The sequence below is a fragment of the Manihot esculenta genome, chromosome 13, assembly GCF_001659605.2.
Source record: "Manihot esculenta cultivar AM560-2 chromosome 13, M.esculenta_v8, whole genome shotgun sequence".
NCBI classification, from domain to species: domain Eukaryota; kingdom Viridiplantae; phylum Streptophyta; class Magnoliopsida; order Malpighiales; family Euphorbiaceae; genus Manihot; species Manihot esculenta.
In genome coordinates this window covers 14,100,973-14,173,061 of record NC_035173.2, presented here as the reverse complement: position 1 = coordinate 14,173,061, position 72,089 = coordinate 14,100,973, and the positions used below count along the sequence as shown (strand labels likewise).

Below are 72,089 nucleotides of genomic sequence, written 5' to 3'. Positions count from 1 at the left end.
AGAGGCGATCTAACTTGGAGTTGGGAGAGATTTAGCTCCTTGGGTCTCTAAGTCCAAAACTTGCTCAAAACTTGAAAATCTTCAAAAGAAAGCAAAAACTTGTGAAAATATTGAAAGATCTGAAGGAAAAGACTCAAGATTGGTGAGGGATGGCGGAGAACTCACCTTGGCCGACAATGGGGAGAAAAGTTCGCCCGTTTTCGGCTAAGGGACCCTTTTATAGTGGCTGGCCAGGCCAAATTTGGGGGCCGAACGTGCCTCCGCATGCATGCCATGTTCGGCGGCCGAACTTGAGGTTCGGCGGCCGAACCTGGACTTCCCTCACTTATGCCTTCGGGGGCCTAAGGCACACCCGAAATGCAAGCATGTTCGGCGGCCGAACTTGAGGTTCGGCGGCCGAACCTGGGTTTTCCTCCAAGGTTGTTTTCATGCAAAAACTCATTTCCTTTTTACTTAAAACCATGGAATACATTAAAACATTTTATGAAAACATGTTTCTACCCTACTAGAGGCTTCCGACATCCGAGATTCCACCGGACGGTAGGAATTCCGATACCGGAGTCTAGCCGGGTATTACATTCTCCCCCCCTTAAGAACATTCGTCCCCGAATGTTCCTCAACTAGCACATAGCATGGCATACAACATAACATACACATAAAACACATGAAACATATAAGAAACTAACTTTAGAAAAGATAAGGGTATTGCTGGAGCATAGACTCCCGTGTCTCCCAAGTGCATTCTTCCAAATTGTGGTGGTTCCACAGGACTTTCACCATCGGGATTTCCTTGTTTCTTAGCTTCCTGATCTGGGTGTCTATGATCCGTACTGGCTGTTCAACATAGGTGAGATCTTCTTGGATCTCCACATCAGGCTCACTAAGAACCTTGCTCGGATCTGACACAAACTTTCTCAACATGGAAACATGGAAAACCGGATGGATTCTTTCCATTGAAGCAGGTAAATCCAACTTGTACAACACATTCCCAATCTTTTGCAAGATTTCAAAGGGTCCGATGTATCGTGGGGCTAGTTTACCTTTCTTCCCAAAGCGAACCACTCCTTTCATTGGAGACACCTTGAGCAATACCAGATCCCCCTCCTGAAACTCTACTTGTCTTCTGCGGATGTCTGCATAACTCTTCTGTCTGCTTGTAGCAGTCTTGATTCTTTCTCTGATTATGGGTACTACCCCGCTGGTAATCTCTATTAGCTCAGGCCCTGCCAAGGCCTTTTCTCCAACTTCTTCCCAGCAAACAGGTGATCTGCACTTCCTCCCATACAAAGCTTCATATGGAACCATCCCGATGCTAGCATGATGGCTGTTATTGTAGGCAAACTCCACCAAGGGTAGATGCTGCCTCCAAGAACCGCCAAAGTCCAGCACACACATTCTAAGCATATCCTCTATGGTCTGGATGGTCCTTTCTGATTGTCCGTCCGTCTGTGGATGGAAAGCAGTGCTAAAATCCAACCTGGTACCCATGGCGTTCTGCAGACTCTGCCAAAATCTTTAGGTGAACTGGGGCCCTCTATCGGACACTATCGAAACAGGAACCCCATACAGTCTGACGATCTCATCAACATACACCTGCGCCAACTTGTCCACAGAATAGCCACTCCTGACAGGGATAAAGTGAGCAGATTTGGTGAGTCTGTCCACAATCACCCATATGGAGTCCAATCTGTTGGACGCCGCCGGTAACCCCACTACGAAGTCCATAGCTATATTCTCCCATTTCCACTTTGGAATAGGTAGCGGGTTAAGCATTCCAGCCGGCTTCTGATGTTCCAGCTTCACCCTCTGACACACTTCGCAGGCTGACACAAACTGTGCCACTTCTTTCTTCATAGCTGGCCACCAATAAACCTTCTTCGGATCTTGATACATCTTGGTGGCTCCGAGGTGAACGTTGTATCTTGCATTATGAGCCTCTCTCATAATGTCTCCTTTTAGCCCTATATCATCTGGTACACACAATCGACTCCCATAGCGGAGGATCCCCTTACTGTCAAATCTGAACTCACTGTCCTTGCCTGACTGAACAGTCCTGGCAATCTTTACTAACTCTGGGTCCTCATGCTGTTTCTGAGCCACCTGCTCCAGAAACACGGGTGCCACTCTCATCTGGGCTACCAAAGCACCTGTACCAGACAACTCCAACTGTAGACCTTCCTCAACGAGCTTGTAAAACTCCTTCACCACTGGCCTCCTCTCTGCTGATATGTGGGATAAACTGCCTAGTGACTTCCGGCTTAGGGCGTCTGCCACGACGTTCGCCTTACCCGGATGATACTGAATCTTGCAATCATAATCACTCAGCAGCTCTACCCATCTCCTCTGTCTCAAATTCAAATCTCTTTGACTCAGGATGTACTGCAGGCTCTTATGATCCGTGAAGATCTCACATTTTACCCCATATAGGTAGTGCCTCCACATCTTGAGTGCAAAGATTACTACTGCCATCTCAAGGTCATGTGTGGGGTAATTCAACTCATGCTTCTTTAGCTGCCTAGAAGCATAAGCGATCACCCTCTCATTCTGCATTAGTACACAACCCAGTCCCACACGGGATGCATCACAAAAGACTGTAAAGTCCTCATCACTAGATGGCAGAGCTAACACTGGTGCTGAAGTCAACCTCTTCTTAAGCTCTTCAAAACTCTCTTCGCACTGGTCGATCCACACAAACTTCTGATTCTTCCTGGTCAACCTAGTCAGAAGAGCTGCTATTTTCGAGAAGTTCTGAACGAATCTCCTGTAGTAACCTGCCAAACCCAAGAAACTTCTAATCTCTGTCACTGAAGTGGGTCTAGGCCAGTTAGCCACAGTTTATGTCTTCTTGGGGTCCACCTCTATTCCATTTTCTGACACTACATGCCCCAAGAATGAAATGCTCCTCAGCCAGAACTCACACTTAGAGAACTTGGCATACAAGCCATGTTCCCTCAAGGTCTGCAGAACCAACCTCAGATGATGGGCATGCTCCTCTGCATTCCTGGAATACACTAAGATATTATCTATGAAGACAACAACGAAGTGATCCAGGTACTGGCTAAACACTCTGTTCATGGGATCCATGAATGCTGCAGGGGCATTGGTTAACCCGAACGGCATTACAAGGAACTCAAAATGCCCATATCTGGTCCTGAAAGCCGTCTTTGGCACATCCTTTTCTCTGATCCTCAGCTGATGGTACCCAGATCTCAGATCTATTTTGGAGAAACAACCCGCTCCTGCTAGCTGGTCGAATAGATCGTCGATCCTTGGCAAAGGGTACTTGTTCTTGGTAGTGACTTTGTTCAACTGCATGTAGTCGATACAAAGTCTAAGGGATCCATCCTTCTTTCTGACAAACAAGACTGGAGCACCCCAGGGTGAGGTACTCGGTCGGATGAAGCCCTTGTCTACCAGCTCTTGCAACTGTTCTTTCAATTCCTTCAACTCTGCTGGTGCCATCCTGTAAGAAGGGATAGAGATCGGTCGGGTTCTAGGCATCAGTTCTATCTCGAACTCTATCTCCCTAGCAGGTGGTAAACCTGGCAGTTCGTCTGGGAACACATCCAAAAACCCTCTGACCACCGGCACCGAGGCGGGCTCTCTAACCTGACTGCTAAGCTCTCTCACATGAGCCAAATACCCCTGACATCCCTTCCTAAGCAACCTACGAGCCTGAAGAGCTGATATCAGACCTCTAGGTGTACCCCTCCTGTCTCCCCTGAAGACAACCTCTGACCCATCCTGACCTCTGAACCTGACTACCTTGTCCCTGCAGTCCAAGGTAGCACCATGGGTAGATAACCAGTCCATCCCTAGAATGACGTCAAAATCTGTCAAGTCTAGAACCACAAGGTCGGCGGACAAGCATCTTCCCTCAACAAACACAGGACTACACTGGCAGACTGACTCTGCCACTGATGGATCACACTTGGGTCCACTGACCCAGAGAGGACACTCTAACTCAGAGATCATCAACCCCAACCTCTGGACGGCTCTCGGAGCAATAAAAGAATGAGATGCACCAGGGTCCATAAAGGCATACACATCTGAACAACCAATGACTAAGTTACCTGCCACCACGGTGTTAGATGCATCTGCCTCCTGCTGTGTCATCGTGAAGATCCGTGCTGGAGCTGACGGACCTTCGCCTCTGAAACCCACTGAAGAAGAGGCTACTCCTCTCCCTCCACCTCTGCCACTGGCCTGAGTCACGGCTGGAGTTGCTGGCTGAGCCACACTGCCAGAAGCTGTCTGCTGAGACTGTGCTCCAAAAGCTGCCCTAGGACACTCCCGAGCCATGTGTCCCTCTTGCCCGCATCTGAAGCAGGCTACTGTCCCAGCCCGGCAAACTCCCCTGTGTGGTCTACTACACTTTGCACAAACTGCATTATCTGCACCAGAGCTCGAGCCACTGCCTAGTCCCAGACTGGACTTGACCTTGTTCCAGAACTTGTTCTTCTTAGACTTCCTGGGACCTCTGTCCCACTTTTTACTACCTGAAACTGCTGCACTCATTGAAGAAGAGCCTGGGGTCTTAGAACCAGAAGGCTGTGCCACTGACTGCTTAACTGTCCCCTGAATGATGGCACTGGCCTCCATTTTCCGGGCCATGTCCACAATGGCATGGAAGCTCTCCATATCTGTTGACTGGATCAAGGAGGAATATCTGGAGTGGAGTTTCATGATATACCTCCTTGACTTTTTCTGGTCTGAGTCAAGATTTTGCCCTGCAAATGGCAACAGCTCCAAGAATCTGTCCGTGAACTCATCAATACTCATATCATCAGTCTGCCTCAACTGTTCAAACTCTATCATCTTCAATTCCCTTGAGCTGTCAGGGAAAGCCCATCCTGCAAACTCGTTTGCAAACTCTTCCCAAGACATGCTGTCCACCCTCGGGTTCACATAATTCTTGAACCACTCTCGTGCCTTCTTACACTTAAGTGTGAACCCAGCCATCTGAATGGCTCTACTATCATCAGTCCCAATCTCATCTGTGATCACCTTGACCCTCTCAAGATACACAAACGGGTCATCCCCTTTTTCATACTGAGGAGCACCCAACTTCATGTAGTCGGTCATCTTGACCTTGCTCCCACTGGCTTAGCTAGGTCTAGAAGGTTGAGTAACTGGGGCTGCTAGTTCTGCTGGAGGAGGAGGTGCAACATTTTCTGAGGTAGGGTTTGCTGGGTTTGGATAGTAAGGTGGGGGTGGATACATTGGGTATTGTGAATATGGTGGGTAGTAGGGTGGGTATGGCATCTGTGTGGGATAAGGGGTAAAGCTAGGGTAATCCGATGTGCCTCCCATCGAATACCCGGGATTTTGTGAGAAGTGTGGATATTGGGGTGGCTGAACAAATCCCGAGGCCTGAGTGCCTCCTTGGGACTCTCCCATTCCCTCTTCTGACATGCTAACTCCCAGACTGCCATCCCTCCTCTACTCTACATCCATATCATCCCCCATGTCTTCTGACATTCCTCCCTAAACTGTTCCCCTCACTGATCTGCTCCTACCCAGATCCAGAGACCTTCTAGGGTCTCTTACTGCTCTTTCTCTGTTAGACCTACTAGACATTGCCCTAGGCAATGTAGGAGGACGGGCGCTCATGCCCTCATCCATAGGTGGCACTCCAGTCAATCTTGCAGATCGACGAGTTCCTCTCATCCTGTTTTCTGAAAGGCAGCACATAACAAGCAAACATTAGCATCATATGGTTCATGTGGGCACACATGAACCCTCATCACATACATCACATATCATTAATGCACATGCATATAATCATGGCATTTCACATCATCATGCAAGACAGGACTCCACATCCTATCCTAGTGGACATGATCTTCCTATTGTGCTTGACCTTCTACAATATCTATGAGCCCAACACTCTAGGTCCGACCATATGAACCTAGGGCTTTGATACCATTCTGTAACGACCCGAAAATCGGACCGCTACCGGCGCTAGGATCCAGGTCGGCTTAAGGCCGCCGGGACCCGTAGCAAGCCTAACATACATCCTGAGAACCTGTTTAATCCCATACATGATCGACAACATACATAAAAATTAAAACTTTTCTTTCATTCAACACCAAACTCAACCTGAACATAGACATAATCATAAAGGTCAAGCACAACCTCTAATCCTCAATATCAGTACATTACATAACTATTCATAACTTTACAATTTTATCATGTCCACATTCTATCTATTACATACAACTGACTTCAATACTCTTGCCGACCTCCTGGTCTACCCTGTACCTGCAAACCTGGGGAATTTGGGAGAGGGGTGAGCTACTAGAGCCCAGTGAGCAGAATAAGAAAGCATTTAAAACACATGCCATCATGAAATGCATCACATCACAACTAATCATATCAAGGATGAACTTGTCACCATCTAGCCCTCTACATATTCCAATCATGCCAGGGGCGTAGTGCAGGCCACACCTGGTCTTTCTCTTATACATAACATAACATACATAACCAATGGTGCCGGGGCGTAGTGCAGGCCACACCCAGTCTTTCTCTTACATAGTGCCAGGGGCGTAGTGCAGGCCACACCTGGACTTCCATATCATATCATCATGTCATAACATATGAGGGCTAATGGATCATTCAACATTCATCCACATCAACAACATATTATGCAATGCAACATATTCGTGATTTCTAATGCAAACACCCTAAAATATCACATGGCATCCGTGATGCATGAACATGCTCAAAATTAATTTATTTATTTAAAAGCATAAGAGTTATTCCACTCACCTCTGGCTAGCTCTGACACTGACTGAAGCAGCTGACTCACTGCTGAGGTCCTCGGTTCCTCGGGTCCGAACCTACACAGGTGGACTCAAATGAGGGACCAACATACTATAACATGACTCTGAAAACATCCCCCAAAAACCCTCTAAAACACCTCAAAACATCCATGCAAGAACATGCAAAGGAAGGCTGGACAGGGCACTTTCGGCGGCAGGTTCGGCGGCCGAAAGTCCCTCCAGAGCCGAAAGTCAGGCAGGTTCGGTGGCACCTTCGGCGGCCGAAACTCCCAGACAGAGGCGAAACTCATGCATGTTCGGCGGCACTTTAGGCGGCCAAAACTCTCAGACAGAGACGAAAGTCTCCTTTCGGGGGCAAGCTTCGGCAGCCGAAGGCTGCTTCCACAAGAGGGTTCGGCGGCCGAAAGTCCTTTCGGCTGCCGAACCTGGTTTCTCCCAAAGGGCAGAAACTTGGTTCAAACATGCACAAATGCCTCCTAACTCATACCATCATGCATTTAGCTCAACCAAAACATGCATACAAGCTCCTAGGGGTCTCAAACTACCTTAAACCCCAACTACAACACATCAAACATACATTTATAAGCCACATTGCTCAAAAACTCATCAAAAACCCATAAACTCAACATAAGCTTACTCATGCATTTTCTACCCTATGAACTTGCATAAAACTTGTTTAAAACATAATGTAAGCTAGAGATCGACTCTTACCTCTTGAAGATCGAGAGTAGAGGCGATCTAACTTGGAGTTGGGAGAGATTTAGCTCCTTGGGTCTCCAAGTGCAAAACTTGCTCAAAACTTGAAAATCTTCAAAAGAAAGCAAAAACTTGTGAAAATCTTGAAAGATCTGAAGGAAAAGACTCAAGATTGGTGAGGGATGGCGGAGAACTCACCTTGGCCGACAATGGGGAGAAAAGCTCGCCCGTTTTCGGCTAAAGGACCCTTTTATAGTGGCTGGCCAGGCCACGTTCGGGGGCCGAACGTGCCTCCGCATGCATGCCATGTTCGGCGGCCGAACTTAAGGTTTGGCGGCCGAACCTGGACTTCCCTCACTTATGCCTTCGGGGGCCTAAGGCACACCCGAAATGCAAGCATGTTCGGCGGCCGAACTTGAGGTTCGGCGGCCGAACCTGGGTTTTCCTCCAAGGTTGTTTTCATGCAAAAACTCATTTCATTTTTACTTAAAACCATGGAATACATTAAAACATTTTATGAAAACATGTTTCTACCCTACTAGAGGCTTCCGACATCCGAGATTCCACCGGACGGTAGGAATTCTGATACCGGAGTCTAGCCGGGTATTACATCGGAGATTGCTGAAAAAGGGGATGTGTGTATCCAAACCTCAGGTGGGGGTAAATGGAAGTTGTAGGATGTCAAGTATATTCCTGACTTGAAGAAGAATCTGATCTCTGTTGGCCAGCTGGACAGTAAGAGTTACAGAACAGTGTTCGGGGAGAGTTCCTGAAAAATTGTGAAATGAGCTATGATGATGGCACGAGTCACAAAATCTAGAACTTTAAACACTATTGTAGGGTGTTGGGACATGGTTGTTGCGATTGACAGTACATGAAGCTCAAGTTTGTGGCACAACAGGCTTGGACACATGAGTGAGAAGGGGATGAAGATGCTAGCTTCGAAGGGGTATCTCCAAGGGTTGGAATCTGTTGATATAGGTCTATGTGGGAGTTGTATTCTAGGAAAGCAGAAACAAGTTAGTTTCACAAAGGCTACCAGAGAACCAAAAGCAGAACAGTTAGAACTAGTACATGCAGACATGTGGGGGTCATCCCTAGTTTCCTCTCTCGATATTTCAAGATACTATGTTATCTTCTTTGATAACTTCAGTATGAAGGTATGGGTTTACTTTCTGAAATACAAATCAGTTGTGTTTGCCACTTTTAAGAGGTGGAAGGCTAAAGTTGAAAATCATACTAGTTTGAAGATCAAATGCCTAAGGTCTGATAATGGAGAAAAGTATAATTTTATATAATTCAAGAAGTTCTATGCTAATGAGGGAATCAGGTGCATTAGGACAGTTTCTGATAAGGCAAGACAAAATGATATTGCTTGAAGGATGAATAAAATGTTGAATGAGTGAGTAAGAAGTATAAGGCTATATGTTGGGTTGCCAAAAATGTTTTGGGCAGATGCAGTGAGCATAATAGTAAATTTGATAAATAGAGGATCTTCGGTTCCTTTGGGTTTCAAGATTTCAGAAGAAGTTTGGTTGGGTAAGAAGGTCAAGTTTACTCACTGTAGACTTTTGGATGTGTTGCCTATGTTCACATTGATCCAGAGAAGAGAGACAAACTTGATGCAAAGGCTTTGAAGTGCTACTTCATTGGGTATGGTTCGGATCAGTTTGGGTACAGATTTTGGGATAACAAGAACAGGAAGATCTTGAGATATTGTGATGTGACATTTAATGAGAATGTCTTGTATAAGGACAAGCTTGGAGTGTAATTTGAAGATACAAAAGAAGTGAAAGCTGAGGTTGAGTTGTAGGAAATTTCATCTAGTGATGTTATAGTAAGACCATAGGAGAATCCAGAAAACACTGTTGCAAAACCAGAACAACAGCCAGTCACACCTAAGCCAGTGTTAAGGAGATCTATCAGGGCTACCAAGTTATCAGAAAGGTATTTACCTTCCTTGTATTATTTATTGTTGACTGATGGAGATGAACTAGAATCCTTTGATGAGGCTTTACAGGTAAAGGATTCAATCAAGTGGGAGCAAGTCATTGTTAGTGTATTTGCCTTAAACCATTATCTTGGACCTTTTGTATGTCATTTTATTTATTAATAAAAATGATTTTATTATCATTATTATTTATTTGTATGTTACATAATAATGATTAATATCACTGATTACTTATTATTATAATGATAATAATAAAATATGACTAGTATGATTATAGATTGATAATCATGAGATAATTATGTATATGTTGATATAAATCAATAATCATAGATACTTGTTAGAGAACAAAGTATTGAATGGACCCACATTGAGATCACTACATGGGTTATTATTATAAGCGAATATCAAGATAGTTATGTTTTAATCCTTTGACTTGAGATTGTCATAGTTTCCAACATAAGGATTGTTATGTTTTGACATAACCAAACATTGTCTTTAATCGGATAATCATAAAGGTTATGATTGAACATAATAGAAATTATGTAGATGATATTGAACAATCAAGATAGAATTTGTCCCTCTTTTTGAGACAGATATCTTCTGAGCCCCTCGATAAGTGAGACTGAGAAATGCATGGCCGTCTCAAATAAATTGATAATGTGATCAATATCATTTGGTTTTATCAATCTACTTAGAGATCGAGAAATCATAAGTTTGAATATTATAAATTTAACATTGACCATGACTCATGTTCAAGCTAGATATTGTATGATAAATGGATTAATACATATTATGTTTTTTACGCTTTATCGGACTATCGATTTTCATATTAATTGGGTAGTCATAACGTTTTGCTAGAGGCTTCTTATGATTTATGGGTCTTGTTGAACTGGGCATATTGCCAATTAATGTGAACCTATTGGATCATACATAAAAGAGCGTTATTGATGTGTTATGTCATATTAATAGGCTAAGAGCCCGTTAGTATAATTAATAATAATATTAATAAAGATATTATTATTATTATTATTAATTATTTATTATTATTATAAGATAATAATATTTAAAAGATTTACAGTCTATCTGTAACTATTACAGATAAAAAATCTTTTCATTTTTTTTTGAAAATAACTTATCGCTAGATATATTAGTACCTGCGATACTGTGATGGTTGTGTCGAATACAACTCTTTTACGAAAAGGAGTGTGTGAAAACGAAAGTTTTTTAAAAAAAATGAGTTAACAAAAACACATTCTTTGAGATCTTTACAGAAAGTGTGAGGAGGGTTTTGTAATCATTTTCTGAGTTGCAAATTTTAGAGCACATAGCTAATCTATCCGTTCAAAAGAGCTAGTACTCTAAACAGAAACGTTCGTGTGGATACCATTGAGGGTAATCATTTCAGAAGCAGCACCATCAGTCCGGAATAGTTTTTTTTCGTCAAGTCTAAAAAGTTAGTCTCTTTATCCTTCCTTTCAAATTAAACGAAGCACTCAGATCCTGAAAGGAGAAACAGAGATATTTTAATTTTGGGTTACAGTGATCTATAGGCTTCCTTACAGTCATGGAAGATAAGATATAGTCACTTGAGAAGAATAATACTTGAGAATTAACTGAATTGTCTGCAGAGAAGAAAGTTTTGCTGAGCAAGTAGGTTTACAGGATCAAGAATAAAACTGATGGTAAATTTAGGTTCAAGGCTCGATTGGTGGTTAAGGGGTATTCACAAAGAAAAGACATTGACTACACTGAAATATTTTTTTTCTATTGTGAAAATAATAATCAGAATTTTACTGAATATTATTGCAGCAGAGGACTTGCACCTTGAGCAGATGGATATAAAAACAACATTTTTCATGGGCTTCGTCTTCCCTTATGTAACAAAGCAACTAATAAACTGCTGCAACACTCTCTCTGTACTTTTCAGCCAGTGCTATGCTGCTGGAGCATTGTCTTCCCTTCTACCTTTGAATTCAATAGCTCCATATTTTCTAAGTTTATCTATTAGTGATCTAGCATGAGCATGCAGTGGTACTGCTACTAGTGGTGGCACCTGAGGTGCTGCTTTTGAAACTCGTCTAAATATGTCTGTCAATTGATGTAAGAATGCATCATGCCCTAGCTTACCTTCAATAGGAGGGGCTTGTGTAACTGCTTGCTCAACAAGTTCTGAGGGGGCATGACTTCCTACCTCTTCATCTATAGCATATTGTGATTCATCAGACATCCTATAAACAATTAAAGACACAAAACATGTTTACATCAAATTTACAGAGTTACATCATAACCTTAACACGTTTGGCATGTACATTCACCTATGCTATATTCTAGAACCGCCTAAACCTCTGCTCTAATACCAATAAATATAATATTTTTTACCCGTCTATAAAATAGCTGAGTAAAGGATGCCACATACTATGCTATATGCAATTTATATACGTGGGCTTAAATTAGCTTTTATATTATCAATTGTTATTTAATTTCTTTTAAATATACACTAATTCATAAAAATAATTTTAAATAGAAAACTGCAAGAGTCTCCCTTGTTTATTAACAATTATCTCGGTGGAAAATAGTCATAAATTTTCAATATTTACTCAATTCACACTATTAAATCCATAAATAGAACATATTAATTTAAAGTAGTAAATATATTTATTTACATTTTTACTATTTTTAAAACTCATTTACATACTTCTGGTAAACTACTTATGTACATACCAAATATATACAATCTTTATACAAAACTTGAGATTAACTAGTTATGATTATGTTCTCTGTGCTGATACAAAACCAAACTTCTAGTTGTCACTTTCTTTATCTATTACTTGCGCATGGAAAAATCCAATGCACTGAGCTTACTCCCAGTGGGTGAATAATAATATAGTCACATAAAGTATAAATATGGATTCACATGACAGTTACAATAAAATCATTTCATGAAAACTTGCGGAAATTATACAATACGGACACAAAAGAGAGACAATTAAATGATTTTCCAATACCTATTAGATTTTTTGAGAAATTATGACTATAATTTTAACATATTAATTATTAATTTTAGTTATATTTTAATATTAAATTTAAAAAAATTATGAAATACAAAATTTAAGTTATAAATTAATTATTAATTTTATTGATATCTTAATATTAAGCTTAAAAAAAACTTATGAGATGTACAGGATCTAAGTTGTTGGATGCCACTTTAAGAAGCGTCTAGTAGTTCATCATGATGCGCCCGTCTAAAAAGATACATGCAGCATCCTGGATGCTGTTTCCCATCAGTAATTTCATTATAGATTCAATTTAGCCAAAACTAGCTTTTTTTGAAGAAAAATTAATTATACGCGACTTTAATTTTTGTTTGATAAAAAATTGAACCGACTTTTAGTCAAAAACTCTAAGATTTAAATGTATAAATATAATGAAAGAAAAAATATTATCATTAATAGCGGCTAATAGTATGCTTAAGAGTTGCTGTAGATGTGTTATTTTCTTTCAAAATATGTATAAATCAATGAAAAATGCACTTTGGCGTAAAATATTTGTAATATTAGTGATTTAAGACTAACTCATTCCTAATTGACAGTAGCACCTGTTATAAAAACAGCTTGTTTTAAATAAGTTGTAAGAATAGAAAGAAAGAATCTATGTAAAAAGATTGCAAGACTTTTCAAGTGTTTATATTGTGAGAAATCTTAATTTAAATATGAAGTATTTTGGAGGGAATTCAAAATTGATAAATTGTGTTATAAATCAAAGACTTGGCACTTGGTTATTGACAAATATTTTTTTTATCCACACATGTTTGTATCTGTCTGAAAAGGCATTTTTAACAGTTATTAATAGATATACAGACATGTAATACCCGGCTAGACTCCGGTGTCAGAATTTCAACCTTCCGACGGAATCTCCATTGGAATCCGGAATCTTGGATGTCGGAACCTCCTAGAAGGGTAAAAATATATTTTTACAAAATAATTTTCATGATTTTATTGATTGGTTTTGTGTTAAAGTTTTAAATTGAAAGAAAAACGTTTTTGAGGGACAAGCCCAGGTTCGGCCGCCGAACATGGTGCTGCTGCGGGAGCTCTCCTTTCGGCCCCCGAAGGTGGTCTGGCCAGCCACTTATATGAGGCCTCCAATCCAAAAAATGAGAGAGTTTTCTCTCTCCATTTTCGGACAAAGGTGAGTTCTTGCCCTCCCTTTGATGATTTTATGTTTTTCCTCCAAATCCTTTAAATTTTCATGAGTTTTCGCTTGTTTTTGAAGTTTTAAGCTTGAATCCAAGATTTTAAAGTTTGGAGACCGTTTCTCCTCAACACCAAGTGTGGGGTCACATCTACCTTCGATCTTCAAGAGGTAAGTGTAGATTCTTACTTTTATTATGTTTTTAAGTAAGTTTTAAAAAGGGTTAAGAGTAAAATAATGCATGAAATGGCTAGATCTAAGGTTATAGGCTTTGAGTTGGGTTTTGATGAATGTATGCTTATGCGATGTTTTTGTTTTTGTTGTTGTTGTTGGGGCTTAAGTTCATTTTTATGCCCCTTTTGCATGTTGGAGTAAGTATGCTTGTTGTGGAAAGTTGGGTGTGAGGATTTGAGAGTTTTGGAGTTGAAACGCATGAGGTAGAATCGGGTTCTGCCATTCTGGAGAATCCAGGTTTGGCTGCTGAAGTAGGGTTCGGCCGCCGAACCTGCATGAGAGGCAGCCTTTTGGCCGCCTAACATGCCCCCAAAAGCATGCACTTTCGGATCTGGAAGGGAGTTTCGGACGTCGAACCCGCCCCCGAAAGTCCCTGACTTTCGGATCTGTGGAGGACCTTCGGCCGCTGAACCTGCCCCCGAAGGACCCCGACTTTCGGATCTGTAGAGAACCTTCTGCCACCGAACCTGCCGCCGAAAGTCCTCTGCCCAGCCTTCCTTTGCTTGTTTTATATGCATGTTTGGTGATGTTTTAGGGGTTTTTTTTGGGAGTTGTTTAGAGTCTTTCTTGTTAGAGTTGTGTTTGGTCCCTCACTTGAGTCCACCTATGTAGGATCGGACCCGAGAGACCGTAGAGGCCAGCAGTGAGTCAGTTGCTACAGTTGTAGTCGAGCGTCAGCTAGAGGTGAGTAGAACTAAACTAATCTATTATTTTTAAGTAATCAAACTTTTGAGCATGTTCATACATCACGAATGCCATGTTTATAGGATGTCTGCATTAGAATTCACGAATATGTTGCATTGCATAATTTATTGTTGATGTGGATGGATATTGGTTGGATAACCCACTAGCGCTCGAGATGTTATGATATGATATGATACGGAAAGACCAGGGCTTGCCCATTCTATGCTCCTGGCACATTTGGATATGTTATGTTATGTTTAAAAGGAAGTCATGAGGAGCTCCGTCGAGGGCCGGGCATTATTTGGAATATGTAGAGGGTTACTGGTGACAAGTCCATCCTTGATATATATTGTTTGTGTTGTGATGCATTCCATGAGAGCATATGTTTATTAAACTATTTTTACGTTCTGCTCACTAGCCTCTTGTAGCTTATCCCTTTCTCCTAACCCCAGGTTTGCAGGGTCAAGAATAGCTCAGGAAGTCGGCTAGAGGCTGGTATAAGCTCATGTAATAGAATAGTGGTAGACATGTACTATGTAATGGATTAGATTTGTGCTTTGCCCTAGTTTATGTTTTGTATATCCCTGTTTATCATGATCTTTATGTAAAAGTTTTAATGACAAGTTATGATGAACCAAGCTTGAGGCATGTGATGTTTATCATACTAGAGCATTTAATGAGGGCTCTAGTGTGGGTTTTATGTATACAGTTTATGGTGCATGCACAGGTTGAGCTTGGTATATGAAAAGTTTAATTTTTTTTTTATGAAAATGTATAATCATGTATAGGATTTTATCATGTACACATGATGCATAGTAGGCTTGCTACGGATTCTGGCGACCTTAAGTCGATCTGAATCCTAGTGCTGGTAGCGGTCCGGCTTCCGAATCGTTACAAGACATGTCTGTCTAGAAAGGTGTCACAAACAGTTACTCCAAACTCTATATATACTTTCTTATTCTCCCCTAAATTTTCAATTTGAATTTTTTTTGGAAAATCATAGAATTGTTATTTATGATTTTCTTAGTTTTGTTATATCCTGAAAGAGTATTGTCACAACTCTACAACAAATATAGTGGGAATATCATAATTATGCATGAAAGGTGTGCAAGAGATATCAAATTCGAGCTACATGTATGCGGAATAATTAATTATTTTAAGTAAACAGATACATACGTTAATACGATTTAGATAACAATATATTAATAAGAGTAAATTCTATACATATATTATTCAAAGGTCACTCGTTCAACCTTATTTTACAAGTATACATAATATTTATGTTGACATCATCACGTGAAATAGTTAGAAACTTATTGTCAATATTATTAATATCACATACTAATCAATGAATATAAAAAAAAATTTGACGATTTGATTTATAAATTACTCTCAATAATGTACTCTTAGCTGTGAGCAATACTTGTGATATTTCCATTATATAGTTCCTTACTCATATTCTTAATTTATGGAGAATGAGACACTAGTTACTTGTTTATTTTAAACTAAAACAATAATTAAATGAAATGTGACATGGAATAATTAGTCTTTAACTTTACGTCAAATTTGAACCGAACTTAATTTTTACTGTCGATATCCGATAGAGACCCACGATAACTTTTCGGAAATGAAATTTTGAGACGCACGACTTTTAAAAGTGTGACGAGAAATTCGATATAAAAATTCCATTGTTTCGGGGTCAATTTTGCATTTTTATTATTTTTTTTAGATATTTTTATAATTTTGCATATTAAGATTTTTTTTTTCTATTATAAATAGCCTCCCTTAACTATAAGAAACTTACTTTTCAATTTTTGAAGATTTTTAATAAGACTTTTCGTCTTTTAATTTATCTTTTCTCTTATATCGTTTTAACCAAACGATATTGGTTAAAACTCCTGATGGAGTCTAATTAGTCCTTTTATCAAAATATAAAATCGATTAATGGGGGAATGTTATTTATCATGCACAATATACAATATACAACAGTATTGGTGGATGCGAAGATAAATGCTACAAATTGGAATGGAATGTTGACTTTAAAGAAATAAATATTAGAATTAATTAAATATATATTTACAATTTTGAACTTTACTTAAAAAAATATTTTGTATTATTATAAATTTGAAAACATCAACATTTGAAATATTTAAAAATATAATTAAAATAATCTTGTAATTTTAATATATGGATCGTGAATTATAAATATCCCTATATGATTCACAAACCTGAAATTGCTGCCAAATTTGTCATTATTGATTAATAACATAATAAGATAATTATATAAAATATATATTTTTTGAAATTTAAAATCAACTTATATATTCTTTTATACTTGAAAAATCTCTTTTGTAAATATAAATTGACATAAAAATGCTTTAGAAGTTTTATTATATTTATTGATTAAAATGGTAAGGTATCTCAATTATATTTTTAAATTAGTCTTAGACTCGCGCAATGCTGCCGGCGATATTTTAGCAAACATGAACATAAATTAATTTAAATATGAAGCAAAAGAAGATAAAATGACACTTTTAAATAATATTGTATATAGTTAAATTTTAAATTGATTTAAAAAAATATATATAAAAAGTTATGTAGTGTTTGATAGTAAATAACAACACAAAGTTTCATAGAAAATTAAACAAATAATTTAAAGACACAAAATATGATCTTAATATAATAACTTAGTCTGCCAATAAAGAAAAGCTCAGTTTTTTTTTTTCGAGAGCTAGTATCAACGATTATTTCTTCATAAAAATTCCAAGTCTCCAAAACATTTTGGACAACACACAACAATATCTTTTCATATTTTTGTATTTCATTTGTAAAGATGTATGGGTTTGCTTTAGGGCATGAAATTCTACTGGATCAATGGTGAATCTGGCGTTTAACTCAGTTAATACTTGGGAATAACTTGCTTTGTACATGGTCATTTCTTTGTAGTTATAGTCTTCCAATTCAAACCCATAAACAACCTTTAAAACAGTCAATAGCTTAAGAATTTACACGCTGCTTTGCATCATCCACGTTTTGCATGCTAATTCTAGTTCATTCTGAAATAAATCTACTGCCATCAGTATTGATATGTGAAAAATAACTTTTACAGAGAAAACACCATTTTTAGAATATTGCACATGATAGCAAGCGTCCGGCATGCCAAAATGCTCGAGTAGTTGTGATAGCATGCTCTAAAGACAAATTCTAATATGCATTTCTAACAAACACATATAAGAGAGATCCAAATAAGTATAAGCAAAATGAATGCAGAGAAAGTATTGACTTATAGAAAATTCATAAAATGACCATAAAAGAAATTAAATACCCATTGTGATGGATGCTGAAACAACAATTGAAAGGCTGAATACATGATTCATAATAAAAGAGCACATCCAACACAGAACATGCAAAGAAAGTTATCAACAGCTATAGAAGGTACAACTATTTATAGAAACCTAGAAGGAGCTTGTAGTTATGGAAGTGAGATACATTAAAGAGAGCATGCTGAGTAAATAACCAGCTCCTTTAAGATTGAGTTGATGGCAAAGAGTAGGGTATCTTGGCAGGTCTGAGCTCTAAAGAAGAAACCCACTACTACTCATTAATGATTAGTCAGAAACTGGAGCAGAATATTTGGAGAAGATTGTTACAGATTTTAACATTAAATAAAGGAAAGAGTAGGGTATGTAAGAGATCTAGGCATTAAAGAGGAAATGTAATATTAGTAATTAATTTCCTTACATCTTGGGCATTGGACTCCACCACAGCTTTTCAAAATCCGGGCTCCTTCTTCACGCGCCCAGTTCAGTTTTGTGTCTATCCAGTGCTTGGCTAAGTCTATTCTGGGCGATTTCTGTCTTGGCTGGCTTCCAGGCTCCTCTAACCCTAGCATGCTTCTAGGCTTTCGAGATTTTGGGCGTCTGAGCACTCAACAGCCCTGCGCGTGCACAGGCATCATCCAACCCTGCAAGCAACTGGGCATTCGAGTACTCCCTTGCCCCATGCAAGCCTATCGAGTGTCTAGGTAGCTTGTCCAGGCCTACCAAGTGTCTGGGCTTCTTTTGCACGTGGTCCTCACAATACTCGATAGGTCTTCCCGCTAAAGTCCAACTAGGAAACTGTAAGAGAATTTGAAGGAGAATGGAACAGCGAAGACAGACTACCCCTAGCTTCTCAAAATCTGGGCGCTTTCTTCATGCACCTTGTGTCTGTCCAGCGCTTGGCTAAGTTTGCTCTAGGCGATTTCTGTCCTGGCTAGCTTCTGCGTTCCTCCAGCCCTAGCATGCTTCCGAGCTCCTGAGCTTATGGGCGTTTGAGCGCTCACCAGCCCTGCATGCATTCAAGCATCATCCAACCCATGGAGCATCAGAGCATCCGAGTACTCCATTGCCTTATGCAGGCCTACCGAGTGTCTCGGTGGCTTGTGCAGGCACATCGAGTGTCCGGGCTTTTCTTGCACATGATCCTCACAATACTTGGCAAGTCGTCCCACTAAAGTCCAATGGGGCAATGGTAAGAGAATTTGAAGGAGAATCAAACAGCTGAGATGGACTCCCCCACAGCTTCTAGAAATCTAGACTCCTTCTTCACGCGCCCAGTCCGATCTTATGTCTGTCTAGTGCTTGGCTAAGTCTGCTTTGGGTGATTTCTATCCTGGCTAGCTTTTGGGCTCCTCTAGACCTTGCATACTTCCGGGCTCCTGAGCTTCTGGGCGTCTGAATGTTAGGAAATTCAAAGATTATTACAACCCAAAAACTACACAGCGAAAAAATAAAAATCTCTGATTTCCTTTTTAGGATCCGAGTGTTTCGTTTAATTTGAAAGGAAGGATAAGAGACTAACCTTTTTCACTTGATGATAAAAGACAGTTCCGGACTGATAGTGCTGCTTCTGAAATGAACACCCTCAATGGTATCCATAAGAACGTTTCCGTCTAGAGTGCTAACTCTTTCAACGGATGAATAAGCTATGTGCTCCCCAATCTGCAGCCTAGAAAAACGATTACTACCAAAAACTTCTTCCAACAATTCGCAGAAGGTGTTTTATTCATTTTTCAGTCTTTTATTTTCCCACACTTCTTTCAACGGATGAATAAGCTATGTGCTCCCCAATCTGCAGCCTAGAAAAACGATTACTACCAAAAACTTCTTCCAACAATTCGCAGAAGGTGTTTTATTCATTTTTCAGTCTTTTATTTTCCCACACTTCTTTTTGTAAAAGAGTTGTGTTCATAACCGACTCACAATTTCGCAGATACCCAAATATCTATGTGATAAGTCATTTTTGAAAAGGAAAATAAAAAAATTCTTTATCTGTAACAGTTACAGATAAACTGCAGATCTTTTAAATATTATTATCTTATAATAATAAATAATTAATATTAATAATAATAACATCTTTATTATTATTAATTATACTAATGAGCCCATTAATATGACATAGCACATCAATGTTCTTTTGTGTGTGACTCAATAGGATCACATTAATTGGCAATAGGCCTAGTTCCACAAAGCCCATAAATCATAAGCGGCCTATGGCAAGACATTATGATATCTAGTTTGTACATAAGTCATAGTCAATGTCAAACTTATAATGTTCAAACTTATGATTTCTCGATCTCTAAGTAGACTGATAAAACCAAATGATATTGATCACACTATCAATTCATTTGAGCATGGCCATGTATTTCTCAGTCTCACTTATTGAGGGGCCCAAAAGATATCTCTCTCAAAGAGAGGGACAAATTCTATTTTGATTGTTCAATATTCTCTACATAATTTCTATTATGCTCAATCATAACCTTTATGATTATCCGATTAAAGACAGCATTTTATTATGTCAAAACATAACAGTCCTTATGTTGGAAACTATGACAATCTCAAGTCAAAAGATTAAAACATAACTATCTTGAGATTCACTTATGACAATAACCCATGTAGTGATCTCAATGTGGGTCCATCCAATACTTTATTCTCTAACAAATATCTATGATTATTGAATTATATCAACATATACATAATTATCTTATGATTATCAATCAATAATCATATTAGTCATATTTTATTATTATCACCATAATAATAAGTAATTAGGGATATTAATCATTATTATGTAACATGCAAACAAATAATAATGATAATAAAACCTCTTTTATTAATAACCAAAATGACATACAAAAAGGTCCAAGATAATGGTCTAAGACAAATACACTAACATTGATGTACTCATCGGCCTTACGTGCACTCGGGCATCATCCAGTCTTGTGAGCATCTAGGCATCCAAGTACTCTATTGCCCCATGCAGGCCTGCCGAGTGGCTTGTCTAGGCCTGTCGAGTGTCTGGACTTCTCTTGCACGCGATCCTCACAATACTCGATAGGTCATCCCACTAAAGTCCAATGGGGCAAAGGTAAGAGGATTCGAAGGAGAATTGAATAGCGGAGACGGACTTCCCCACAGCTTCTCAAAATTTGGGCTCCTTCTTCATGCGACCAGTCCGGTCTTGTGTCTGTCCAATGCTTGGCCAAGTCTGCTTTGGGTGATTTTTGTCTTGGCTGGCTTTCGAGCTTCTCCAACCCTAGCATGCTTCTAGGCTCCCGAGCTTCTGGGCGCTCACTAGCCCTATGCGCACTTGGGCATCATCCAGCCTATGAGCATCCTGGCATCCGAGTACTCCATTGCCCCATACAGGCTTGTCGAGTGTCCGAGTGTCTTTGTCTAGGCCTGCCAAGTGTTCGAGCTTCTCTTGCACATGGTCCTTACAATACTTGGTAGGTCTTCCCACTAAAGTCCAATGAGGCAACTATAAGAGAATTTGAAGGAGAAGTGAATAGTTGAAATGGAGTTCCGTGGACAGGCGCTCGCACAAACGACATTATCCTATGGGAGCAACACTGAGGTAGCCAGAGTAGCAGCAAATGGCAACGCATTGATGGGGAGAAGAGGAAAACAGGGAACGAGCTGAAATACGTAGACGCGATCCCTTTTAGAAAATGACGTCATTTTCTAAAAGGGTGGGAAAGTGATAGAAAGTCAACAATGGCAATTAGAGAAAAGACAACTAAATAGGGGAAAAGGATAACGTTCATGGCTACATAAAAGGGCAGTTTAGGAATTTCAGAGGCATATGCAGCAGGCAATAAATACCCTCGCCAAAAAGACTTTAAAATCATAGTAGAATTGCATGCAGCCACAACAATGAAGGGCAATTAAGTATTTTAACAATCTCAAAATCATCACTATTCATAGACTATTCATTAGGGGAACTGAGTTTTAATGTATACATCTAGGCGCTCACCAGAACTGCGCGCACTCTGGCATCATCCAACCCTGTGAGCATCCGGGCATTCGAGTGCTCCCTTGCCCTATGCAAGCCTGCCGATTGTCCGAGTGTCTTGTTCAGGCTTGCTGAGTGTCTGGGCTTCTCTTGCACGCAATCCTCATAATACTTGACAAGTCATCCTACTAAAGTCTAATGGGGAAATAGTAAGAGAATTCGAAGGAGAAGCGAACAATGTAAACAGACTCCCCAGCAACTTCTCAAAATCCAGGCTCCTTCATGTGCCCAGTCCAGTCTTATGTCTACCTAACGCTTGGCCAAGTCTGCATTAGGCGATTTCTATCTTGGCTAGCTTCCGGGCTCTTCCAACCCTGGCTTGCTTCCGGGCTCTCGAGCTTCTGGGCGTCTGGGCGCTCACCAACCCTGCGCACACTCAGGCATCATCCAACCTTGCGAGCATCCGGGCATCCGAGTACTCCTGTGCCCCATGCAGGCCTGTCGAGTGTCCGGGTGTCTTGTCCAAGCTTGCTGAGTGTCCGGGCTTCTCTTGCATGCGGTCCTCACAATACTTAGCAGGTCATCCCGCTAAAGTCCAAAGGGGCAACGGTAAGAGAATTCAAAAGAGAAGAAAACAGCGAAAACGAAGTTCCATAGATAGGCGCTCTCACAAATGATATTATCTCATGGGAGCAACACCGAGGTGGTCATAGCAGCAGTGAACGATAACACATTGACGGGAAGAAGAGAAAAACAAGGAATGGGCTGAAATACGTGACCACGATCCCTTTTGAAAAATGACATGGTTTTGCGAAGGGTGGGAGAAGAATAGAAAGTCAAAGATGACAGGTGGAGAAAAGATGTTTAAACCGGTTAGAAAGGGTGGCATATATGGCCGCATGAGAGGGCAATTTAGGAACTTCAGAGACATGTGCAACAGACAATAAATACCCTCGCATAAAAGACTTTAAAACCATAAGAGATTTGCATGCAGTTACAATAAATAAGGGCAATTGAGTCATTTTAAAATATCAAAATCATTACTATTCATAGACTATTCATTAGGTGTACTATGTTTTAATGTACATATATATAGTTGGTGCATTATAAGGCGTCTTTAAAGTTGAAAATACCACAAAACTTTTTATTAAACTTTATGGGTCTCAATATGTCGTTTTTTTTTTTACTCTAAAATGTTATATGGGAATAAGAGATTTGAAGATCTACATCATTTTAACTCATATTTAATTTTTTATTAATGTAAAAATTATAATTTTTATTTCCAAAAATGTAGAAAGATATCAATTGTCATATGGAAAATTTAAAATTAATAAAAATTAATTAGGTACTTGACTACATTATTGCTGATTGTAAGGGTTGGAATTTAGCGTACAAGATCTAGAACAATAAACGAGAATTTGCAAAACATTTGGTCTACTAGGCTACTTATAGATTGCCCGAAAAAACTTTGGTTACAAAAAAAAAATAAAATAAAATAAAATAAAAGATGCTAGAGTGACAGGGTAGAACTCATGGGATGGTACACATTGTCAAAGTCGTTAATTTACAGCTGTACACAGGGCCTTATGGTGGCTGAAGCTTACATGCAAGAACGTGCAAACGAGGTCAGAACTTAGAAGCCACGCAAACGCATGTTTGGTTTAGATGAAGGAATGCCGTTGGACTGCGACCAAATTTGTAATAACCCTAAGAAACGAAGCATTAATTATTCTTTAAAAACAAAAATTATCCGAAAGTTGGGAAATTCAACATGTGCACGCAACATAAAGCCAACTCAACCGGCTAAGGGTCGATTAGGGGAAATATATTTTTTAAAGTGACTTGGACCATTCTTCATTTTTTGGTCATTGATTTTCTATAACAGGCACAAAAGAAAAAAAAATTGAAACCTTTTAACCCTGAATAACCATCAAGAATCCAGCTTTTGCTATTCTCTTTCTGAAGATTCTGTTTACTGGTAATCCTTTTCCTATCTCTCATTACTGGATTTTGTGTCTGTATATGCTTTCGATCTTTGTGCTTTGATACTTTTCTGATGTTGGGGTTTTGGATTGGTAATTCTTTTGATGGAGTTAGCTTGTGAACAATTGAAGAACTGCAAGCAATTTAAGTTAATCTGTATATTCCTGAAATTTCAAAAGATATTCCAATCTTACTGTGAACTCTGTCTCTTTCTTAGTTCTACTCTCCCTCAGATGCTAATATGTTTATATGGAACCTAACATTTTAGGTAGATGAAGCTTGCATCTTTTCTTATTCTTTAGCGGTCCACCCCATCTGGGCGATATAAGATAAATTCGTATTCAAAATCTGTGCTGCGTTGCCAAGTGGCTAAAATTTGGGTCCAGTTTTATGTTGGAACTGACATGCCATCTTCGTTTGAGGCTTAACAATGAACAAAATTTCCAGTTGGAGGACTAGTGCACCCTCCTTTTTTATTAAGTTTGAACAGTACATCATCATTAGTTACTAGTAATGTTTCTCTTGGTCAAATCACATACATTATATAGTAATTAATTTTGTGTTCTTGATATTGCTTTTTTATAAACTGTCTTCATTTTTTTTTTTTTTTTTTTTTGATGTAGGTATAAACCTCCTTGAATCCATGGGGAATGGAGAATCAAACTTTGATTATCCTCGTGATGATATTTCGCAACAACCCACTTATTATTCAGGAAGTTCAATGGATGATTACTATCATCAAGGGGAGCAACCACAGCAAACCACTTCTAGTGCAGGAAGTTCAATTGATCATCATTATCAACACAGGCATGAACAACCTGCTTCTTTTTCAGGAAGTTCCATGGATAATAATTATCAACACAGCAAGCATCCAACGTATATAGCTGACAATTTCAATTCTCTAGATCAGGTATTGACTGATTCTTCTATTGAATTGTGGAAGTCTGAAAGATTATGGATATTGGAATTCTAGTCATTTGTTTTCTTAGCTACAGAGCCTTTTTTTCCCCCTCTCTGGTCTCTCTATTGTCATTTTTCTTTTGTGAGTTGATTTTATTTTTTGTCCTGATAGATAGAAAAGCATATAAGCTGTTTGTTAAGCACTTGTGATCGCAGTAGTGTCATAAGGTTGTAAATTACAAGAATGGAAGAGCTTTGAAACTAGACAGTTATTTAACTACCTGATAAATGATGATGTGACACAGCTTGTAGAGAAAAATATGAAAATTAATTCATTTCAAAGGTGTTAGCACTTAACAGTACTCTTTTTTTTTCTTCTTTTTCTTCTTCCCTTAAATGTGGAAAGATGTAGGAAATCTGAATGTTGATTTCCTATTTTCCTCTGATGGTAAATGAAATATATGAGAGTCGGGTCTGATTGTTTCAGCAGCAAGCTTAAGTCTATATTTATGATTTTTTTTTTGGTAATCTTCCCAGAGCAAGAATCTAATACAGCTGCCATTAAGGGAACTAGTCTATCTTCCTAAATGATTAATAGGCATTGGTTTTGTAAGATCCAGGATTTGATTGATAGGTTTTAATGAATGGCCTGGGCTTTCTACTGTTCTCTACTAACTCTTCCTGCAATTTGGCACTTTCCCATGCTTGCAACAGTGTTTTAGGCTTCAACATCTTGACCATAGGTCTAATGTCATGCCTTAATCCACCAATAAAAACTGACAGAAAATAGGGTTCCTCCAGCCCTGGCGTTAATGTTTCATTCTAACCCTTAATTCCTCAAATCTGTCTTGGTATTCCCCAACACTGCCCCCTTGCCTAATCCTCATGCATTTTTCCACCATATCTTCTAATCCAGGCTCACCAAATCTTGCACAGATTTTTGTCAAACACCTCCCAAACATCAGAATTTTCACTTTTCTTCTAGTTGTGATACCATGCATCAGCCTTTTCAATTAAGAAGAGGCTTGCAATCCCTATCCTCTGTTCTCTAGGGGCTTTATAGACTTCAAATTACTTGTCACATTTTCTAATCCAAGCCCTAGGTTCATTTCCATCAAAGGTAATCAACTTTATTTTAGGGAGGTGATTACCTTTGAAGTCTGATCTGCTGTAATTGCGGCTTCAGCAGGCTGAGAGTTGCTCCCCTGTTCCCTCGGCATGGGTAAGATGATTCTGCTTTCACCACTGGAAGTTTCTCCCTCAGCGTCCGCAATTCCTTTGCCTTTATTTCCCACCAGATGAATCAACAAGGTTTCTAACTCATCAAGAACAGAATTCTTGAGACTGGCAGTGTTCGCAATCAATTCTTATTGGATACAGTCTTCATGTGGTTCTTCAATCCTTTCAATTCTTTAGAATTTCAATGGAAATTATCCTGCAATTCTCGCAATTGCTCCTTGAATTCTGCCAATTTCACAATGTCGGCACTAATGATCTGCGATCTGGTCATCTCACCAATTCTAGCCAGAATTAGCTGAGCTCTGATACCAATTGTTAGATAATTCCCTAACAGATCTGATAATGTCAGTGGTAGTTACTGAGAATAACAGGAACAGAGAGGAAAGGAGAGAGAATCAGAAGAATGGGAGGGAATTGTTAGGACACTTGCTCTAACAGGTTGAAATAAGGCAGAATAGAGAGAAATAGAGAAGAATAGAGAAGAAGAGACTGTTTGGACAGAGAATAAGGTTTTAGAGGGAAGCAGGTAAGCTGTATGTGTATTGATGGAAAAATTGGAATGCCCTTACATGTGTGCTGTACTGGGATATATATTATTTCTCAATAACTAACTTGACAGCTGTAAACTCATATCTCTAACAACCTCACTACTAGCTATAACAACCTATAATAGGTGTAATATTACCTGCTATACATTTAAATCCCTCTTATTTCTATATTTCTTCCTAGAATACGTGACAGGAATCTAGAGAGAAAGGAGAGAGAGAGAATTTAGGGGGAAAAGTAGTTGGCTTTGTTGATGAATGAATGCCTTGAATAGGCCTTTTCCAGCTGTTTATATACAAAGACAGCTAAAAATAATTGTTCCCGCCAAAACTACTTACTTATTTCTATACTTAGTTCTTCTATATGTAACATCACCCAATCTTATGTAGGTTTTACTAGAAATCTGCTAAAGCTGATGAGTATAATATTCTATTGCATGTTATTTCTTTATTTGCATGATGACCTTATGCTTTTTGTGCTTTTATTCTCATGAATTTTCTCAAGTTGGCATATAATTGTGCCCATGGAGCTGAAAAAGATGTCCCCGACCTATTACTTTAACAAATATATCACCTAAGTGATGTGCCTTCTCTGTTCACTTTTTTCTGATCAAGTGATCTTTTCTATCTCAGTTTACCTATTCTCGAATCAAGTAATCTTTTCTATGTTCTTAGTTCTTTTTATGAAACCCAAGATTATTTGCTGTATGTGAATTGATTATCTAACACATTCTTAGAGGTTAGTGGATGAGAATACCACATCTTCTGTAATAGAAAACCCAATAACAGCATGTTTGTTATGTATACCCAGGTTATTTCTGCATTAAGAGATGCTGGTCTTGAATCTTCAAATTTAATTCTTGGTATTGATTTCACAAAGAGTAATGAGTGGACAGGTGATTCTTCTTTCACTTCCAAGAACTAATATACTCTTTATTTTAATGAGCGGAGGAAAATTTTTTCATTCGATCAACTGTAGGCAGGCATTCATTTCATCGTAAAAGCCTCCATGCGATTGGGAGCACACCAAACCCCTATGAACAAGCAATCTCTATCATTGGCCGTACTTTGTCACCTTTCGATGAAGATAATTTAATACCTTGTTTTGGATTCGGAGATGGTTAGTGATACTTCATCCCCCTTGTTTGAATTTTGGAAATTATAATTTTATATTAATCAATTCAATTAATTCGTTTTTTATTAATTCTAATTTTTGGAAACCTAATAGGCAAAAGAATTCAATTCTATTTAATTAAAAAATTCATTTAAAAGAAACAGAAATCATGCCAAAAATTATATAATTGTGTGAGAATTGAATTCATTTCTTTTCTACAAATTACTCAATCCAAATATATAGTGTATGTATTAGTGAATTTCATGGATTTGTTATCTGATTTTTTTCCCCTCGTTTCTGGTAGCAACAACACATGATAAATATGTTTTCAGCTTTTATCCGGATCATCGACAGTGTCATGGTTTTGAGGAAGCTCTTGCCCGATATAGAGAGATTGTTCCATATTTAAAGCTGTCAGGTTTTTGACAAACTCTCTTTTATTATTTGCTTTCAAAGTTTGTTTTACTTCTTTCCTTGCAGTTGCTAAGCTATAGAGTTTGTGTACCTTTATATGTGACTTATAAATTCTAGTCGGAGAAGAATAATTCCTTGGGTATTAGGTATCCTTGTAAAAGAAAGTTAGGATCATGGTTTCAATAACGTATGTAACGATCGTTATTTAATAGCATTTTTTTTGGGAGGTTGTTACCCGTTACCTCATTATTTAAAGGCCCCCTTAATTTTCATGCATAACAGTAACAACACCAAAAGTTACGTAGCGATAACGACCATTATCAATAATTTAATCCTTTTATTTACATCCCAAACATAAAGGTTCTAATGAGTTCTAGCAGTTTCAGAGCTCTTTTCTTCCAAAATCTCTTTTTCTCTCAAACAATTCATTTTGGCTGCATTTTTCTCTTATAAGCTTAGTTTCATCATAAACTACTCTATTTCTTATTGTCTTTCACCATTATCAATAATTTAATCCTTTTATTTAGATCCAAACATAAAGGTTCCAATGAGTTCTAGCAGTTTCAGAGCTCTTTTCTTTCAAAATCTCTTTTTCTCTCAAACAATTTATTTTGGCTGCATTTTTCTCTTATAAGCTTAGTTTCATTATAAACTACTCTATTTCTTATTGTCTTTCTCACTGTTGTTAGAATCTTATGACTCTCGATTCAAATCTTACTTTTCAAATTTTTTTTTCCAACAAATCGATTCGAATCTATAGGTGAATCTTAAATGTACCTGAACCTTTTGATTCTCGATTCGAACCTTACAATTCTCGATTTGATCCTATATCCTAGCAATTCAAATTTATAGGGTATATGAATTGTGACTAAATAAAAAAATTGATAGTGAATAAGGTGAATCAAAGAATTTTTCACCTGGTATAATTTATTATTTAAAAGAGTTTGTTAGCCCTTATATTTTCAAAATTTAAAATCTTATTCATTTTTGCTATACAAAAGTGTATATACAACCTTCTCTCAACTATTTTTCTTCCACTAACCATTTTTTCCCCGCTCCTTCTTTTTGTCTTTTTCTTTTTTTTTTTGTCTTTTCAGTTAAGTTAACTAATTGTAGTTGTTATGACAGTTTATATTTATAATATTTTAATATACTATCTTTTTTACTATTTAATCATTTGATCAAATTTAAATGAGAATTTCGATATATGTATAATAATAACTATTGTCGACAATTCCAAAGTTCATAATTTATAACAAAAAAAAAAATATATATATATATAACATAATTCATACATATTATTCTATTATGAAGAATATTTCTAATTAAATAAATAATAATTCTATATTTATCAAAATATGTCATTATGATATATTTTTTAAATTATTTTTAGAACATATATTATTTTTAATTGATTTTTGGAAGTCTTAGCGAATTTTATGATTAAATTCGATTCTCAATTCTCAATTTGTGAAATGAAAATTTCGATTCTCATTCGAACCTCGTTTTGACTATGGTCTTTCTTCTAAAAGATAAATTTATTTCTCTGTTTTTTGCTTTTATTTTTATAATTTGCTTTTTTTTCATTTACTTTTCTTATATTTTTGTTGATTAAAAGTCATTTTGATGTTAATTTTGTGTTAAAATTTTTTTGAGTTATTAGTTTACCTGATATATAGTATAATGTGATTTTTTCTTATTTTAAACTATATTACTGAAATCTATTTCATTAAATTAATTATAAGATAACTTATTCTAAATTTTATGTATAAGTTTTATTTGTTATTTGTTAATGGTAATTGTAGTTCAATATTTGGGACAAGTTATAAATTTAATATATATGTTAGTTATTATAAATAAAAATTAAGGTATAAGTTTAGAAAAATAAATTTTTATTAATAAAAATTATGTTTTTTAAATTGATTTGCAGTCTATTGCTTAATTTCAATTTATTAGTTTGTTTTAATGATGTTTAATTTAAGTTATATAGTCTATATTTTATATATTATGTCGATTATATAGTTATCTACGTTATTCTGACTTATACCTATCAATATTAATTCATTTTATTAACTTTGCAAATTGTTTTGAAAAATTTGCATAGCGCTAGGTCGGTACCATTATTTTACGGTTGTTACAAGCCTGTTACGGTTACCTACAACCACAAACGTGGCTACGACCCCAATTTAAAATCATGGTTAAGAACCTTATTTTGATTGGGGAATATGTCATGTACAATGAACTAAAAGTTCTTCTTCATTGTTCTACAGATTCATATCAAACATGATCTATTGCTATTCATACATGCATTATGAAAATCATTAGTCAGCTTTAGAGATGGGTTTAGTGGAAAAGAAATCCTCAAAGTCCCATTACTAGAATGCCTTTTGATAGATTTAGGTATTTTTATTGCAAGGAATTGGTAGAAGGCTGTATATCATTAACTGAATCAATCAAGAACAGTTTGAATTTTTTTACAGCAACTCTACTCTCAAGAACACAAACAGAGACTTCACTTGCTTACAATACCGATGAACAAACAAAATAAGAGAATACCAAAGGAATTCCAGAGAAGAATCCTTGGCCCAAGTTTAGCCGAAACAAACATACAAAATTACTTGTTTAATGAAGAGAGCTTCTCCATTCTATGTAGCCAATTGCCTGTCATGTGAATCTTCATGCCCTGCTGCACGTTGTCCTTTATCCTTGGGGTCCCCACCAAATATTCTCCCAGTAACTAACATTTCAGAATTCCCAGCCACCTCTTCATTTTGAGGTTTCCTCATTTTTCTTCTAGCATAAACCATTAATGCACCAGGCCCTAATTTAGCTTGGCCCACCAGAGGAGAAAGACCTGTAAGGCTGCAACACAGTGGTGGCAAAAAGAAACAATTGGGAGTTGTATAAATAAAAATAATACATATAAAACCTAGAATAAGTCACTAACTTTACGCAGTGCTGGCAATATAAGCGATTTGAGTGGATGCAAATTTATAAAAGCACAAACTCTATATAGTGGGGTAGTTTAAGCAATTGAATGGAGGCAAATTTATGAAAACACAAACTCTGCACAGGATCTTTAGAAGTCAGCGGGCCAAGTTTCCATTCACCCTTGGAAACATAAATTTTGTCCAGAAATTTCTTCTTAATCCAGTAAACTACTTTCAAAAAGTGATGATCTAGTAAATTGAATAATCATTATTTATTACTTATTAGATCTGATCCTTATCCACTGTACTGTAGCTACTAGTTTGTGAGAACTTTCAAAATGATATATGTGTTGCTTCTAATTCTTTTCTCTGGTCATGGCTAGCACCTGTTAGTGATGTTCTTTATGACCTCTGACTTGAGCTTTTGGATGAAAGACCAGAGTGGTGCAGATAATTGATACTGATTATTTTCAAATCCACATCTATAGGTCCAACTGCATTTGCTCCAATTATTGATGCAGCAATTGACATTGTAGAAAACAGCAGTGGACAGTACCATGTCCTTGTTATCATTGCTGATGGGCAGGTTCTTAAAAGCTTTATATACTTCATTCCTTTATTGAACTGCTTCCTTCTTTTCATGATGGCTGCTGATGTTTTCAACATTATGTAGGTTACTAGGAGTCCTGATACTCCACTTGGGAGCTACAGTCCGCAAGAGCAAGCAACTGTGAACTCCATTGTTGCTGCTAGGTACATAATGCTTTCTGAATCTCAAGTTGTAATTTATGCATTCCTCACCTTCTTGATTTCTGGGAAATTTAATGAACAGCCAATATCCTCTCTCAATAATTTTGATTGGAGTTGGGGATGGACCATGGGATGCAATGCAGCAATTTGATGATAACATTCCTCAACGTGCGTTTGATAACTTCCAGGTATATTTGATAAGGCTGTGTAACTTTTTCACATGACTAGATGAATCAAGAAGTATGATATATATGTTCAAAACCAGATCTAATAATCTCTGTTACAGAGATTAAAGAAGAGAGTCGAGTGGAACATGAGATGAGAACAGATTTAAAGAAAACAGATTAGATGAGAAGAGAATAGAGAGAAAATGAGAAGGGACTAGAGAATTCTAGAAGAGAGGAGTCAGTCTGATATAGATTCTTGAATGCCTGAATACAGAACTGACTCCCTTATTTATAGGAGAGCAGTGTGACTGCCATTATGTTGTTCTTAACTACTAAACATCTCTTTCCCTCCATAACCTAACTTACTAGTCTTCTTATTATATGTAACAAAATGAAACATATAAAAGAAAGAAAAAGACAGGCAATATGACTGGGGAAACAGCCTGTGAACAATTCTGATTAGAATAACCTTAGAGGGGATTAAGTGGGCAGAGATAGAAGCATATTTAGATTAATGTTTTTTTTGGTGTGGTTTGTAACCAACTTGTTTGAAACTAATCCCACTTGGTGCATCTTTGTAAAGTATTGTCCTATTCCAACATTTGAAAATTGATTGTTTAACATTATTAACTAAAATTGGTAGCATAAATTCTGATAATCTTCTCTATCTTTTTTATTTTTTATTTCCTCCTGTAGTTTGTTAACTTTACTAAAATCATGTCTGAGAACACACAAACATCAAAGAAAGAAGCAGCCTTCGCACTTGCTGCCTTAATGGAAATTCCATTCCAATACAGAGCGACTCAAAGGCTTCATTACATCAAGTATGACTCAAGTGCTTTTCTAGTTAATAACAAATATTTTATCAGCTCTAGGAGTTTGAACATGTAAACAATTTCCTTGTGCAGTAGAGAATCAAGTCTCGCTCAAATGAGGTCCCATCCTCGTACAAGGCCACTTCCTCCTCCACGTGAAGTCGTTGATCATGATAATGCAGTTAAATCAATCCCAACCATGAGAACATTTGATGCAGCTGAACCTACAGCTCCAGTAGAACCTGTATTATATTTCCCCCTAAATATCTCCTAAGTTAGACTCCATTTGTTTCGCGGAAAATAATTTTTATATAGAAAATGTTTTCCAAGGAAATTATTATCCAAGAAATGACTTATTTTTCACTGCTTGATAGATGTGTTAAAAAAAAAACAAAGAATGTTAATAAACATCATGTATAGAAAGTCTAGTAATGTTAAGATTTCAAAATCCTCAATCTAACTTCCTCTTCTGAAAAGAGGAATTCTTTTCCTATAAATGGCTTAATTTTCTTTTGACAAGGAAAAATATTTTCCTTCGACTAAATTTCCTAGAATGTTTTGAACACGAGAAAAACGCGAAAAATGTCTTTTTGGAAAATGCTTTCCGCGAAACAAAAAAGCCTTAGTTTCATATTGAAATAAGCTGTGGTTCTGAGTTGCTATTTCTTTTATTTTAGGTGTGCCCCATTTGCTTGACAAACCCAAAAGACATGGCATTTGGATGCGGTCATATGGTAAGTTATTTTGTTAATTGTTGAATTATTCATTTAATGTCAATCTAGAAACACAGTGGTGTTTGGAAATGTTATGAATTTCTCACTGAACTAATTGAACTAATACACAACCTTATTCTTGCTAGAGAATGAACATGGTTAAGTTTATAGAATATCGATAACCTTAGGAAATATAAACAAGGGTATAGTTGTGCAAGAGCAAAGAAAAAGTTCCAAAGAGGAGAAAGAATGCAGGTGATACTTTATTAGGCAGCCTTCTAGAAGAAAAGATAGGGGAACAAGGAGGAAGAAAAGAGTGCAATCATGCATGGTGATTTACCTCCAAAATTATTGCAAAAACTTATTTCCTTTTTGTTGGTTTATATATATATATATAAAAGTATTCATGTATTTATGTATGTTTTTTGTTGTTTTATTCGACAAGAGCTCCACTCCATCATAAATATGGATTTTCTAAAATCCACAAAATAGGAAACAGATAAGCTTTCTAAATCCTAATTAAAATAAACAGTTCTTAATCCAAATAGGAAGATCTTAAACAGGAAACTGCAAAACACTTAAATGGGAGTCTGAGTCAATGCCAAATATCAAGAGAAGGTCTTTGTATGATGCTAGAAAAGAAAGGATTCAACCTTAATATGAGGATGCGATTAAAAGTGTAAGAATAAGGAATGATACAAACAAGCTTCCTCTAATAGTGGGTTTACATTAGGGATCGACTTAGAACGTGCACTTGTTTGCTTAATTATGGATGAGTTAATCAATGTTGTTTGCAGATAATGTTGCCTTAATGAAGTTAATCAAAAGTTAGTGCTGTGGAGAAGGACTCTTTAAGGGTAATGATTTTAGGCTGAGTAGAAATAAGACTGGATGTCTACATTGAGTCTTTCATAGAAGGAAGGGAAGGGAGTATTCTATTGGAGGGGATTTGGTGTCTAAATGCAATCAAGTCCAGTTTTTCAGGTTTATTATTCAAAAGAATGAGGTAATATCTAGGATTTAATTCATAGGATTGAAATTGGATGGACGAATTGGAGGAGTTTCATAGGTGTGTTATGCGACTGTAAGATTCTTGACAAAGGGAATGATAGGTTTTTTAGAACTGTGATCAGGTCTGCTATGGTGTTTGGCATGCAATGCTAAGCTTTAAAGGTACAATATAACCACAAGATGAGTGTGGAAGGAATCTAGATGTTGAGATGGATGTCTTATACTTTGATAATGGATAAGGTTATATGAATACCAATATCCAACAGAGAGGACATGTAATATATGTTGGGGACAAAGTCAGATTGTCAAGATAGATGGTTTCACAATATCAAGCTCTGTCGAGCTTAGAAAACCGAATGTGCCTGTATGAAAATGTGATAAATTAGCAGTAGAATTAGAAAAATGAGTAGACCTAAAATGATCTGGAGAGATAATATTAAAAGATATGCAATTTTTGAATATTGATATGAAGCTGGTCTCAAACAAAGTCATAAGAAATTTATCCATAACTTCTGGAAGAATATATATTTTATTCCCAATTACATTTTAGTCCTCGCCTTTCAAGTAAAATAACATTCTTCCTTTATTATTGGAAAGTTCACTTTTCAGGAAATAATTTATTTGAACCAAACAAGGCCTAGATTTAGACTAGTCGTGTTGTACATGTGTTTCCCTGTTCTTATTATTACCATTCCTTTTTGAAGACTTGCAAGGATTGTGCTGCAACCATTTCGACTTGTCCTTTGTGCCGAGAGCCTATAACGACACGCCTAAGACTATACACTTGAGGCACGAAGATGCTCTTGCTTGTTGATTAGGGAAGAATAAAGAGAAGTGATGGCATTGGTTCATGAAACCATGTATTATTACCAGTTCATTAGGTTTATTGAGAGGTATAAGATGCTTTGTGTAATAATTTTATTTTTATTTTTTTTGGCAGAATGGCAATCAGCCATAAATTGTATATAAGTTTTCTTGTGGGTTTTGTTTCAATAAATTCTTTATGATGTAATATGTACTCCCAAGTATCATCAAGACCGATCATTTTTACACTGCCAAATAATTTGGAACTTTTTAAGAGCTTAATCGTAATATGTACAGTGAATTTTTCTAAATATATTGGAAATTAAAATGTGAATAATATAGAGATTTAAACCTTCCATTTTGTGATTTATAAATTTTGAATTTTATTTGATATGAAATGGATATGCTGTTTGATTTTGATTTGGAGATTTATTTAGGAATTAGAATCAAACTTGAGATTTGGTATGAATTCAGTTTTGTTTTTCTGTTCCATTCTGATTTAATCTAATAATGGTTTTTCGGTTTCGGTTTAGTTTTTGAAACAATTGTCATTTTTTCATGAAAAATAATGCTTAATAGCTTTAAACTTAATTATTAATGTACATTACATAATATAATTAGTTTTAATTGTATAATCTTTTATACATTCAGTCAAAAAATAAAGTTATGTTGTGATTGGATCAAATGATTCGGTCAGAAGAAATTGTGATATGATTGACTATATTGTAAGAAAGAGAACGTGAGATTGCGGGACAATGGGTGTTCATGTAACTCTATCAACACTTAAGTCGGTATATCAAAAAATAAGCTAGTATATCATATAACTCTATCAACACTTAAGTCAGTATATTAAAAAATCGAATGAATTGTTTAAAAATTTGAATAGATTGAAAATTATATATTTTTATTTCTGTAATCCTTAATTTTTATATTATAAAAGAATTGAGTTAAATATAATATTTTATAATAATACGGGATGATGTGGCCGATAACGTAATAAGACATTTCGTCGAATTAACTGGTCAGAGATTCTGTAATTATAAATATAATAGAAGTTCGGTGAATTCTATCTGTTAACTGTAATTTTATACCGAGATTTAACTCGTTTAAAATAAAGCGAGTTTTGGTGATAAATCAAATGTTAATGTGTTTGGATTTTTCTGTGTAACAATATTATCCACTTATGATAGTCACATTATCTATTTATCATATTTTTATTACGTAGACTTATTTGGTAACTACAATTCACCATTTATTTCAAACAAATCTTATATATACACTATCAATCCTTTAAACAAATCTTATACAGTATCAATATAATATATATATATATATAAGCAAAAAGTAATAATATATCATTTAATATATTTTAATTAGTGGCTTTTAATTGTACTAATTTTTATTTAACATGTTATTAAACCCATGATTTTGTACTTTATATATTTTTATGTATTTTTATATATTATAACATTATAATAACATATTAATTTTTAATAGTCAAATAAGAATTTAAAATTTTTAAACCATATTATGAATTTAATTAAGAAAAAAAATGGTCTTAAAAATATAATCTAACTTTACTTAGAAGAAATAATTAAATATATATATAAATTTTAAAATATTTTTCATTAATGAGAGAAAAGTAATATAATAAAAAATTACAATAAAAATATATAATAATCTGAATAAAATATTCAATTTATTAAAATTTTAATTTTATATTTTTTAATAAAATATAAATTAAATTAAAATAGTAAATTAATCCAAGAAATCAAATTAATTAAATAACATATGTATATAAAATTTTTTAGTCCATTAAAATAGAAGTTAACAAGTTTAGATTTTATATGTAAAAAAAAAAGTAAATATTTAATTTTTTAATTAAATTTTTACGGAAATGGATTTTTTTAAAGTAAATGGGTTTCTTTTTTTTTTTTTTAAATTTGTTTACACATTTAAATTTTTTAAAACTGCTTTTAAAAAATAAAAAAATTTAAAATCCCTAGTAATTACTACCACATTTATTTTTAAAATTTTAAAACATATAAACTCTAAAATAAATTTATTTAAATAATAAATTATATAATTATAAATAATATAAAAAATTAAGGACAATTTATAGTGTACTGCGTGTTATTCTTATCTCGTAATTCATTTTTTATCACATAATTATGTTTAAAAAAATTGTAATTTAAAAATTAATATTATATATAAAAACTATTTTAATTTTAGTATATTTGATTAAAAAATTGAATTTTCATCCACATTAAAAATATTATCATTATTATTTTAACAATCCTTCTCAAAATTATTTAATATTAATTTGGATTTATTAGTTTAAGAATTCTTAATTATCTCAAAAGTTTTAAAATTATATAATGTTTTATTACTTTAAGAATTCTTAATATTATTGTTGTGTATGCATATTTAATATTTCAGTTAATAATCTATTTTAATAATTAATAATAGTTATTAAAATTATATAATATTTTAATATCACTTATAGTTAGATTTAATTTAAATATTATAGCGTTTAGGGTGACCAGTATTCGATTTAAATCGAATTGAAAAAATCGATTAAATTTAATTAATTTGAAAATTTAGTTCGATTTTTTATACATTTCAGTTCAATTTAATTTTTAATTTTAAAAATTTTGATTATTTCGGTTTGGTTTTAATAAAAAAAATTAAAAAAATTAAATCGAACCAATCAGTGATAATAATATATTATTTTCAATAATATAGGGAGATTAAATAAAATATTTTATTTAAATTTTAAAATATTAAAAATAAAGAGTAAAAAATAAAAAATTTATTAAAAATTCAAATTGATTAAATTGAATCAAATCAAACTAAATCAGACTGATTTAATTCGATTCAATTTTTTATCAAAATCGATTCTATTCAGTTTATATAAATATTAAAATTTTAATTTTTAATTTATTCGATTTGATTTTAAACCATGACTAGTAGCAACGCTTCTATAAAGAAATTATAAAATTAATATAATTAATTTAAAATTTTAAATTCACACTATTTATTAGTTGACAGGTGTCATTTTAATTATTTTTAAATTATAATTAATAAAGGAAATATTTAATTAAATAATATAAATTTAATTTAAATTCAATAGATAATAAAAAGTTTTAATTCTTACTATATTAATAGTGCCAATTTTTTAATAGAATTATAAACTTCTTATTTTTGGAATCAATTTATTTTTTATAAAATGAATCAACTTGAAGGAGAAGCGATTTTTTTATTTTTTATTTTTTGAAAAAAAATGGTTGAACATTTATAAAACTGTGAGATAATATTTTAAATTTAATAATAGCAAAAAAAAAACTCCTCTAAAAAGTATCAAGTATAATAAGGATTAATAATATATATATATATAAACTCTATGATTAATTTAAATAATGAGGTTTTTATTTCGTAAACTCTATGATTAAATTTTGCAAAGTTTTTATTTTGAAATAATTTTTATAAAAAAATAATTTAAAATCTTTAAAAATTAGAAATTAATTTTCTAATTTAAATGGATTTTTTTAGTAATGTTTTTAATTAATGGTAAAACTAATTAGAGTTTAACTTTAAATAGAACTAATAATTTGAAAATTATATTAATAAATTGTGAAACTTATGTAAATATCTAAATAATTTTTAGTGGACTAGGATTTGATTTAAATAAGAAACTAATCTTACAAACCAGGCCAATCAAAGATTTTTTAAATAATAATAATTTTTTAACTAATTAAAATAAATAAAAATATTGTAATTAATGAATCCAATTATAGACATTTTGGGTATCCTAATTATTTCTTCCCCTCTTCAACATTTATATATACTATTGATAATCTATAAGGTATATATATGATAAAGGATGTAAATACATTATAAAACATAATGGTGTAATTTATAATTAAGAATGATGGAAGTGATTCAATGTACTTATAACTAAAATTGTTTAAAAAGTAGATTAATTATATGTATTGATGTGGCTGAAAACATAAATGTATTATGATTGGTTAAATTTATAAGAGAAAAAAAAAAAAAAAAAGAGGTGGTTGACATTTATGACAGTCACTTCAATGCTCCAGTCAATAAACTGGAGAATAGGGCGAATATAGAACTTGAGAGTAGTTGTGTAAGAGAATTGTGTACCTTTCCCTTTTAGTTTTTATGCTATAACAGGATGGAGTTAATATAGTGTTTCTTGAAAATATGGCGATGATGTGACAGTCTGTTTGATATGGAATCTCGTTGGTTTAACTGGTCGGTAATCCCGTGATTATAGGCATGATAGAAGTCTGCTGGATTGTACCTACTAACGGTAACTTCATGTGAAGACTCGATCTATTTAAGGGCGGGCGAGACTTGATGAAGGACCGGGTGTCACAATATCCAGGTCTTCTTTCTTTTGGGTGGGATCATGTATCCGCTTATCAGATCTTTGCCACATGACTATATTTTATGGTGACAACTCATAACTCCCTTTGGGTGATTTTTGTGTAGTATTAGAGGTCCCCCTATTAGTTTTCGATTCTTCATATTTGAAGGTGATAGTTGTTCTCACAATCTGAGGCACGTGGCCCACTAAGATTGGACTTTTCCTGCTCACGATGTTTTGCCTACCTAGCCCTTCAATGATAGCTGCCCTGTTTCTCGAGCATTTAAAGCCTGTAGCCAAAACTATCTTATAAGATCCCTTCTTCTTCTCCAAATATCACTTTTGCTTACAACTGTAACCTTTGCTTCTAGAAAAACTTTGTTGCTCCTTCTTTCTTATTTATACTCCCTTTTTTTATGGTAATTTTCGTTTTTCATTTCCTTTTAAGATGGGAATACTTCTTCTTCTTCTTCTTCTCTTACTCCCAGTGAAAGTTCTGCCTCGAGCTCCTCCTCTGACAGCCTCATTTCCATTGAGGGTGGCTTGTGAAAGCGAAGGCAGTCTAATCAATGACATTCCTTCCATCATAATGAAGCAAGATATAGGTCGCCTTCACAACAAATATTAGATTTCTCGGGAAACCTTCTGTGTCTTTGCCCTTTTCTTGGGCGTTTGCACAGATGACTAAATCTCTACAGAGGATACCATCATAGTTTATGAAGAGCAGCTGAAGGTGGGTCTTCAGTTCCTTATGGACCCTTTTTTGTTGAGTTCCTCCAGTTTCACAAACTTTCTATCTCCCAATTGCATCCCAACAACTGGAGAATCCTGGTGGCCTTCCGATTTGTTTGTTCTAATAACAAAATTGAGTCGAGCGTGGCACTCTTCTCCCAGCTGGTAAATGAAAAGTTCTGATTTTTTAGCGGGTAAAAACGCCAAATGATGTTCAATTGAATACCTTCTTCATTAAAATGGTAGAAGAACAAGTTTTTTTATCTTCCGTCACACCGTCTAGGGTTTTGGATGCCTTCGAATGAGCTAGAACTTGTGAGTGGAACTGAGGAAGGATGGGGATGAGGATAAGGCTTTACCCTTTCTCTTGATGATGGCTAGGTTCCCTCAGAAAATGGACATTACCAAGGCAGTGAGGAATGTCATTTTGTCTTGGCAGAGTCATCTCCAAGCGAGCCAGACTCGGGGTCCTCACCCGCCCAACCTTGGGGAGAGCACTTCCTTGGCTAAAGATCAAGGTATTTTTTTTTTTTTTGCCTTCTTTTAGATTTCAAACTACCTTACTTTCTTACTTTTCAATTTACACAGATATGGCCGGTCAAAAAGCAAATTTGCTGAAGCGGTGCATACTGCCTGCAAAGGCAAAGCTGTCACTAGGACAACTAATCCCCTTCCTAAGCGTGGTTGCCGGGCAGAAGAAGTGGTCATGCTTCATCCTCCTCCTCCCCAACCTACAGTAGAAGAGTCAGCTCCCTTCCAGCCTGAGTCTTCTCCAATGGGTGCCTCTACATTTATCCTAGTCCCCAAGCCTTCTGCTAAAGTCCCCACTTTTACTGAGCCCATTCCTGTGAAACATGAGGGTTGATTCCTCATGGCCTCCTAACATTTAACGTTTCGCGCTAACCCGAACACCCTCTCTCCTTGAAGATCCCAACCTAGCGTCCTGTTAACCAAGAATGCCCTGAGGCCCGAAGACCGTCATCGCCTAAATGAGGTCAAGACTGATGAGCTTTTTAACAACGTCATGCATTCTGCCCTAGAGAGTGCCCTCTGTGCCTATATGGCCAAAGAGCATAATAAAGTCCTAAGGCGGGAGTTTGGTGCTCAAGAAATGGACAGAAGACTCCTGACTGAGGAATGCTTAAGGCTGAAGACTGAGATTGCCAAAGTGGAAGGCATAATGAAAGAGACTCTAGAGTCAGTAGATAAACTCCAAGCAGACCTAGGTGAGGCTAGTGCTTCCAAACGTGCCCTTGAGAATCAGGCTAAGAGTGCTGAGGATCAAGTGGCCATGCTTCAATGCCAAGTCTAGGAGCTATAGTCTTAGGTTGTGGAGAACTAAGCCGCCTCCAATAGAATTACTGACTTAGAGGCTAAACTTCAAGAGACGGTGGCTCGAGGAGGAGAGATGTTTGTCGAGGGCCAAGACTCAGTAAAAAAGGAGCTGGTAAAGCGATTTTCTTCAGAGGATTTTGCTTGGACAAATGACATCCTTCCAGAGGAGGAAGAGGACAAGGATGAGGAAGAGGAGGAGAGGATTGATGATCTCGACTGAGTCCCTGTAGAAAATGTAATAGATATAGGGAATGCTAATGTAATGGAGACTCCTGAAGTCATCCCTCCTCCTTTGTAATCTTCTGAGTTTTAATGAAAATATTTTCTCTCATATCTTTATTATCTTTGTGTGCTCATCTGTAACCTTCCTCCATCTATTGCCCATCCAGACTTGAATTGATAAAAATTACTAAAGGGTCAAGAACTTATCATAGCACCTGGTCATTGATCTAACTGCTAGCCATAAAATAACTCACCCTTTTGTAAAATGGGACCGACACCTGATCATGTGGTCTGGAGGATATTCGCCTTACGACTTAAGCATGAAATAACTTAGAGAAGTTTCTATATAGGACTAACACCGATCGTTGAGCTTGGCAGATACCTGCCTTGTGGCTTGGGCATCAAATGCCTTAGACTCTTTCATATGGGACTAACACCCGCCTTATGGCTTTGGCATAAAATGCCATTGGGACTAACACCCAATTGGTTGGCCTGGCATATCCTCGCCTTGTGGTCTTGTTTAGTGGGACTAACACCCGGACTATGCCCTGGCAGAACCCGCCTTGTGGTCTTGTTTAGTGAGACTAACACTCGAATTGTGGCCGGGTGGAACCTGTCTTGTGGTCTTATTTAGTGGGACTAGCACCCAAATTGTGGCCTAGCAGAACCAGCCTTGTGGCATTGTTTGGTGGGACTAAAACCAAATTGTGCCATGGCAGAACCTGTCTTGTGGCCTTATTTAGTGGGACTAACACTCAGATTATGGCCTGGCGAAACCTGTCTTGTGGCCTGGCCTGGCGAAACCCACCTTGTGGCCTTATTTAGTGGGACTAACACCTGGCCTAGCGGAACCTGCCTTGTGGCCTGGCCTGGCGGAACCCGTCTTATAGCTTGGTTTAGTGGGACTAACACCCGGATTGTGGCCTAGCAGAACCCGTCTTGTGGCTTGTTTTAGCTGGACTAACACTCAGATTGTGGTCTGGCGGAGCCTGTCTTGTGTCCTTATTTAGTGAAACTAACACCTGAATTGTGGCATGGCGGAACCCTCCTTGTGGCCTAGCCTAGTGGAACCCACCTTGTGGCCTGCAATGAATGCTCCTTAATCTTTTCTTGAAGAAGGAAATTCCATCGTTCCTTGTCACTTAAGAACACAATATATAAAAAAAAACACCTCATTAACTGTTATTAATAAAATTTCCTTAGGTTACAAATATGCCATGACTCGGCCATCCAATTTGGTCAGCCTACAAGACCTCGGGTGAATAACCTTTGAGATCTTAGATAGTCCTTCCCAACTTAGGCCGAGCTTACTAGACTAGCTATTACATTTGTGATTTGCTTATTTTTCCTGATCATCACTAGGTCCTTCTACAATTATATGAATAATCCCCACAGACTCCCTGTCAGGGGTGGTTTCAGGAGTTGTTGCCTCGGGTTCAAGTCTCCTCTCTTCCCTATCCTTTTTGGCAAACTTTCAGTCGGGTTCAAGTCTCCTCTCTTCCCTATCCTTTTTGGCAAACTTTCAGAGAGAGTCGTCACTTATTAGTCTTTCAATCTCATATTTCAATTGTCGACAGTCCTCCGTTGTATGACTGTGATCTTCGTGAAAACGGCAGTGGTTGGTCCTTGATAGAGCATAAATTAGTCCATTTTATATTAATATTATTGATGAATATTTACATGATTTCTACTTAATTTATTGCTTTTAATATTATTTTACAGAAAATAGTATAAAAGGACAATTTGGAGAAAACCCCCTAAAACTACCTTATTTGGAGCAAAAGAGAGCAAGCTTGCCAAGTTAGATTCAAGACGAGCTAAAGGAGGAAAATATTTTGAAATTTAAATATTCAAGTAATTTAGCACTTGGGCCAAGCATATGGACCAAGCGCTTCATGCCAATCCCGCAGCCCATTTCCTCCAGCGTATGGACCAAGCTCTCCCTCACGTGGACCAAGCCAAGCATATGGGCCCGCCAAAGTCTTCATCACTCAGCACATGGGACCATTAAACGGACCAGTCCATTCCTGCACGGGAACAAAGCAACACTCCAATTCAAGCACAGGGGCCCACCAAATGCACTCCCGCACATGGACCAAGCGGCATGCACGTTCACGCACATGGGCCCCGCCAAGGCACTGCAACAAGGACGCGCAAAAGGACCCGCACCGTCCACCTTGCACTCATGGCCCTGCGCCTCATCAATTCACACAAAGGGCCAAGATTGCACACATTTTCGCCAGCGCACTTCCTCAAACTCCAACACACGGACAGCCCACTCCCGCACCTTCACTCTCTCACGTGGCCAGCAGTTTCCAATTTAGGACACACTCTTCTCTAGCTCTATTTAAAGAGCCTTTAGTGGCCGAAGAAACAGACACAATTCTCTCCAATTCCTCTCGGCAATTTCCGCTGCCCAGCGCAACACATAATTGATTTTCTTCGGTTCTCTCTTTTTCCCTTTTATTTTCTGTTTTTAATTCAGCTATGAGTGGCTGAATTCTTTTAATGTAGTTGAATATTGGTTGGAGCTTTGGTTGTTTAATGGGTTGTGAGACTTGATCAAATATTGTTTAATTTTTGGGAGTTTAATATTCATACAATTTCATACTTAATTTTTTTATTATTTTGTTATTGAGATCTACGTTGATTTTTAATTGCAAAATAATTATTTGTTAGTTTGAATAATTTAAGTCCGTAATTGCTTAGATTATTCTTACATGAGAACACTTGGGATAAAACTCAAGGAAATTGTATGATCTAGCGTTATCTCCATACGTTTGGGTAGCTAGGATTGGATCTCTCTATTTCTTAATGCAATTGACAATTGTTTTGATGTCTGAGGCCCAAGGACGTTCCTTGACAATTTGTTAATTAGTAATTAATTAGAAGACGTTCCCTAATTGGTTTAATCATAAGGAGAGATAATGGTGATGAGAAGCGTCTTCCATCTCCATAACTAATCTATTAAATCAACCCAAAAAGAACAAAGTGTCTGTGATCAATCCCAACAACTAAAGTGGATCCAATACTTCAACTAGAGCTTTCTCATTATTGATTACTTTTTATTTAATTATTTACTTTCCATTATTTTTCTCATTATTAGTTTACTACAATCAATCTCAAACCCCCCTGTTATTTTTTTGACAGTTTTGATCCCAATTTTCAGTTTATCTCATTTGATCCCACTTTCAGTCTTTTATCTCATTTTTAATTTATTATTGTTCCAGTTTATTTTCTTGGTCATAAAAAGAGAAATAGGTGAGTTCTTAATTCCCTGTGGATTCGATCCTTTCACCACTATCTACAGTTGTAAATTGTTGATAACCAGAAAGATTATTTTTTACCGGTTTCGACAACCGCGAGTCAAAAAATTGGCGCCGTTGCCGGGGAATTGATTTAACTTATTTATTTATTTTTCTTTCATGACCAGATCTGAACATAGGGACACTCTGCCTTACGATCCGAAAATAGAACGCACTTTCAGAAGACTAGGAAAGCAAGCAATTCATCCGGAAGAAGCTCCAATCGCACCACAAGCCGCACCAATGGCTGAACCTAATCCACAAGTTGCTGCCAATAATGGACATGCTGTCCAGAACCAAATCATTCAAGAAAATCCAGCAATTAGGCTCCCAGTACAAAGAGAAAGAACCATGAGAGAATTGGCAGCTCCTGTAGGTGATCATGCACCACTTTGCATCACCTATCCGCCTCTGACAGTTCCCTTTGAACTAAAGACAGGTTTGATATATCTTCTTCCTAAATTTAGAGGTAGAGAAAATGAAAATCCACACAAGCACTTGAAAGAATTCACTATTGTTTGTTCATCCATGAGACCTCAAGGTATTTCTGAAGATCAAGTTAAGTTGAGAGTTTTTCCCTTTTCATTAGATGACTATGCTAAGGATTGGTTATTTTATTTGCCACCTGGATTTATCACTTCTTGGGATGATATGGTCCAAATTTTTTTGGACAAATACTTCCCACCATCTAAATCAATTGGCATAATAAGAAAAATCACTAGCATAAGACAGAAACAAACTGAGGACTTATATGATTATTGGGAAAGGTTTGAAAGACTATGTACAGGTTGTCCACAACATGATATGTCAGACAAAGCCCTCATACAGTTCTTCTATGGAGGACTGCTGCCATCAGAAAGAAAATTCATAAATGTAGCTTGTGGAGGATCCATTATAGACAAGACACCAAGGGAGATGAGAGAGTTGATATCTACCCTTGCAGCCTCATCTAGGCAATATGGAGAACAAAAGCAACTGCAAAGAGCCAATGAGGTAAGTTTTCCTACTATTTCCGAACTAACATCTGTTATGAAAAATATTGCCATAGAAGTAGTGCAACAGATTCAAGCACCCCAGCCTCCTAGGCCATGTGGTATCTGTTCATATGTGGGACATCCAACTGATCAATGTCCTACCCTCCAAGAAGATAATCATCAAGTCAATGTAATTGGGAGGTACAACAACCAGCCTAGACATGATCCATATTCCAATACATACAATCTAGGTTGGAGAGACCATCCCAACTTCAGCTATGGAAAGGCCAACAATGATCAGAATTACCAAAATTACCAAAGAAGTCAAGCCCAACCAGCACCTTCAAATCCAAATCAGCACCTTGAAAAGATTATGCAAAAAATGATGGAAACTGTAACACCCCGGAAATTCGGACCGCTACCGGCGCTAGGATCCAGATCGGCGTAAGGCCGTCGGGACCCGTAGCAAGCCTGACATATAACCTGCGAACCTGTATAATCCCATACATGATTATACAATACTCATAAACCTGTATAATTTCTCATACATCAACCAGCTCAACCTGTGCATACTCTGATCATATACATAACATAGTCCCTCTGTGGGATCTCATCAAGCTTCAAAGGGCAATACAACATATGTTGAGTTAGTTTACATAAACATCATCTATAGATCATGTATAAAAAGGGATAACAGTACTCATAGGGTCAAGCACAACTATAACCTCAATATACTTCATTACATAACATGCTATGGTCTCTAACATTACATCATAATACATTTGTCATGTCCACAACCTAGCTATAACATAAACATACTTCAAATCTCTGGCTAACCTCCTGATCTACCCTGTACCTGCACACCTGGGGTTAGGGGAGAGGGGTGAGCTATAAAGCCCAGTGAGTAGAATAGTGGAAAACATTATATTATATTTCATGCTTTCATGAAATGCAACACATCACAAACATATCACATCAAGGGTAAACCTGTCACCATCTAGTCCCATTGTCATATCTAATGCCAGCGGCGTAGTCAGAGGCTCACTGGTCTTCCATTAAACATAGCATTACTTACACTGCCCCAAGGCCTTAGCAGGCACTTGGTCTTGGCGTTCCATAGTGCCAAGGGCATAGTCAAAGGCTCCCTGGTCTTCCATTTTCTAGTGCCAAGGGCGTAGTCAGAGGCTCCCTGGTCTTCCATTTCCAAGGACTAGTGGATCATCCAATACTTACCCACATCAACAACATAATATGCGATGCAACATATTCGTGAATTCTAATGCAAACAACCTAGAATATCACATGGCAAACGTGATGCATGATCATGCTCAAAAATTTATATTTCATTAATTTAAAACTTAAGAGTTTATTCTACTCACCTCTGGCTAGCTCTGACAATACTCTGTAGCAGCTGACTTACTGCTGGGGTCCTCGGTTCCTCGGGTCCGAACCTACACAGGTGGACTCCAATGAGGGACCAAACATATATAAACATAACTCTCCTATACTCCCCAAAAACCCCCTAAAACATCATGAAATAACCATAGAAAAACATGCATGAAATGGCTGAATAGGGCACTTTCGGCGGCAGGTTCGGCGGCCGAAAGTCAGGCAGGTTCGGCGGCACCTTCGGCGGCCGAAACTCCCAGACAGAGACGAAAGTCCTCTTTCGGGGGCGAGCTTCGGCAGCCGAATGCTGCCTCCACAAGGGGGTTCGGCGGCCGAAAGTCCCTTCGGCTGCCGAACCTGGTTTCTCCCAAATGGGCAGAAACTTGGTTCAAACGAACCTCCTGCCTCCCAAAACCTCAAATCATGCATAAACTTGTTTTAAAACATGCATACATCACACACATTATACCTAGGGGTCTCAAACTAGCATATACCCCAACTACAACACTTCCAACAACACATTTCCAACATACATTGCTCAAAAATCACATAAAACCTAACAAAGCTCAACTAACCTAAACATGCATTACTACCCCAAAAATCAACTTAAAACTTATTTAAAACATACATTGAGCTTAAGATCGGCTCTTACCTCTTGAAGATCTAGAGAGAGACGATCAAAACTCGGAGATCCAAGCAAATGAGCTCCTGAGTTCCCAAAGCTCCAAAAGTTGTCTTAAATGCTCAAAACTTGCAATGTGAGGCTAAAACTCAAGGAAAATGGAAGAGATTTGGAAAAAGAACACAAGATTTGGGGAGAGGGAGGTCGAAAGCTAGTTGTGGCCGAAAATGGGAGAAAACTCGCCCATTTCAGCTAAGTGCCCCTTTTATAGGTGGCTGGCCAGACCACGTTCGGGGGCCGAATGTGCCTCCGCATGCATGCCATGTTCGGCGGCCGAACTTGACTTTCGGCGGCCGAACCTGCACTTCCCTCACTCATGCTTTCGGGGGCCTAACGTGCCTCCCGAATGCATGCATGTTCGGCGGCCGAACTTGACTTTAGGCGGCCGAACCTGGGTTTTCCTCCAAAGATTTTTCATGCAAAAACTCATTTTATTTCATACTTAAAAACATTAAAACACATGAAAACATTTTGTAAAAACATGAATTTACCCTTCTAGAGGTTTCCGACATCCGAGATTCCACCGGACGGTAGGAATTCCGATACTGGAGTCTAGCCGGGTATTACATTCTCCCCCCTTAAGAACATTCGTCCCCGAATGTTCCTCAACTAGCACATGCATATCAAAACAATCATAACATACATATGTATCACATAAACACATAAATACTAACCTCTAAAAGAGATGGGGATATTGCTGGAGCATGGACTCCCGTGTCTCCCAGGTGCACTCTTCCATATTGTGGTGGTTCCAAAGGACCTTCACCATCGGGATTTCCTTGTTCCTCAACTTTCTGGTCTGAGTGTCTAGAATCCGTACTGGTTGCTCAACATAGGTGAGATCCTCCTGGATCTCTATATCAGGTTCGCTAAGAACCTTGCCCGGATCTGACACAAACTTCCTCAACATGGAAACATGGAAAACCGGATGGATTCTTTCCATAGATGCAGGTAATTCCAGCTTGTACGATACACTCCCAATCTTTTGCAAGACTTCAAAGGGTCCAATGTACCGTGGAGCTAGCTTACCCTTCTTACCAAACCGAACCACTCCTTTCATAGGAGACACTCTGAGCAATACCAGATCTCCCTCCTGAAACTCCACTTGTCTTCTGTGAAGGTCTGCATAACTCTTCTATCTGCTCATAGCAGTTCTGATCCTTTCTCTGATCATGGGCACCACCCTGCTGGTGATCTCTACAAGCTCAGGCCCTGCTAAGGACCTCTCTCCAACTTCTTCCCAGCAAACAGGTGACCTGCACTTCCTCCCATACAAAGCTTCATATGGAGCCATCCCGATGCTAGCATGATAGCTGTTATTGTAGGCGAACTCCACCAAGGGTAGATGTTGCCTCCAAGAACCGCCAAAATCTAGCACACACATTCTGAGCATGTCCTCTATTGTCTGGATGGTCCTCTCTGACTGTCCATCAGTCTGGGGATGGAAGGCAGTACTGAAATCCAACCTAGTACCCATAGCACTCTGCAGACTCTGCCAGAACCTAGAGGTGAACTGGGGCCCTCTATCAGACACTATAGAAACAGGAACCCCATGCAGCTTTACCACTTCATCAACATACACCTGTGCCAGTTTATCCACAGAGTAGTTGCTCCTAACAGGAATGAAGTGAGCAGATTTGGTGAGTCTGTCCACAATCACCCATATGGAGTCTAATCTGTTGGATGTTGCCGGTAACCCCACTACAAAATCCATAGCGATATTCTCCCATTTCCACTCTGGAATCGGCAGTGGGTTAAGCATTCCAGCCGGCTTCTGATGTTCCAGCTTCACCCTCTGACACACTTCGCAGGCTGACACAAACTGTGCCACTTCTCTCTTCATAGCTGGCCACCAATACACCCTCTTCAGATCTTGATACATCTTGGTGGCTCCAGGGTGAATACTGTATCTTGCATTATGAGCCTCTCTCATAATGTCTCCTTTTAGCCCTATGTCATCTGGTACACATAGTCTACTCCCATAGCGGAGGATCCCCTTATCATCAAATCTGAACTCACTATCTTTACCTGACTGAACAGTCCTAGCAATCTTCACTAACTCTGGGTTCTCATGCTGTTTCTGAGCCACCTGCTCCAGAAACACTGGGGTCACTTTCATTTGGGCTATCAAAGCACCTGTACCAGGCAACTCCATCTGTAGACCTTCATCAATGAGCTTATAAAACTCCTTCACCACCGGTCTCCTCTCTGCGGTGATGTGGGAGAGACTGCCAAGTGATTTCCGGCTTAAGGCATCAGCTACTACATTAGCCTTACCCGGATGGTACTGTATCTTGCAATCATAGTCACTGAGCAGCTCTACCCATCTCCTCTGCCTCAAATTCAGCTCTCTCTGGCTCAAGATGTGCTGTAGGCTCTTATGATCTGTGAAGATCTCACATTTTACCCCATAGAGGTAATGCCTCCACATCTTGAGAGCAAAGATAACTGCTGCCATCTCAAGGTCGTGTGTGGGGTAATTTAACTCATGCCTCTTCAACTGCCTGGAAGCATAAGCAATCACCCTTCCATTCTGCATTAGCACACAACCCAAACCTACTCTAGATGCATCACAGAACACTGTGAAATCCTCATTGCTGTTTGGCAGAGCTAACACCGGTGCTGAAGTTAACCTTCTCTTCAGCTCCTCAAAACTCTCTTGGCACTTATCGGTCCATATGAACTTCTGATTCTTTCTGGTCAATCTGGTTAGAGGAGCTGCAATCTTTGAGAAGTCCTGAACGAACCTCCTGTAACAACCAGCCAAACCCAAGAAACTTCTGATCTCTGTCACTTAGGTGGGTCTAGGCCAGTTAGTTACAGCCTCTACTTTCTTGGGGTCTACCTCTATTCCATTCTCTGACACTATATGCCCCAAGAATGAGATGCTCCTCAACCAGAACTCGCACTTGGAGAACTTGGCATACAAGCCATGTTCCCTCAAGGTCTGCAACTCTATCCTCAGATGATGGGCATGCTCCTCTGCATTCCTGGAATACACTAAGATATCATCTATGAAGACAATAACAAAGTGATCCAGGTATTGTCTAAACACTCTGTTCATGAGATCCATGAATGCTGCAGGGGCGTTGGTTAACCCGAACGGCATTACAAGGAACTCAAAATGCCCATATCTGGTCCTGAAGGCTGTCTTCGGCACATCTTCTTCTCTTATTCTCAACTGGTGGTACCCTGATCTCAGATCTATTTTGGAGAAACATCCAGCTCCTGCTAGCTGATCGAATAGATCGTCGATCCTAGGCAACGGGTACTTGTTCTTAATGGTGACTTTGTTCATCTGTCTGTAGTCGATACAAAGTCTGAGGGATCCATCCTTCTTTCTTACAAACAGCACTGGAGCACCCCAAGGTGAGGCACTCGGTCGGATGAAACCCTTGTCCACCAGTACTTGCAACTGTTCTTTAAGCTCCTTCAACTCTGCTGGTGCCATCCTGTAGGGAGGGATAGAGATAGGCCTAGTTCCAGGCATCAGTTCTATTTCAAACTCTATCTCCCTTGCAGGTGGTAGTCCTGGAAGCTCGTCTGGGAAAACATCTAAAAACTCTCTGACCACTGGCACTGAGGCGGGCTCTCTAACCTGACTGTCCAGCTCTCTCACATGAGCCAAATACCCCTGACATCCCCTCCTAAGCAACCTACGAGCCTGAAGAGCTGAGATTAGACCTCTAGGTGTACCCCTCATGTCTCCTCTGAAGACAACCTCTGACCCATCCTGACCTCTGAACCTGACTACCTTGTCCCTGCAGTCCAAGGTAGCACCATGGGTAGATAACCAGTCCATCCCTAGAATGACGTCGAAATCAGTCAACTCTAGAACCACAAGGTCGGCGGACATGCATCTTCCCTCAACAAAAACTGGACTACACTGGCAGACTGACTCTGCCACTGATGGGTCACACTTGGGTCCGCTGACCCATAGGGGACACTCTAACCCAGAGACTATCAGACCTAACCTCTCAACGGCTCTCGGAGCAATAAATGAATGAGATGCACCCGGGTCCATTAATGCATACACATCAGAACACCCAATGACGAGATTACCTGACACCACGGTGTTGGATGTGTTAGCCTCCTGCTGTGTCATGGTGAAGATCCTGGCTGGAGCTGATGGACCTTCACCTCGGGAACCAGAAGAAGAGGCTGCCCCTCTCCCTCTACCTCTGCCACTGCCCTGAGTTGTGGCTGGAACTGCTGGCTGTGCCACACTACCAGAAGCTGTCTGCTGGGGCTGGCCCATAAAAGGCGCTCTAGGACACTCCCGAGCTATGTGTCCCTCCTGTCCACATCTGAAACATGTATTAGTCCCAGCTCGACACACTCCCCTGTGCGGTCTTCCACATCTCTGGCATTCTGTACCATCTGAGCCTGAGCTCGAGCCACCGCCAAAACCCAGACCGGATTTCAACTTGTTCCAAAACTTATTCTTCTTCGGCTTCTTGGTAGTGTTATCCCACCTCTTCTTACCTGAGCTCTGAGAAGAGAAACCTGGTCCTCCTTTGCCTGGGGTCTTAACCCCTGAAGACTGGGTCACTGACTGCTTCACTGACCCCTCAACTATAGCACTTGCTTCCATTCTTCGAGCCATATCCACCACAGTGTGGAAACTTTCTCTCTCAGCTGACTGAATCAACGAGGAGTACCTGGAATGCAGCTTCATAACATACCTCTTGGCTTTCTTCGTATCTGTATCTAGAGCTTGCCCTGAAAAAGGCAATAGCTCCAAGAATTTATCCGTGAACTCCTCTACACCCATGTGCTCTGACTGCCTCAGTTGCTCAAACTCAATCATCTTCAGTTCTCTGGAACTGTCTGGAAAAGCCCATCCAGCGAACTCATTCGCAAATTCTTCCCATGTCATACCGTCTAGTCTCGGGTCCACATAACACTTGAACCATTCCCGTGCCTTCTTGCACTTTAAAGTGAACCCTGCCATCTGAATGGCCCTGCTGTCACTTGCCCCTAGCTCATCAGTTATTGTCTTCACCACTCTCAGATACTCAAAGGGGTCATCCCCTGACTTGTATTTGGGAGCATCTAGCTTGAGGTAATTTGTCATCTTTACCTTGCTCCCATCAGCTGAGCTAGGTCTAGGAGGTTGAGTAACTGGGGCTGCTGGTTCTGTAGGTGGTGGAGGTGGAGGTGCAGCATTCCCCGAGGTGGGGTTTGCCGGGTTTGGATAAAAGGGTGAGGGTGGATAAGCTGGGTACTGTGTGTAAGGTGGATAGAAAGGTGGATAAGGCATGTAGGTAGGGTAGGGGTTAAAGCTGGAGTAATCCGACGTGCCTCCCATCGGATACCCTGAACCCTGTGGGAAGGGTGGATAATGGGGTGGAAAACCATACCCCGAGGCCTGAACGCCTCCCTGAGACTCCTCTGTCCCTTCTTCCTCCATGCTCACATCCAGGTTCCCATCCCTCCTCTGCTCCTCTTCCATAACCTCCCTCACATCTGAAGAACTTCCTCCTCTATCTGTCCCCCTTCTGCTAACATCAAAAGACCTTCTAGGGTCCCTTGACACTCTTTCTCTGTTGGCTCTACAAGACATTGCCCTAGGCAATGTAGGAGGACGGGCGCTCGTGCCCTCATCCTCAGGTGGTACTCCGATCAATCTTGCCGATCGACGGGTTCCTCTCATCCTAATACTGAAAAACAGCACACATCAAGCAAGCATTAGCATCATATGGTTCATGTGGGCACACATGAACCCTCATCATATATACATCATTCATATCATAGCATATCATTAATGCACATGCATAAAGTCATGGCATTTCACATCATCATGCAAGACAGGACTCAACATCCTATCCTAGTGGACATGACCTTCCTATTGTGCTTGACCTTCTAGAACATCTATGAGCCCGACACTCTAGGTCCGATCCTATGAACCTAGGGCTTTGATACCACTCTGTAACGCCCCGAAAATCCAGACCGCTACCGGCGCTAGGATCCAGATCGGCGTAAGGCCGCCGGGACCCGTAGCAAGCCTGACATATAACCTGCGAACCTGTACAATCCCATACATGATCATACAATACTCATAAACCTGTATAATTTCTCATACATCAACCAGCTCAACCTGTGCATACTCTGATCATATACATAACATAGTCCCTCTGTGGGATCTCATCAAGCTTCAAAGGGCAATACAACATATGTTGAGTTAGTTTACATAAACATCATCTATAGATCATGTATAAAAAGGGATAACAGTACTCATAGGGTCAAGCACAACTATAACCTCAATATACTTCATTACATAACATGCTATGGTCTCTAACATTACATCATAATACATTTGTCATGTCCACAACCTAGCTATAACATAAACATACTTCAAATCTCTGGCTAACCTCCTGATCTACCCTGTACCTGCACACCTGGGGTTAGGGGAGAGGGGTGAGCTATAAAGCCCAGTGAGCAGAATAGTGGAAAACATTATATTATATTTCATGCTTTCATGAAATGCAACACATCACAAACATATCACATCAAGGGTAAACCTGTCACCATCTAGTCCCATTGTCATATCTAATGCCAGCGGCGTAGTCAGAGGCTCACTGGTCTTCCATTAAACATAGCATTACTTACACTGCCCCAAGGCCTTAGCAGGCACTTGGTCTTGGCGTTCCATAGTGCCAAGGGCGTAGTCAAAGGCTCCCTGGTCTTCCATTTTCTAGTGCCAAGGGCGTAGTCAGAGGCTCCCTGGTCTTCCATTTCCAAGGACTAGTGGATCATCCAGTACTTACCCACATCAACAACATAATATGCGATGCAACATATTCGTGAATTCTAATGCAAACAACCTAGAATATCACATGGCAAACGTGATGCATGATCATGCTCAAAAATTTATATTTCATTAATTTAAAACTTAAGAGTTTATTCTACTCACCTCTGGCTAGCTCTGACAATACTCTGTAGCAGCTGACTTACTGCTGGGGTCCTCGGTTCCTCGGGTCCGAACCTACACAGGTGGACTCCAATGAGGGACCAAACATACATAAACATAACTCTCCTATACTCCCCAAAAACCCCCTAAAACATCATGAAATAACCATAGAAAAATATGCATGAAATGGCTGAACAGGGCACTTTCGGCGGCAGGTTCGGCGGCCGAAAGTCCCTCCAGAGCCGAAAGTCAGGCAGGTTCGGCGGCACCTTCGGCGGCCGAAACTCCCAGACAGAGACGAAAGTCCTCTTTCGGGGGCGAGCTTCAGCAGCCGAATGCTGCCTCCACAAGGCGGTTCGGCGGCCGAAAGTCCCTTCGGCTGCCGAACCTGGTTTCTCCCAAATGGGCAGAAACTTGGTTCAAACGAACCTCCTGCCTCCCAAAACCTCAAATCATGCATAAACTTGTTTTAAAACATGCATACATCACACACATTATACCTAGGGGTCTCAAACTAGCATATACCCCAACTACAACACTTCCAACAACACATTTCCAACATACATTGCTCAAAAATCACATAAAACCTAACAAAGCTCAACTAACCTAAACATGCATTACTACCCCAAAAATCAACTTAAAACTTATTTAAAACATACATTGAGCTTAAGATCGGCTCTTACCTCTTGAAGATCTAGAGAGAGACGATCAAAACTCGGAGATCCAAGCAAATGAGCTCCTGAGTTCCCAAAGCTCCAAAAGTTGTCTTAAATGCTCAAAACTTGCAATGTGAGGCTAAAACTCAAGGAAAATGGAAGAGATTTGGAAAAAGAACACAAGATTTGGGGAGAGGGAGGTCGGAAGCTAGCTGTGGCCGAAAATGGGAGAAAACTCGCCCATTTCAGCTAAGTGCCCCTTTTATAGGTGGCTGGCCAGACCACGTTCGGGGGCCGAATGTGCCTCCGCATGCATGCCATGTTCGGCGGCCGAACCTGCACTTCCCTCACTCATGCTTTCGGGGGCCTAACGTGCCTCCCGAATGCATGCATGTTCGGCAGCCGAACTTGACTTTCGGCGGCCGAACCTGGGTTTTCCTCCAAAGACTTTTCATGCAAAAACTCATTTTATTTCATACTTAAAAACATTAAAACACATGAAAACATTTTGTAAAAACATGAATTTACCCTTCTAGAGGTTTCCGACATCCGAGATTCCACCGGACGGTAGGAATTCCGATACCGGAGTCTAGCCGGGTATTACAGAAACAATGGTAAACACCATGCAAGGCATGCGACAAGAGATAGGCCAACTAGCTGCATCCATCAACAGATCTGAATCCCAAGATAAGCTCCCTTCTCAAACTGAAACTAATCCCAGACAGAATGTTAGTGCTATTACTTTGAGAAGTGGAAAAGAGCTTCAAGATGCAAGATATGAGGAAGAAAAGCAACCTCCACCAAAGCCTACACAAGTTGCACAAGATCCCATGCAATCTGAACCACCTCCTGCGCACAAGACTGATCCAAAAGTAAGTTTTCACATTCCACCTCCTTTTCCAAAAAGATTTGAAAGAACGCAAAATGAAAAAGAAGAAAAGGAGATCCTTGAGACTTTCAGAAAAGTAGAGATCAACATACCACTGCTAGATGCTGTCAAGCAAATTCCAAGGTACGCAAAATTTCTGAAAGAGCTTTGCACCAATAGAAGAAAGCTTGCTGAAAGAGAAAAAGTAAGTGTAGGTGAGGTAGTTACTACTGTTATCAAAAGAGAACTCCCTACTAAATGCAAGGACAAAGGTATATTTGCTATCTCTTGCAAAATTGGGAATGTTGGTATAAAGAAAGCCATGTGTGATCTTGGTGCATCCATCAATGTCATGCCTCTCTCCATCTATAAATCTCTCAATGCATGTGCACTAAAAGAAACAAGAGTTGTGATACAACTAGCTGATAGATCTGTGGTATACCCCATAGGTGTTCTAGAAGATGTGTTAGTTCAAGTAGATGAACTTGTCTTTCCTGCTGATTTTTATGTGATTGATACTAAGGAAGATAGTTGCAATACTAGTTCTAATATACTTCTTGGACGTCCTTTCTTGAGTACTGCTAGGACTAAAATTGATGTGCATGACGGTACTTTGACCATGAAATTTGAAGGGGAAGTTATTAAATATAATGTTTATGATTCTATGAAATATCCACATGATATGTCCCCTGTTTATGGTCTTGATATTGTTGACTGCTTGAGCCAGGAAATTTTTGATGAAAATCAAGATGATATTCTTAACAGTGATTTCTGCAAAGATACTGATCAGGTACAAATTGAGAGCCAGAAAGAGCCAAAACTTAAGGAAACGGTCTGTATCATCCAACAGATAGTTTGCAGTCAAGCACAGATTGGAGAAAACTCAGTTGCACCACTTCAGAATGATGTGCAAACCCTTCCTGCGCAAAAAGAGGCACCTGAAAGCCTCTCAGGCGCATCCTTTCAGTTCAGTCCTGCGCAAGAAAGGAGTGAAAGCCTTTCAAGCACATCCTCTCAGCCCCGATCTCAGATCTCTCCCACTCTTTATCCAACACATACAAGCCACGCAAGAATGGAAAAAGGAGAGCCTAGTTCAGCCAAAATTCCATCTCAGAAAATTTCAGAGTCAGATCTGAAGCCTCTTCCAAGCCACTTGAAATACATGTACTTGGGGACTGACAAGACACTACCAGTAATAGTGTCCAATGAATTGAACCAACATGAAGAAGCAAGCCTCCTGAAAGTACTGCAGAAACACAAAGGAGCCATAGGATGGACCATAGATGACATAAAAGGTATTTCTCCTTCTACATGCATGCATAGAATACGCATGGAAAATGAATGCAAGCCAGTCAGAGATGCTCAAAGAAGACTGAATCCACCTATGATGGAAGTAGTGAAGAAAGAAATAGTCAAGCTCCTTGATGCATGTATTATCTACCCTATCTCTGATAGCAAATGGGTGAGTCCGGTGCATGTAGTTCCAAAGAAAACTGGAATTACCATTGTTCCAAATGCTGAAGGGGAACTTGTTCCCACTAGAGTTCAAAATGGATGGAGGGTGTGCATGGACTATAGGAAGCTCAATGCTGCAACAAGGAAAGACCACTTCCCCCTTCCCTTCATTGATCAAATGCAAGAAAGGCTTGCAGGTAAGTCCCATTACTGTTGTCTTGATGGTTATTCAGGTTTTTATCAGATTTCAGTTGCTCCTGAGGACCAAGAAAAGACCACCTTCACTTGTCCTTTTGGCACTTTTGCCTTTAGGAGAATGCCATTTGGATTATGCAATGCACCTGCCACCTTTCAGCGATGCATGATGAGTATATTTTCTGATTATGTGGGTAAGACAATTGAAGTGTTCATGGATGATTTCACAGTGCATGGTAACTCTTTTGAGGAATGCTTTGCCAACTTGGAAAAGATCTTACAAAGATGCATTGAGACTAACCTTGTGCTTAATTATGAAAAATGTCATTTTATGGTTAATCAAGGTATGGTTTTAGGACATGTTGTTTCAGCTAAGGGCATTGAAGTGGACAAGGCTAAGGTGGATACCATTAAAAATCTACCTTACCCCACAATGTTAGAGAAATTCGGTCATTCCTTGGCCATGCAGGATTCTATAGAAGATTCATCAAAGATTTCTCAAAAATTACTTTGCCATTATGTAGATTACTCCAACAGGATGTAACATTTGATTTTGATGCAGATTGCAAAAAGGCTTTTGATTTGATTAAAGAATTGCTTGTCACTGCCCCAATTATTCAGGGACCTGACTGGAACTTGCCTTTTGAAATCATGTGTGATGCAAGCAATTATGCAGTGGGAGCAGTCTTGGGGCAACGTGTGGGAAACTCATCCCACGTCATTCACTATACCTCTCGCACACTAGATGCTGCATAAAGCAACTACACAACAACTGAAAAAGAGCTCTTGGCAGTTGTATTCGCTTTAGAAAAATTCAGACCTTACCTCTTGGGCACCAAAGTCATTGTCTATTCTGACCATGCAGCTTTGCAATACTTGATAAAGAAAAAGGAAGCCAAGCCAAGACTAATTAAGTGGATTCTTCTCCTACAAGAATTTGATCTGGAGATAAGAGACAAAAAAGGCAAAGAAAATCTTGTGGCTGATCACCTCAGTCGGCTTCCATCCAGTTCTACGCCTTGCCCAGTTGAGGAAGCCTTCCCAGACGAACATCTTGTAATACCCGGCTAGACTCCGGTATCGGAATTCCTACCGTCCGGTGGAATTTCGGATGTTGAAAACCTCTAGAAGGGTAAAACCATGTTTTCATAAAACGTTTTAATGTATTTTAAGGTTTTAAGCAAGAAAGGAAATTGAGTTATGAATGAAAGGACCAAGGAGGCATTTCCAGGTTCGGCCGCTGAACCTCAAGTTCAGCCGCCGAACATTGGATAACTTAGGGGGGCAAGTTAGGCTTCCGAAAGTTTCAAAGGTTCGGCCGCCGAACCGAACCTCATGTTCGGCTGCCGAACTTGTATGAGTTTTGGAGGCACTTTAGGCTGCCGAAAGGTGGTCTGCAGCCCCTATAAAAGGGCTCCATGGCCGAAACGGGCGAGTTTTCTCCCCATTTTCGGCCACGGTGAGTCCCTGCTCTCCCATGGTTCGTTTTTTATGTTTTTCCTCCGATCTTTAGAGTTTTAACGAGTTTTATCTTGATTTGAAGATATTTGAGCATAAGAGCAAGTTTTGGAGCTTGAAGACCAAAGAGTTGAGATCTCCCCCATCTCCAAGTTAGGATCGTTTCTCCTCTAGATCTTCAAGAGGTAAGCTTCGATCCTGCCATTCTAATATGTTTTAAACAAGTTTTATGAGTCTTGTGGGGTAGAAATGTATGTCTAGGTTATTGTTGGCTTTATGGATTTTTGTTGAGTTGTTGAGCAATGTATGTTGTATATGCATGTTTGATGTGCTTTGGTTGGGGTTTAAGTTAGTTTGAGACCCCTATGTGCTTGTTGGCTTGAGTTTGCATGTTGTAGACTAGGTAAATACATGATGGAATGGATTGGGAGGCATTTGTGCATGAAAGAGGCTGAGTTCTGCCCTTTGGAAGAACTCAGGTTCGGCAGCCGAACCTGCCTGTGGAGGCCAACTTTCGGCTGCCAAACCCTACCCCCGAAAGTGGACTTTCGGCTTTGGAAGGGAGTTTCGGCCGCTGAACCTGCCGCCGAACATACATGAGTTTCGTCTCTGAAGGGAACCTTCGGCCGCCGAAAGTGCCGCCGAAGGTGCATGACTTTCGGCTCTGGAGGGACTTTCGGCCACTGAACCTACCGCCGAAAGTGCCCTGTTCAGCCTTCCTTTGCATGATTTATGTGATTGTTTTAAGGTGTTTTAGGGGATTTTTGGGGAGTATTTTAGAGTCATGTTCATGAATGTTTGGTCCCTCATTTGAGTCCACTTATGTAGGTTCGGACCCGAGAAACCGAGGACCCCAGTAGTGAGACAGCTGCTTCAATGTTTTGTCAGAGCTAACCTGAGGTGAGTAGAATAAACACTTATGTTTTAAAATAAATAAATAAGGATTTGAGCATGTTCATGCATCACGAATGCCATGTGATATTCTAGGTTATTTGCATTAGAATTCACGAATATGTTGCATTGCATAATTTGATGATAATGTGGATGGATGTTGGATGATCCTTAGTCCTTATTATGATATGATGTAATATGATACGGTATGGTATGGTAAGGAAGTCCGGTTGACCCATTCTACGTCCCGGCACTATGTAAGAGAAAGACCGGTTGACCCATTCTACGTCCCGGCACGTTGGAATGTTATGATATGTTATGTTTAAGAGAAAGTCCGGTTGACCCATTCTACGTCCCGGTACCTTGGAATGTAGAGAACTATTGGTGATAATACCATCCTTGATGTGATTTGTTTGTGACGTGGAGTCCAATCTGTTGGACGCTGCCGGTAGCCCCACCACGAAGTCCATAGCTATATTCTTCCATTTCCACTCTGGAATATGTAGTGGGTTAAGCATACTAGCCGGCTTCTGATGTTCCAGCTTCACCCTCTGACATATTTCGCAGGCTGACACAAACTGTGCCACTTCTCTCTTCATAGCTGGCCACCAATACACTCTCTTCAGATCTTGATACATTTTGGTGGCTCCAGAGTGAACACTGTATCTGGCATTATGAGCTTCCCTCATAATGTCTCCCTTCAGTCCCACGTCATCTGGTACACACAATCTATTCCCATAGCGGAGGATTCCTTTATTGTCAAATTTGAACTCTTCGTTCTTGCCTGACTGAACAGTCCTGGCAATCTTTACTAACTCTGGGTCCTCGTGCTGTTTCTGAGCCACCTACTCTAGAAACATAGGTGCCACTCTCATCTGGGCTATCAAAGCACCTGTACCAGACAACTCCAACTGTAGACCTTCATTAATGAGCTCGAAGAACTCCCTCACTACTGGCCTCCTCTCTACTGAGATATGGGACAAACTGCCAAGTGATTTCCGGCTTAAGGCATCTGCCACAACATTTGCCTTACCCAGATGGTACTGGATCTTGCAATCATAGTCACCTTCTCTACCTCAAATTCAGTTCTCTCAGACTCAGGATGTACTGCAGGCTTTTATGATCTGTGAAGATCTCACACTTTACCCCATAAAGGTAATGCCTCCACATCTTGAGTGCAAAGATTACCGCTACCATCTCTAGGTCATGTGTAGGGTAATTCAACTCATGCTTCTTCAGCTGCCTAGAAGCATAAGCAATCACCCTTTCATTCTGCATTAGCACACAACCCAGTCCCACACGGGACGCATCACAATACACTGGGAAGTCTTCATTACTAGTTGGCAAAGCTAACACTGATGCTGAAGTCAACCTCTTCTTGAGCTCCTCAAAGCTTTCTTCACACTAGTCGGTCCACACAAACCTCTGGTTCTTCTTAGTCAGTCTGGTCATAGGAGCTGCAATCTTAGAGAAGTCCTGAACGAACCTCCTGTAGTAACCTGCCAAACCCAAGAAGCTTTTGATCTCAGTCACTGTAGTGGGTCTAGGCCAGTTAGCTACAGCTTCCACTTTCTTGGGGTCTACCTCGATTCCATTTTCTGACACCACATGCCCCAAGAATGAAATGCTCCTCAGCCAGAACTCACATTTGGAGAACTTGGCATACAAGCCATGTTCTCTCAAGGTCTGCAGAACTAACCTCAGATGATGGGCATGCTCCTCTGCATTCCTGGAATACACTAAGATATCATATATGAAGACAATAACAAAGTGATCCAGGTACTGGCTAAACACTCTATTCATGAGATCCATAAATGCTGCAGGGGCATTGGTTAACCCGATCGGCATCACAAGGAATTCATAGTGCCCATAATCAGAGAAAGGATCAAGACTGCTACAAGCAGGCAAAAGAGTTATGCAGATGTCCGCAGAAGGCAAGTAGAGTTTCAGGAGGGGGATTTGGTATTGCTCAAAGTGTCTCCAATGAAAGGGGTGATTCGGTTTGGGAAGAAAGGTAAGCTAGCTCCACGATACATCGGACCCTTTGAGATCTTGCAAAAGATTGGGAGTGTATCGTACAAGCTGGACTTGCCTGCTTCAATGGAGAGAATCCATCCGGTTTTCCATGTTTCTATGCTACGAAAGTTTGTGTCAGATCCGGGTAAGGTTTTTAGTGAGCCTGATGCGGAGGTCCAAGAGGATCTCACTTATGTTGAGCAGCCAGTGTGGAATCTTGACACTCAGATCAGAAAGTTAAGGAACAAGGAAATCCCGATGGTGAAAATCCTTTGGAATTACCACAACATCGAAGAGTGTACCTCGGAGACAGGGAGTCCATGCTCCAGCAATATCCTCATCTCTTCTAAGGTGAGTGTTATGTGTTTTGTTGTGTGCTTGTGTTTTATGCTTTGTATGTTCGTGTTTTATGCTATGCCATGTTTGTTTGGTGAACATTCGGGGACAAATGTTCTTAAGGGGGGAAGAATGTAATACCTGGCTAGACTCCGGTATCAGAATTCCTACCGTCCGGTGGAATTTCGGATGTCGGAAACCTCTAGAAGGGTAAAACCATGTTTTCATAAAATATTTTAATGTATTTTAAGGTTTTAAGCAAGAAAGGAAATTGAGTTGTGAATGAAAGGACCAAGGAGGCATTTCCAGGTTCAGCCGCCGAACCTCAAGTTCGGCCGCCGAACATTGGATAGTTTAGGGGGGCAAGTTAGGCTTTCGAAAGTTTCAAAGGTTCGGCCGCCGAACCTCATGTTCAGCTGCCGAACTTGCATGATTTTTGGAGGCACTTTAGGCTGCCGAAAGGTGGTCTGACAGCCCCTATAAAAGGGCTCCATGGCCGAAACGGGCGAGTTTTCTCCCCATTTTCGGCCACGGTGAGTCCCTGCTCTCCCATGGTTCGTTTTTGATGTTTTTCCTTCGATCTTTAGAGTTTTAACGAGTTTTATCTTAATTTGAAGATATTTGAGCATAAGAGCAAGTTTTGGAGCTTGGAGACCAAAGAGTTGAGATCTCCCCCATCTCCAAGTTAGGATCGTTTCTCCTCTAGATCTTCAAGAGGTAAGCTTCAATCCTGCCATTCTAATATGTTTTAAACAAGTTTTATGAGTCTTGTGGGGTAGAAATGCATGTCTAGGTTATTGTTGGTTTTATGGATTTTTGTTGAGTTGTTGAGCAATGTATATTGTATATGCATGTTTGATGTGCTTTGGTTGGGGTTTAAGTTAGTTTGAGACCCCTATGTGCTTGTTGGCTTGAGTTTGCATGTTGTAGACTAGGTAAATACATGATGGAATGGATTGGGAGGCATTTGTGCATGAAAGAGGCTGAGTTCTGCCCTTTGGAAGAACTCAGGTTCGGCAGCCGAAGGGACTTTCGACCGCCGAACCTGCCTGTGGAGGCCAACTTTCGGCTGCCAAACCCTGCCCCCGAAAGTGGACTTTCGGCTCTGGAAGGGAGTTTCGACCGCCGAAGGTGCCGCCGAACATGCATGAGTTTCGTCTCTGGAGGGAACCTTCGGCCGCCGAAAGTGCCGCCAAAGGTGCATGACTTTCGGCTCTGAAGGGACTTTCGGCCGCCGAACTTGCCGCCGAAAGTGCCCTGTTCAGCCTTCCTTTGCATAATTTATGTGATTGTTTTAAGGTGTTTTAGGGGGTTTTTGGGGAGTATTTCAGAGTCATGTTCATGAATGTTTGGTCCCTCATTTGAGTCCACCTGTGTAGGTTCAGACCCGAGGAACCGAGGACCCCAGCAGTGAGACAGCTGCTTCAGTGTTTTGTCAGAGCTAACCTGAGGTGAGTAGAATAAACACTTATGTTTTAAAATAAATAAATAAGGATTTGAGCATGTTCATGCATCACGAATGCCATGTGATATTCTAGGTTGTTTGCATTAGAATTCACGAATATGTTGCATTGCATAATTTGATGATGATGTGGATGGATGTTGGATGATCCTTAGTCCTCATTATGATACGATGTAATATGATACGGTATGGTATGGTAAGGAAGTCCGGTTGACCCATTTTACGTCCCGGCACTATGTAAGAGAAAGACCGGTTGACCCATTTTACGTCCCGGCACGTTGAAATGTTATGATATGTTATGTTTAAGAGAAAGTCCGGTTGACCCATTCTACGTCCCGGCACCTTGGAATGTAGAGGACTATTGGTGACAATACTATCCTTGATGTGATTTGTTTGTGACGTGTTGCATTTCATGAAAGCATGAAATTTAAATTGAATGTTTATTTATTCTGCTCACTGGGCTTTATAGCTCACGTCTCTCCCTTAACCCCCAGGTTTGCAGGTACAGGGTAGATCAGGAGGTCAGCAGGTACAGGGTAGATCAGGAGGTCAGCAGGAGTAGAGTTATGTTGTATGTAATAGATAGATGTGGACATGAATATGATGTAATGTAAAAGTATAGTATAGAAATGTAATGTATTGATGCTTATGAAAGTTTAGAGTTGTGCTTGACCATAGTATTATGTTAATCCCTTTCTAGTACATGATCTTAAATGTTTAATGATGATTATTGTAAACCAAGCTTAATGTATGTTATGTTACCCCATTGGAGTATTTGATGAGGACTCCAGTGTGAGGTTTTATGTTATGATTTGTGCATGCACAGGTTAAGCTTGGTGAAAGAATGAATGAAAGAATGAATGAAAGAATGAATGAATGATTAAATGACAAAGTTTTAAATTTTTATGTAATTGTTGATCATGTATGGATTAAACAGGTTTACAGGATGAATGTTTGGCTTGCTACGGGTCCCGGCGGCCTTAAGCTGATCTGGATCCTAGCGCCGGTAGCGGTCCGATTTTCGGGTCGTTACACATCTGTTCGTCACTCACTCTGCCTAAGAAGATCATGCCATGCACACCACACCCCAGGGGAGTACTCAGTTTCCTTTGTTCTCTTCTCTTCTTCTCTCTTCTTTTACATTGAGGACAATGCATGATTTAAGTGTGGGGGTGCATATCTCTTCTTCTCCTTCTCTTCTTCTTTCTTTCTATCTTCTTCTTCTCTTTTTTGCGATTTTTCCTTTCAGATTTGCGAAAAAAAAAAATTTTCCTTTCAGTTATGCGATTTATGCTTTCAGTTTTCTTTAATTTATCTTTGCTTTCAATAATACACACACAACCACAACCTTCTTCTTCTTTTTGTTTTGCTCTACTCAAACTGATGAACTATGTTGGATGAGCTTTTCTTTCCATGACCCCATTGATGTGATAACTCTTTAAACTTATGTTGAATCAATTGCAGTGAGTTATATTCATGTTTGAGAATCGCCTTTTGAATTGAATCTTTGAGCTTGCCAATGGTGAAAAATATATTGATGACTCTCAATTGATGAGAATAAATTGAAAGTTGTGTGAATGAACTTAATGTGACTTGATTTAGCAATTGGTGTTGATTTGCCCAAATCATTGAGAGAAAGAAAATTCAGCAAAGGCAAAGACCTCAAAAGCACAAATTTAAAAATTGTTCCAATGGTCAAAAGACTAAAAACAGAGCTAGTAGCCACTTGGAAAGGTGACCAACTGAGTAACTGGGGGTGGGTATCACAAATATGTACCTTCACGTCAAAAGGTTGGTGACTTTTTCAAGCAAAATCTAAGTGCAAAAACCTGAATAAAGTATTTCAAGGTAAGGGCAAGTTACTCTGAAAGCTAGAAAAAGTCTTAACAAAAATGTGCATGTATGGTCTCTCTTGAGGAAAACAAATCCTAGCCATGGTGAGTAAAGGGAAACAAGAAAAGAAGGTGAGTAATCTTCATGCATATATTCTTCACTGCAATGCTTCAAAATAGGTGTCTTGAGTAAGAGTTTAAGTAGAAATCATGATCTAGAGCAAAGAAAGCTTGTTTGACTATGTTTATTTGTTTGAGGACAAGCAAAAGGGTAAGTGTGGGGGTATTTGATAGAGCATAAATTAGTTCATTTTATATTAATATTATTGATGAGTATTTACATGATTTCTGCTTAATTTATTGCTTTTAATATTATTTTGCAGAAAATGGTATAAAAGGACAATTTGGAGAAAATCCCCTAAAACTGCCTTATTTGGAGCAAAAGAGAGCAAGCCTGCCAAGTTAGATTCAAGACGAGCTAAAAAAGGAAAATATTTTGAAATTTAAATATTCAAGCAATTTAGCACTTGGGCCAAGCACATGGACCAAGCACTTCACGCCAATCCTGCAGCCCATTTCCTCCAGCGTATGGACCAAGCTCTCCCTCACGTGGACCAAGCCAAGCATATGGGCCCGCCAAAGTCTTCATCACTCAACACATGGGACCATTAAACGGACCAGTCCATTCCTGCACGGGAACAAAGCAACACTCCAATTCAAGCACAGGGGCCCACCAAATGCACTCCCGCACATGGACCAAGCGGCATGCACGTTCACGCACATGGGCCCCGCCAAGGCACTGCAATAAGGACGCGCAAAAGGACCCGCACCGTCCACCTTGCACTCATGGGCCCGCGCCTCATCAATTCACGCAAAGGGCCAAGATTGCACACATTTCCGCCAGCGCACTTCCTCAAACTCCAACACACGGACAGCCCACTCCCGCACCTTCGCTCTCTCACATGGCCAGCAGTTTCCAATTTAGGGCACACTCTTCTCCAGCTCTATTTAAAGAGCCTTTAGTGGCCGAAGAAACAGACACAATTCTCTCCAATTCCTCTCGGCAATTTCCGCAGCCCAGCGCAACACAGAATTGATTTTCTTCGGTTCTCTCTTTTCCCTTTTATTTTCTGTTTTTAATTCAGCTATGAGTGGCTGAATTCTTTTAATCTAGTTGAATATTGGTTGAAGTTTTGGTTGTTTAATGGGGTGTGAGACTTGATCAAATATTGTTTAATTTTTGGGAGTTTAATATTCATGCAATTTCATACTTAATTTTTTTTATTATTTTGTTATTGAGATCTACGTTGATTTTTAATTGCAAAATAATTATTTGTTAGTTTGAATAATTTAAGTCCATAATTGCTTAGATTATTTTTACATGAGAACACTTGGGATAAAACCCAAGGAAATTGTATGATCCAGCGTTATCTCCATACGTTTGGGTAGCTAGGATTGGATCTCTCTATTCTTAATGCAATTGACAATTGTTTTGATGCCTGAGACCCAAGGACATTCATTGGCAATTTGTTAATTAGTAATTAATTAGAGGACGTTCCCTAATTGGTTTAATCATAAGGAGAGATAATGGTGATGAGAAGCGTCTTCCATCTCCATAACTAATCTATTAAATCAACCCAAAAAGAACAAAGTGTTTGTGATCAATCCCAACAACTAAAGTGGATCCAATACTTCAACTAGAGCTTTCTCATTATTGATTACTTTTTATTTAATTATTTGCTTTCCATTATTTTTCTCATTATTAGTTTACTACAATCAATCTCAAACCCCCCTGTTATTTTGTTGACAGTTTTGATCCCAATTTTCAGTTTATCTAATTTGATCCTACTTTCAGTCTTTTATCTCATTTTTAATTTATTATTGTTCCAGTTTATTTTCTTGGTCATAAAAAGAGAAATAGGTGAGTTCTCAATTCCCTGTGGATTCGATCCTTTCACCACTATCTGCAGTTTTAAATTGTTGATAACCAGAAAGGTTATTTTTGACCGGCTTCGACAACCGCGAGTCAGTCCTATCTCGCCTTTTCGCTTTCTCGGGATTGAGTTTGGGTGGCCATCTAACCTCCTTATCATTTTTCCTAATTCATACTAGAATACATGTCCATATGTCATTCAATGGGATATAATTCTTATACTTACTTTGATTATCCCTTCTTCGGGAAACGGGGTAACTCTAGTGGTCCCCTTCATGTCCTTGCCTCTCCATTTTTTGGCTTTGCTTTTGGTTCACCCTTTTATCCTCTCTCAGTGCTTGGAGTTCGTCATCCAGCCTAACATACTTCTAGGCTTTTTCCATCAACTACTGATATGTAGCGACTGAGTTTTTGATTAAGGAATCAATGAACTTGACATTCAGTGTTCATTTTCTTCAATGCTTCACATGCTATCTCATGATTTAGCTCTTCCACCTATATTGCTTCCGTATAAACCATGAGATAAAACTTCTTAAAGACTCGCCCTCTCCTTGATGGATCTTTTGCATGTTAGAGGAGAGTTTTTTATGAGGTATGCAAGTATTAAATCTATATTTAAATAATGTAGCAAACTGCTTGAAGTTCTTAATTAAACCTGGACTCAAATGTTGATACCATTTCTGAGCCAAAGCTGTGAGTGTCAAATACTCGACATAATAAAAAGTCATTGACATCCTGAAGTTACATGGTCATCCTAAAGATCGCCAAGTGACTTCTGGGATCTTCTGTTCCATCGTACTTGTCCAAACTGGACAGCTTAAATTTGGTTGGGAAAGTTTATGCCAAAATTTCTTCTGAAAGAGCCGAGGCATCATCCATGCCAAAGTCTTCCTTTTCTTCCTTTTAGTACCTTTGAATAGACCATACCAGCTTCTAGTCTACACCTTTCGAAACATCATTTGATTCATCTTCTTCGACCTCGGCCTTCCCTTTGGACTACCTCTTAATTGCCTCTATACGAGTCCACGAGGTGTCAATGGAGGCTTCCTCCCTTCCCCTGGGAGCAATGACTGATGCCCCCCCCTGAGCCTTGTACTACTCGAGAATAGCTTGCAACTTCTGGATGTATTGCATCATTTTCTCATTGTTCAGATTGTTGAGATCCACTTCATTGACCATTAAGGGCGTATTTTATCCACGGTCAGGGGTGGAAGAAATAATAGCACTCTCATTAGTAGCAACCTTAGCAGCAGCTCGGGAAGTTCCAACTATTTCAAAAGAAAGAGGGGAGAGATTTTCTTCTCAGAAAAAAGGAATAAGAGATCAATTTTAATCTAAATGAACAGAAAGGATTCAATGGATTTTCCGACAACGGAACCAAATGGTGCAGCCAAAAAATAGAGTTGTGCTGTGATTGGCTAAATCTGCAAGAAAGAAAACGTGAGGTGGTTGGCGTCTACGGCAGCCACTCTGACGCTCAAGTCAGTAAACTAGAGAATAGGGCGAATGTGGAACTTGAGAATAGTTGTGTAAGAGAATTGCGTACTTTTACCTCTATGATCGTTAGCTTTTAGATTGTAAGAGGATAGAGTTAATATAGTATTTTTTAAAAATACGGTGATGATATGACTGTCTATTTGATATGGGATCTCACCGGTTTAACTGGTTGGTGATCCCGTGTACAGGCGTAACATGAGTTTGCTGGATTGTGTCTGCTAACGGTAACTTCATGTGAAGACTCGACCTCTTTATGTCCGGGTCTTCTTTTCTTTGGATGGGACCGCGTATCCACTTATTAGACCTTTGTCACGTAGCCCCATTTTATAGTGACAACTTATGACTCGCTTTGAGCAATTCTTGTGTAGTATCATGTTGACTCGCGGTTGTTGAAGTTGGTCAAAAATAACCTTTCTGGTTATCAACAATTTACAACTGCAGATAGTGGTGAAAGGATCGAATCCACAGGGAATTGAGAACTTACCTATTTTTCTTATCAAGACCAATAAAATAAACTGAAACAAAAATAAACTGAAAAAGAAGAAAACTGAAAATGAGATAAACTGAAACGAGATAAAACTGAAAGAGAAATAAACGGAAAGCAAAATAAACTGAAATGAGATAAACTGAAAGTGGAATAAAAATAAATTGCAGTAAAAGTAAAATGGGGGGTTTGAGATTGATTTGATTAACAAACTACTGAAAGCAATTAAAATAAGCGAATAATAAAATAAAAGAAAAATAAATAATAAGAAAGCTCTAGTTGAAGAATTGGATCCACTTCAGTTGTTGGGATTGATCATTGACACTTAGTTTCTTTTGATTGATTCAATAGATTAGTTATGGAGATGGAAGACGCTTCACACCACCATATCTCTCCTTATGATTAAACCAATTAGAAAACGTCCTCTAATTAATTAATAATTAACAAATTGCCAAGGAACGTCCTTGGGCCTTAGGCATCAAACAATTGTTAATTGCATGAAGAAAGAGAGAGATCCAATCCTAACTACTCAAACGCATGAGATGTTGCTAGATCATACAATTTCCTTGGTTTTTACACCAAGTGTTCTTATGTTTGAATAACTCAAGCAATTACAGATTTAAATCATCCAAACTAACATATTATTACTTTGCAATCAAGAATCAACGTAGATCTAAAGAACAAAGCAATATTGAAATCAAGCATGAAATTGCATGAATATTGAACAACCAAAAGTTTAATAATATTTAATCAAATCTCCCAATCCATAAAACAACTAAAGTATCACCTAATCTTCAACTAGAATAAAAGATTTCAGCCTCTCATGGCTGAAACAAAATCAAAAATAAAAGAAAAGAAGAAAGGTAGAAGAGGAGATGTGAATCCCGTAGGTGCCTCCAAGGTGGTGTGTAAAAGCTGTGTGGAGGCTCCTTATGTGTCTTTTTATAGTTGAAAGAATTACCCTAGGTCTCTTTGCTGCCCAAGAGATGCTTGCTGCCCAAGTTGCATCTGAAAAGGAAAGAATCGCGTTGCAAGCTCACCGGATGGAAGGAGGCGTGCGGCTTGTGTTCAGAAGAGGAAAGAATCGTGCATTAGCTTTCAGAAGGCAAGTGGCGTGCGCATGGACTGCAGAAGAGGAAGGTGAGCGTGCAGTCATTAATGTGCAGAAGTGGAAAGAAATCTGTCCAGTCTTTCCTTTTTAGGTGGAGCCTTCGTTTGAATTTTGAATGTTGAATGCAGAAGAGGCAAGTGCGTCTTCATGAGATCTTGCTGCCTAAATAGGAAGATATGACTGCTGCAGTGTGTGCACATCTTTGAATAAGGAAAGAAAGATCTGCGATTTGAATTTCAAATAATCTTCTGACTGAGCTTTCCTTATTTGCTTTTGCTTCTGCACTTCCTTTATTTAAGGACTTTCCTTTTCTGACAACTTTCCTTATTTGACACTTTCCATAATTGGCTTCACTTTCTGAATAAGGTAAGAAGAATCTGCAATTTGAATTTCAAAGAATCTGTTGATTACGCTTTCCTTTTCTGACGCTTTCCTTTTCTGACACTTTCCTTATCAGAAAACTTTCCTTATTTAGCACTTTCCATATTTAAAAACTTTCCTTTTTGGGCACTTTCCATATTTGGCAGTTTTAATAGCATTTTCTTCAGATTGTCTCTTTACACCTAATATCTGCAAAACATGATTAAAATCACAAAATTAGGTAGAAAAGGTGTAAATAAACATCAATAAGATCATGATAATATGGACTAAAATATGCTCTATCACATGTATATATATATACACACATATATGTGCATATATATACCCACACATACGTGTTATGATCTTAATGGCATATTAATATGCATAAT

The 72,089-nt window shown here is 38.8% G+C and overlaps 1 protein-coding gene across 2 annotated transcripts; it reads left to right on the top strand.

Moving 5' to 3' along the window:
* Positions 1-23,637: 23,637 nt before the first annotated feature.
* Positions 23,638-35,477, top strand: LOC110630291 (E3 ubiquitin-protein ligase RGLG3). Of its 2 annotated transcripts, none has more exons than XM_021777710.2 (12): positions 23,638-23,794; positions 24,423-24,709; positions 27,295-27,379; positions 27,463-27,603; positions 27,902-28,015; positions 31,430-31,527; positions 31,615-31,694; positions 31,774-31,879; positions 32,555-32,682; positions 32,770-32,917; positions 33,351-33,407; positions 35,102-35,477. In XM_021777710.2, the coding sequence occupies exons 2-12, from the start codon at positions 24,443-24,445 to the stop codon at positions 35,183-35,185; spliced, it is 1,308 nt and encodes a 435-aa protein (XP_021633402.1). In that variant the 5' UTR covers positions 23,638-23,794; positions 24,423-24,442; the 3' UTR covers positions 35,186-35,477. The 2 variants fall into 2 exon arrangements, with proteins under 2 accessions (XP_021633402.1, XP_021633401.1); XM_021777709.2 differs by having other exon boundaries at positions 23,644-23,794; positions 32,767-32,917.
* Positions 35,478-72,089: the final 36,612 nt, after the last annotated feature.

Bases quoted from the DNA above. Each gene is read 5' to 3' on its own strand.
- LOC110630291 (XM_021777709.2), top strand. From the start codon at position 24,443: ATGGGGAATGGAGAATCAAACTTTGATTATCCTCGTGATGATATTTCG. The intron at 28,016-31,429 runs GTTTTTGACAAA...CCACATCTATAG, and splicing joins TCCATATTTAAAGCTGTCAG to GTCCAACTGCATTTGCTCCA. The intron at 31,528-31,614 runs GTTCTTAAAAGC...AACATTATGTAG, and splicing joins TTATCATTGCTGATGGGCAG to GTTACTAGGAGTCCTGATAC.